The sequence below is a fragment of the Nansenia antarctica genome (genome assembly GCF_963989245.1).
Source record: "Nansenia antarctica genome assembly, chromosome: 11".
Taxonomy (NCBI): Eukaryota; Metazoa; Chordata; class Actinopteri; order Argentiniformes; family Microstomatidae; genus Nansenia; species Nansenia antarctica.
The window spans coordinates 17,747,251-17,819,339 of record NC_137681.1 but is presented as its reverse complement, the minus strand read 5'-3'; the positions used below and the strand labels follow the sequence as shown (position 1 = coordinate 17,819,339).

The 72,089-nt window shown below is 44.4% G+C and overlaps 4 protein-coding genes across 4 annotated transcripts in view; 3 read left to right on the top strand and 1 right to left on the bottom strand.

The window, feature by feature from the left end:
- LOC308167936 (ras-associating and dilute domain-containing protein-like) overlaps window positions 1-8,320 on the bottom strand; it is a gene marked incomplete at both ends in the record, with an annotated part of 19,673 nt that extends 11,353 nt beyond the window's left edge. The window contains 6 exons of the mRNA XM_080542415.1: window positions 51-353; window positions 2,303-2,790; window positions 5,305-5,537; window positions 6,388-6,562; window positions 6,818-7,017; window positions 8,193-8,320. Of these exons, the coding sequence (XP_080398541.1) occupies window positions 51-353; window positions 2,303-2,790; window positions 5,305-5,537; window positions 6,388-6,562; window positions 6,818-7,017; window positions 8,193-8,320 (1,527 nt within the window). The remainder of the gene's footprint in view (window positions 1-50; window positions 354-2,302; window positions 2,791-5,304; window positions 5,538-6,387; window positions 6,563-6,817; window positions 7,018-8,192) is intronic.
- Window positions 8,321-14,203: 5,883 nt separating this feature from the next.
- abcc3 (ATP-binding cassette, sub-family C (CFTR/MRP), member 3) lies at window positions 14,204-54,340 on the top strand (the record flags this gene model as incomplete). The annotated part of the gene is made up of 31 exons (XM_080541751.1): window positions 14,204-14,239; window positions 30,225-30,401; window positions 30,727-30,840; window positions 31,255-31,386; window positions 32,576-32,701; window positions 32,875-32,936; window positions 33,289-33,420; window positions 35,803-36,045; window positions 37,147-37,324; window positions 37,564-37,725; window positions 37,955-38,047; window positions 38,759-38,962; window positions 39,579-39,725; window positions 40,166-40,253; window positions 41,286-41,352; window positions 41,623-41,749; window positions 42,023-42,199; window positions 42,656-42,823; window positions 43,750-43,933; window positions 44,382-44,493; window positions 44,725-44,872; window positions 45,641-45,860; window positions 46,430-46,740; window positions 50,068-50,267; window positions 51,181-51,307; window positions 51,440-51,541; window positions 52,232-52,378; window positions 52,819-52,977; window positions 53,385-53,551; window positions 53,914-54,108; window positions 54,229-54,340. 31 exons carry the CDS (start codon window positions 14,204-14,206, stop codon window positions 54,338-54,340), a joined length of 4,617 nt encoding a protein of 1,538 aa, XP_080397877.1.
- A 2,404-nt stretch (window positions 54,341-56,744) lies between these two features.
- On the top strand, window positions 56,745-58,383 carry LOC308167935 (ATP-binding cassette sub-family C member 3-like; the record flags this gene model as incomplete). The annotated part of the gene is made up of 3 exons (XM_080542414.1): window positions 56,745-56,881; window positions 57,256-57,450; window positions 57,569-58,383. The coding sequence occupies 3 exons, from the start codon at window positions 56,745-56,747 to the stop codon at window positions 57,678-57,680; spliced, it is 444 nt and encodes a 147-aa protein (XP_080398540.1). The 3' UTR covers window positions 57,681-58,383.
- An 11,245-nt stretch (window positions 58,384-69,628) lies between these two features.
- On the top strand, window positions 69,629-71,684 carry LOC308167715 (WAP, Kazal, immunoglobulin, Kunitz and NTR domain-containing protein 2-like; the record flags this gene model as incomplete). Its single annotated transcript, XM_080542181.1, has 2 exons — window positions 69,629-69,826; window positions 70,140-71,684. 2 exons carry the CDS (start codon window positions 69,629-69,631, stop codon window positions 71,682-71,684), a joined length of 1,743 nt encoding a protein of 580 aa, XP_080398307.1.
- Window positions 71,685-72,089: the final 405 nt, after the last annotated feature.

The following is a 72,089-nucleotide window of genomic DNA, read 5'->3' as shown; positions in this document are numbered from 1 at the left end:
ACTCGTCGTACCTTAGACAGGAAGTTGTTTGACCAACCTCACATAATTACCTTGTGCCTAACCACAGATGCTGCGGGGTCCTTGAACAGAAACAGGTAGTGCTTGCCTAGCCCGATGACATCACCAGGACTAAGCTCCACCTCTTTGCTTAACATCTCCCCGTTCCGCATGACCTTGGCCCCGCGGAAGGGTTGCAGCAGGGTGGAGTTGCCTTTCCTATGGCGATGCACGCAGCAGTGCCGCGGCAGGATGTCGGGGGCAGAGAGAAGGAAGTCGACCTTTAACCTCTCCTCGTCCTCACTGCATCGACCAATCACAGTGCTCGGCCTGCTGAGCAGATAGATTACATAGTCCTGGGGAGAAAGGGATGGGGTGAGAGGTTAGAGACAGGTAGAAGATGGATGGGAGGAGGGAGAGGGAAGAGAGAGGTAGAACGTGGACTACAGAAAAACTAAAACAGGCTGAAATAGAAACATGAAGGTAAAATCGAAACATTATTAATAATGCTGTGGGTATCAGAATAATTAGTCAGTGATCCCAGCCGCTGATCTTAGCAGCTTCCTGTAGCTATTATTAATTACACTGAGTGGCACGCACAGCACGACAGGCTTATCGTGGCAGACTTTCCTTGTGACCCTTGGCTATGCCAACTGGGCAGAATTCTTGCATTATTTCACAAAAGTGATCCTGCTCCATGTATCCAAGATTTTACGGTAATTAAACAAGTTTAAAACTATTAAGTTTAACACACACAATACTGTGTGATATCAGACGGATTACCATGGATTACCAGGGTGAACATTTGAGATTGTGTTTATTTGATTTGAGTGTTTATTTGAGTGTGTGGTGTGTGTGTGTGTGCGTGTGTGTGTGTGTGTGTGTGTGTGTGTGTGTGTGTGTGTGCGTGCGTGCGTGTGTGTGCTGTGTCCTTGCCTGAATCACACATGGCCCTCTGGGTAATCATTCAGGAAACAGGGCCCGTGTTGTCATACTCTCTGTTTCCTGAATCATGTTTTTACACACAGAGCTTTTCTACACACTGTTCTCTCTATTTGTCTCGGCTCTGTGTTTCTTTCCAATGAGAGAATGGGATTGTTGCTCTCGTCAGGCATGTCCTCTGTTCCCACTGCCTTGTTGACTCTGGGAGACAGAGACAGCGGGGAGCGACAGCGGGAGGTGGAACATCATCCACCCCACATTGATTCGTTCCCAGTGTAATGAACGCAGAGCGGGCATCAGACACTCAGGACACTGTGGATCACGAGTTAGAGACAGAGAAGGGGAAAGAGAGAGAGACAGAGAGAGAGAGAGAGAGAGAGAGAGAGAGAGAGAGAGAGAGAGAGAGAGAGAGAGACTCTTGGGAGAGTATAACACATACACATGTCTGTCCCTGTCCCTTATCTTTAGCCCAATATTGGATGGCATCTTATCAAAACGTAATCTCTCTTGAATGCACAACAGCACGGCTCAATAGAGCCAAACCTACCACTATACAGGCATGGTCAGATAGCTTAATCCATCAGAGAACACTTAAAAAAACCTCCTTCATAACCTGTGATATATTTCTTTCTCTTCCTCTCTATACAACTATGTATCTTTTTTTTGTTGTTGTTGTTTTTTTCTCCCTCTCATATTTTCATTTTTATTGTGATAGAGACAGTAGAGATTTGACAGGAAGGATGGGTGAGAGAGAGAGAAGGGATGACATGCAGGATATGTCCGCGGCCGGAATCGAACCGGGAACTCTGGAATGTGATTTCTACTTGATTGTTCCTTCCTTTTATTTGTATTTGTATTTAATGCTGAGAACATGGCTTATTTTATTTGATCTTATGGAGCTTTTTATTGTACCACGCAGTTGTCTGCATCTTGGTTTGTCTGTTTGTCTATGTATCTGTCTTTCATTATTATGAAAATAAAGAAAAATGTTAATCACAAAAAATGTCTGTCCCTGTGTGGAGCAGCAGTTTAAAACCCCCAAACCTAATTGTTGATCATATCCTGTAGTGATGCAAGTCTGTACTCTTTTTCCTTCTCTTTATTTTATTTTACTTGTACTCTTTAGTTGTATCCTTGTAATACCTGACAATGTTGCATTTTGGGAATTGGTTGGAACCAAATCATACTAGACATGTATGCCTGGCGGCTTGTTGTTTGTTTGTTTGTTAGTTAGTTTGTTTGTCTTGTGTATAAAACTGAAAAACTGAAAATAAAAGATAAAAAAAAAATAAAATAAAAAAAACACACATGCACACACACACACACACACACACACACACACACAGAAGAGGGAGGGAGATACCTGTGTGTAGCTGTAGCCCTGTAGCAGCAGTAGGTAGGGGCAGTCCTGGGGAGGGTGAATGGAGTACTGTGTGGTGTTATCGTCACTGCTCTCCGTCTCCTCTCTCTCCCTCTCCTCTCTCTCCCTCTCCTCTCCCTGGCGGGCCGGACAGAGGGGCTCTGTGTCGGCCTCTGACCCCGCAACCTCCCGGGGGAAGGCCTTGTGGTTCTGTTCTTGACTCTGAACGCTCTTCTGTTTGAGGTTATGTTTCGGGTTCAGACTGCGGTTCTTTGCATGATTCTGCTTGGGGTTCTGATGGTGGTTCTGTTGGAGGCTTGGACTGAGGCTCTGAATGGTGTCTTGCTGCATCTCAGTGCTCTGGGCAGACAGTAGGTCCATCTCACTCCGGCTCCTCCACAGAGTCTCACCCCTGTACATGGACTTCTCTATAAGGACGGACGCCACGCGTGAGCGGCTCTTCTGGAGTTTACGAGCCTGTGCGTTGATACCTGATAGATCAGAGAGTGAGTTTATAGATTATGGAAGAAAAAAAACAAAGGGATGAACAATGGGGTGAGGAATTGTGTGTGTGTGTGTGTGTGTGTGTGTGTGTGTGTGTGTGTGTGTGTGTCACGACCCAACAGCTCTCAGTAAATATAAATAAATCAGTTTGTCCGTCTTCTTAACGGTGCTCTAACGTTTACGCTAGATTAGATCTGAGAACGTAGAAAATGAGGAGTTCCCAAATAATCAGATAATCTGAACTAACTCCTGTAGAAAGATCCATCAGTCCAATATATCATTTCATCCTCTAGAGAGCAACAGCGATGACACTATTAACACGTCTGTAATCCACACAGAACCTTTCTGCTCTGCCTTCCTGAGCGACTAAGGCTACAGGGGAGCTCCATGCACTGTCAGGATCTCCAATCTCTGGTAGGTCACTTGTACACAAGCCATCACCGTCTTAGGTACTTCTCTCTCATATGCTTTCATGGCATTTATGTGACAAAAGCGGGTCTTAGACCGCCTGTCTGGGGTACTGACTACATAATTGAGGTCTCCAACCTTCCTCAAGACTCTGTGAGGCCCAGCAAACATAGGCCCCAACGGTCCGCGGGGTCCTGCACCTAAAACCAAGACCAAATTGCCTGACACACTGCCTTCTGGTCATACCTGGCCTTCATTCGAAAACTTGATGATAAAGTTTGGCTGTGAAATTGGAACCCCGATCAGATTGAATAGAGCGTGGTAAACCCACAGAGGAAAATAACTTTAACGTTCAATTATAACCTTCGTCCTTATGCTACAAAGTGGAATGGCTTCCGGATACCTTGCGGTGGTGTCTAAGATCTAAGATAAGGTCAATAAGTATTCATTTCCCTTCTTTGTTTTGGGGACCTACGCAATCTATCATGATCATATCTCTTGTACCACAGGTAAAGGTTGTAAAGGAGAAACTGGCGGTTTACGGCCCTGTTTCCCCACCACCTGGCAAGTGTGACATGAACAACAAAACCCCTTTACATCATTGCGTAGCCCTGGCCAATGGAATTGCCTGCTAATCTTAGCTACTGTCTTTTTGAAACCCAAATGACCACCGAACACCGACCCATGTGCCAAGCGGAGCACTTCTCCACGGTAACACTGGGGTAGTACTATCTGCTCATAACTAGACCAGTCCTCACTAGCTGGCCTACTGGCTAGTCTCCATTTTCTAAAGAGAATACCACCTCTCACAAAGTATCCCGTTGCCTCTTCCTTACTCTCTCTAGCAGAGGACATTCTCACTGACACATGCAACTGTTTTTCAACCCACACACATGCACACACACACACACACACACACAACGCTCCGCGTACTGTCCGCGTACTGTCCGCTCGACTATGTGAGGGCCTTAACTGAAAGCTGAAAGGCTTAGGAGTTGAGTTGGATAGGGCCCGTAGGTTCATGCCTCCATTTGAAGAAGAGAATGTAGATGTTTTCTTTGAGATGTTTGAAAAGGTTGCTAAAGAGAGTGAGTGGCCAGAGGATAAATGGTGTCTCCTAGCCCAAAGTGTGTTGACGGGGAAAGCTCAGAGGGCAGTAGCTGCTCTAGACTGCAGAATAGGCCTTGAAAATGGTCCTCTCAGGAAAGCAGTATTAGAGGCATATGGCAGAGTACCTGACATTGTGTGTGTGTGTGTGTGTGTGTGTGTGTGTGTGTGTGCGTGTGTGTGTGTGTGTGTGTGTGTGTGTGTGTGTGTGTGTGTAGGTGTGTGTAGGTGTGTGTAGGTGTGTGTAGGTGTGTGTGTGTGTGGGTGTGTGTGTGGGTGTGGGGGTGTGTGTGTGTGTGTGTGTGTGTGTGGGTGTGTGTGTGGGTGTGTGTGTGTGTGTGTGTGTGTGTGTGTGTGTGTGTGTGTGTGTAAGCCAGTGTCAACATGCAGAATGTACGTACAGGAAACAGACTTCAATGGAAAGAGACACAGTGCTAGTGGAGGAAAACTCACTATCCACAGCAGGCAGCCACCGGCCAACATAGACATTATCGGGTTATCATAAACTACACCATTCATAAAAAAAATACATAACAGGACGCACCCCTACATTATAACCCCCGCTGGGTCAACTCTGACATGAGCCTTTAGTCACATGACAGAAAGCAAACAAGCTAAGGAGGCCACCTGAAAGGAGGATTTCTTTATTTCTCTATTGAGACACATCCAATGTAGGATACAGTATGTGTGTGGCACAGGGGAGGCTGGTGGAGGTAGAAATTGGAGGACCGGCTCATTTGAATGCATGGAATGGAATGAGGAATGGTATTAAACGTGTGTTTGCTACCACTCCAATGAGCCTGATTTCTGCACCCATTATCCTCCACTGGTGCGCCGTATGTAGGGTATAGCACAACGACAGGTGACTGGGGCATGTTGGTGTGCATATTTCTGATGCACCACTGGTACTGGGTCAGGTCTTATTTCATGGTCTTCTACATGAGGTTGGGGAAGGGTAATCTGAACCCAGGCCTGCGGTACTCTACCTGCAGTGACAGTGTCCTTGTCTCTGGACCTCTGCTCCTCCACACTGCTCCTCCTCTGGATCTCAAAGCGCCGAGCCAACCCCTCTCTGGGTTTCCACAGCGACTGCAAGAGGAGGGGCTTCTCATTGTCGCCGACGACCCGGAAGCATTCCGTCCTCCACTGTTGGTTTCCCACGTGGCCAATGGCATCGCAGAGAATGTAGGACTCCGCCTCTTCCTTGTTTAGACCATACCTGGGAAGATGGAGGTATGTTAGATAAATCTGCTTATGAACTGCTTATGAATGTCATCGTTTGGTTCCTTTGTAAGTAGTGTATAAACATACTATAAATCTGTTAATCCTCTTTACAAGAATAGTTTAGAAGCAGTTTACAAGTCGATCTTAAAATAAAGTAAACTTACTAAAGGATGAGAGATAAAAACATTGTTTGTGCTGAAAATGACTAATACTTCTAACTCTATTCCAAAACTGTTTGTTTGTAATCCATCACTCCTTGCTGTGGAGTTGCTCTCACAGTGGGCAGTGCACAAGGGCTGCAATGTGCATTTATATCCAACAAGGAAATGGTACTGTATAGGTTTCCTTCTTTTCTGTCTCACACACACACACACACACACACACACACACACACACACACACACACACACACATACACACACACACACACACACACACACACACACACACACACACGCACACACACATGCACATACACACACAGCCATAGCAGCCTGGCCAAACAGCCTGGCCAGCTTTCACATAAGTCTGTGGTTTGCAATAGCAACTCCCATGTAAACTAACAATTTGGCATACAGTACTCAATGCATTATTCAGTTATGACAAACAGCTGCCGGTGAGAACAATGGGTAAATTTGTATATAATGCTGAGCATAACTGGCTGCACATGTTCTGTTCTTACGGCTTGTTTCAAAGACTTGTTCAAAGACTTTGCATGTCAACAGATCATTATAGTGTATACATGTCAACACAGAATGGAGGGGTGTGAATACAGTTACAGACACATGCAGACACGCCGGCAAGCAGGCATGCAGGCACAAACACACACACACACACACACACACCTCTCGAGGGCCTCCTTGACCAACTCCTTGGCACTGGAGTGTGTGGTGGCCAAGACACTCTTGTAGTTGGCACCTTCACAGAGCTCACTGCCAAAGATCTTCAGAATCCCGGGAGCCGTTATCTGATTGGACAACTCTGAGGGATCGTCTGTCATTGTTGCATCGCCAGTAGTCCCTAGACGGCCATGTTAGAAAGAACAAAGAGATGACCTCTTTAGTCTCAATGCAGAGGTTTAGGATAAGGATACCAATGAGCCTCTGCCTTAGTGAACCTCGTCCCCAGGACTATTGTGCACAGCGCATATTGGCAGAAGTGTCTGGGAGATTACTGCTTTAGCCAACTCCAATCCCAAATGTGTGACGATAACAAAGGAGTGGTCTAAAGCTGAAAGGGACTTGCATAGTTTCAGATAGAGAGAGCCATACATACCTCTGTCCCTTCTGGCATGGCCAAACAGTGACGGCAGTGCATCGCCAGTCAAGGCCATAGGGTTGGACATGTAGGTTGAACCCCGATGGAACACACCAGACAGGCGGTTGGCATGGCGACGGATGCAGCTCCTGCTAGGCTGTCTGATGGCCACACCCACACTGTCAGCTGACTTGTTGGAGGAACTAGAGGAGCCTGACCTGTGGAGGGATGGAGAGAGAGAGAGAGAGAGAGAGAGAGAGAGAGAGAGAGAGAGAGATGGAGTAAAGGAAGGGAAGGAATGTATGGAAGCGAGAGTGGTGGGGAATGAGAGATAGAGGGGACAATGAGGGGGAGAAAAAGAAGGAGAGAGGTGAGGGAGAGAGAGAGCAGGTGATGGGGAAATAAATGAAGAGAAAGCGACAGAGAGAGAAATTGTGAGAGTATGAGAACGATGAAGGAATAGGAATAGACAGACACAGAAGAGACAGCAACAGAAAGAAGGGGAGAAAGAAAGTGACAGAGGAAAGAAAATAGATGAAGGAGGGTGGGGTGGGAGATAGAAATGACTTACCAAGGGGGCTACAACATTCTTCAACCATATCTTTCAACACTGCTAAAGTCTGTCTAAAATATTGAATAAAAGTGCAGAGAATATCAATACCAATCCATTATGGCTAAAAACTACCACGCAACTTGGCAAACATGTTTACTTTGCAAAGGTATAGGTAGAAGACCATCCACTCTCCCTCACCATAACCTTGTTCTGCTTTCTCAGTCCATTAATACAATAATAGGGTATTGCTTATTTCTGAACAATCTTGTAAGCTACTTATTTTGATAGCTCAAAGGTCCTCTTAGTTGCGTCACTGCTTAAATATATACAAATAGTTTTGTTCCTCCCAGATTAACATTGCCAATGTTCTAAAACTTCCCATACTTTGTAACCCTTTGGATGTTTTAAATGACACAACTTAGCGTATTGAGTAAACAGGTCAACATCTAAAGCATAATGACAGAAGAGTTGTGGGAGGACAAAACATGACTCTTTTTTATTATTATTATTATTATTTTTATTTGTTAATGTTATTGCACATTGCAGACTTTTCCCCCTTACTTCCCTCTGCTGCACTCAGCTGTTCTCACCTTGCTCTGTAAACTGTTCTTTCTTGATTTCCTACTACCATACACGTTTCTATTTTACTATAGTGTCAGATACATTTCCTAAAACTCTAGCTGTAAAACCTCCACAGAGGAGTGAGTACAACACTGAGGAGGGGTCTGAAAAGTCATCTTTTGTTTTAAATAAATCAACAATTGTGTTTCAAGTACTAATCCTAATGTGCCATGTGCAGCGAAATCTATAGAACGGTTAAATTCTAAATGACTGACTCACTGTAATGATCCATCGCTTGGTTTCCTCCCCAGCTTTACAAAGCGACGCTTGGGTGAGCTGCCAGGTATGTTGACGGGTGAGAGGGCAGTTGGTCTGGGTGGAAGAGAGCTCCGATCCTCCGAAGTCATCTTTGTGGAGTTGATTCCAATCCACGCACCCAGGCGTAAAAGTGAATGCCGAAACACGTTGCTCCCACAATTGTATTAGACACTGCTTAATCATTCAACTTCAATTTGCCTGCGGGAGCTAATGAGTAATCTTGTTCACTGAATCGAAGTCCGAAGTGGTTGGTGTTCTTTCATTCAACAGCGTTTAGGAGCCGCAGACGCAGGGCGCGCACAGTCAGTGGGATGGTACGTTTACGCACACGCTTTCCAGAGCGTGCTGCAGTTTCCCCAAGTGTACCATGCAACTGAACTGTTCCACTCAAAAACTTTTACGGACTTCCCGTACACAGCAGAAATTGTGTGGCTAGATAGAAGCATTGATTACATTGGCGTGATTCTGACTATGTAGGCTATTTTAAGTCACAAAAGCTACACAATCCAAAAGAAAAACATAAACAGTAAATACAACTTCTACAGTGTCAAGTTACAGCGATAGCGCTGAAAGATCCGTAGGCTACTACGCAATAATTCCCGAACAAATATTATAAATAACACACTGGCCAGGCCCTATGTGCGAAATGTGTATGTGTATATGTATATGTTCGCTCCTCGAGCCTCAACGCGACAGACAAAGTGATGCGCATCGAGCAAACGAATCACCGCGCAAGTGCATGGAGACGCCAAGTGCATTACAGCCAGCCCAGCCACCATGGCAAACTCGAGTATAAAGTTATCTCGTGGTTGACTAAATCTCTGCAGTAGCCTTCACAATCTGAATCCAAAGGCAGTCTGTACCCAGAATACTCCTCCTTTAAACGGTTTAACCATGACAATGCAGGTATGCTCTCCTGTGCGTTATCGACGTGTTGGTGGGAAGCAGTTTGGATAGAGTGGATTCTCTGGTAGTAGTCCGTTCATTTTTGCGCAGGGTACTCCACCTTGTGGCCGACATGCTGCACATGTGCCTGATCTTTGACCTAAAGAATAAGGTAATATAACCCCACTTATATGGTACATGTGGGAATACGGTACATGTGGGAAAACTAGGGTTCTCTTTGATTTCGTTTATTGTTTTCTTGCCATTTGCCTAAAACACATGTTGTGTGTCCAAGTAATGATGCCGTAGTTCAGTTGGCGGTTTTTTGACGTGTGCGCGTGTGTGTGTGTGTGTGTGTGTGTGCGCGCGCGCTCTCGCAACAGCGGAGCAGCCGTCCGTCCGAAGTGCGAAGAAGTGAAAAAGAAGTGTTGTGAAGAAGTGTTGTTTATAAATCAGACCTTCGTAGATAATTTGACAACGTAAAGTCTTAAGGTGAGTTTACACATTCACATCTCTTGTGCAACGTTTTCCATCATTATTAGCCAGCTAACATTCGTTAGCTATGAGGCTAATGATTAGCTAGCTTTGTGTTAGCCAAGCCACTACATTTAGGCTACTCCGTTCACGGGTAAGTCATATATCAACAAAACTAGGCTACACTTACCAACAGTAACTGAAGTGAGCTTATACTTTTATTACATACATACATACATACTGATTCACAAATTAAACCCAATGAGCCCAGGAGCCAAAACGAAACAAAAGAAACACTTAACACTGGCGCGAATCACCACTCTCCCCCTCAACGCAAATTAGCATGCTACTAGCCTCAATGCTAGTGGACATGCAAAGTTCGACAGAATACACCCCTCAGTGGTTAACAATACCCCTACAAAACTGTATCAACTAACACTTAATATTTATATACATCTGGTTCTCAAAACGTTTACCTTCTTGGTGACTTTACATACCTGTTTTATGTACTGGCAACCTCTCATACCAGGTACTTCACCCCGGCTTCACCAGTCTAGCTAGTCAACAGCCTTCTCACACTCTATCAATAACAACAGCCCCCAGACAATAATGTGTAACTAGCTAGGTAATATATATCATCATAACTAGCTAGGTAGTAATATATATCATCATAACTAGCTAGGTAATATATATATATATATCATCATAACTAGCTAGGTAATATATATATCATCATAACTAGCTAGGTAATATATATCATCATAACTAGCTAGGTAATATATATCATCATAACTAGCTAGGTAGTAATATATATCATCATAACTAGCTAGGTAATATATATATCATCATAACTAGCTACTAGGTAGTAATATATATCATCATAACTAGCTAGGTAATATATATATCATCATAACTAGCTAGGTAGCTACAGTAAGTCATATCATCATAACTAGCTAGGTAGCTACAGTAAGTCATATATATCATCATAACTAGCTATGTAGCTACAGTAAGTCATATATATCATCATAACTAGCTAGGTAGCTACAGTAAGTCATATATATCATCATAACTAGCTAGGTAGCTACAGTAAGTCATATATATCATCATAACTAGCTAGGTAGCTACAGTGGCTAGATAGTCTAATATCAAGCCATTGTCAATTCCCTGGCGTAACATCGCTAAGACACTAGCTGTGAGAAGACACAGCTGTCTCTGGCTTTTCCAAAATGAGACTCGTTCATGATTAAACCAAACCTATGATATACGTTTCTTAAAATAGCCTAAATTGCAACCCATTCGACTCTGATGTTGAAGCTGGTCAAATAAAGGCCACCCTAATCTCCTCCAGAGTGAACCTCTCTTGTGTTGGGCAACTGTCGGCTACCTGTGCTGTATGTGTGTGGATAAGCGTTTGAACCACTAGAGGGAGTAATTTGTATTGTAAACCTAGATGTAGGTGTAGTTAAAAAATAAAAAAAATCATAACCATAACCATATGCAGTCTATTATTAGCATTACATATGCTCTCTCTCTTTTTAATGCTGTATGTAAAGCACTTATAAATCGCTCCTGTTGTATGAAATGTGTTATACAGATAAACTTCCCTTGCTTTGTCTGGTTTGGATAGCTGATACACTTCAAACCGGTAGAGCCTGGGCTGGGCTCAGCCTAGCTTTTGTATACCTAATGGAATGAACCATAGGAGTGAACCATACCTTATTAGGACAATTCCTATTTTCAATTCTTGAAGGGCATCTCTTGTGATTGTAGCTGTAATAGAATGATAACTGCCATTACGGTTCCTAGGCAGTCATATTAATGTTTGTATTACATCTGTGCTGTGGTGGCATATTAATGGGTAGTCTATTGAGAATAGTTTGAGAATAGAATGCCTTTTGCGAATAGAATGAAACTTTGCCCTTTGCCCTGAACACAGCAAAGACCTAGGTTCTGGGCCCTGGACAGTCTGGACGGATTGATGGCAGCTGCTGGACTGAAAAAATCAGGTGTAGTGCTGAGGCACAAATATGTAAATTTCAAGCCTGCAAACTGCGACACTTTAAATGAATGTGCAATAACACTATGTGCAATATGATCAACCCTAGTCGTCTATCTGTACAGTATAGTATAGTGGATAGTGTACATAGCCTCTATTTATGTAAACCAGCTCCTTCCCTTCTTGTGTTTTTTTTTTCTTTTTTTTCCTAACACCAGGGGAGCCACCCCTCCTAAATTTCGTTGTTTGGTACCTGTACTATAGCAATGACAATAAAGACCATTCATTCATTCATTCAAAAGTGTATATAGAACACACCCAGCATAGAGAAAGGTAGTTCACTTCATGTGGCTTGTGTGTGTGTGAACTCATAATTTCTGCAGAATGATTAGATGTTTTGGTTCAATAAAGAGTTATTAACAGCATCGACAGTCATTAACAGCTATTCACAGCATCGACGGTCATGGACATTTTCTTCCTTTAACCTAATGTAATATATTCACTACATAGGTATGATTCAATAATCTACGTAGTTTACAATAGGTATAGGTATATAGATAAGTGGTATGATTGGCCATGCAATAACAGTTCAGGCTTATTATGGCTTTGTATCAGATAGTTCTACATAGTCACCCTACAGCTATTTTATTTCTGTATTGCTTTAAAATCCCAATAATGTCCTGGGTCAATTCGACAGAGTGAACAGTACAAAAGGGTCTAAAATGTGTTATGTTCTTTTGTACTGTTCACTGGGTCAAATCGAGATACTTGGAAGGACCACTCTAAACACGTAAGTGTTTAGAGTGCTCCTTCCAAGTATCTTATTTTCCTACTCTAACCATATTTAAAACCAATATACTGTAGCATTAAAACAATTATATATATAATAACTAGTCTCAGTTTTCCTCCAGAGGGTCCAGTCAATCCTCATTTTCTCTGATAATGATTGTCTTCACTTTCCCATGCAATCAATGTAATAGCTTTTCCTAGCAGTCTATGATACTGTAATTAATTCAGTGTAATTTTACACCCTTTTTGAAAATTGCTTTTCAACATTATTTGCCATCACACAACTTCAGGCAACAGAACAATAATATCGCTAATTGTTACAGTAAACCGGCTACAGTATACAGTATCACTACTTGACTTGACTTCTCTTAAAGATACAAAATAAGGGGCCACAACCCATAACCATAACCACCTTATGTTAAAATATAAAAAATCTCAAACTTCAATGGGGTGAGTTTAAGGGGGTTGTTTAAGGGTCTCACTTAACATTTACCAAGGTTGAATTTAATGAGGAAGTTGTCAGACAGACCTGCTGCTGTGCTTGATTATCTGAACAGTGACAGGAGGCAAAAAAAATAATTAATCACTAACCCTAACCCTCGAACCCATTATTTGGTAGACGTTGTGATGAACTTTGCGCCCCTAGTCTCTTTCTGCATCCGTCTCTGTCATGTGAGACTATGATACATATTATCATGCTGTCATGCTGCAACCCTAACCAACCCTAACCCCAACAGGAAATCACTAGGTCTGTGGCTTCAGCCTGTCTGTCTGTCTGTCTGCCTGACATGCGCAAACCTGCTGGACCTGGAGAGAGCTGTCTGAAACCCTGCATCATCCCTAGAGCTGGAGAGAACTGTCTGAAACCCTGCATCATCCCTAGAGCTGGAGAGAGCTGTCTGAAACCCTGCATCATCCCTAGAGCTGGAGAGAGCTGTCTGCAACCCTGCATCATCCCTAGAGCTGGAGAGCTACAGTGTGTCTGTGCATGACTTTAATTCCTGCCTGGCATTGTTTCAGTTAACCAAGCAGTATGTGGACGACCTGATGTTCAGCTGACCCGTGTGTTGATGCTGGGCTGGGGGTAATACCTGTCACTGTACGTTTACATTTTTATATCTACATTCACATGTTAGTCACTTAGCAGACAGCGACTTACAATAAGTCGTTTTGTTTTATTCTTTCATATTCTCTATTATCTTAACGTTCTATTTTGTGATAATTATATACAGCAGTACATTGTGGAGAATTAATTGACAATGAATGAATAAATGAATGAATGAATGAATGAATGAATGAATGAAATTACCTGCTATGCTACATTGGCGTTGAGATTTTTTAATGAGTCATTCTAGGCAACTTGCAAAGTCATGGCGTGGGTTACTTTTAGTGTGTGTGCGCGTGTGTGTGTGTGTGTGTGTGTGTGTGTGTGTGTGTGCGTGTGTGTGCATGTGCGTGTGCGTGTATGTGTGTAAGGCGGGTCCTGAACGTCCAGTGTGGGCGGACTTCTCTCATGTCATGACAACTAAAACCTCCGATGACTTTTCTCTCTCGCAACAACGGAAGAGTCGTGTGCGTTATATAACCTCACGCCCCAGAGGAAAGAGGAGAAAGGAAGAAAGGGTATGTTCAGAAGCGGAGCCAAACTAGGCTACAGTACAGACCAAGATAAAGAAAGTGCTCTTTCGTATGAGTGTGTCTGTGAGTGTTTGAGCGTTTGCGATTTCTTTCTTTATGTACAGGAAGAGAAGAAGATAGAAGAAAGGAGCGACCTGTTCATATCAGGAGAAAAGTCATTCGATCGTTGTAGCGGCGACGGCCCGTGGTCATGGAGCGCTTATGCGGAGCAGATCTCCCGTTCTGGGTAAGTCTGGCGGATGGCAGGTCGATGATCCGCGGTAGTGATCTGATCACCTCGTGTGTATCACAAGGATTTGAAGCATAAGGACGTTGACTTGGCCTCAGTGTGTTTTCCAATATGTTCGGAAATAGTCTTGTTTTCCTACTGTAACTCTAACTAATCCATGTAGCCTAAATGATTATGATACAGCAATTAGCGCAGGACAGTTTTATATCAGAAAATAATAATGACTGCACATCTATTTTTTATTAATGGTAGTCAGGCATGTAATAACAACGCTGTTGCAGCCTAAAAGCAGTGTGGTGAAAATGGCAAATGGATGTATTAATGCAGCGGGATATTCAGACTTGAATTTGACCTCACGATGAGCGCCTGAAGCGAGAAAATGCGGCACTCCTGTCCTGGCATTGATGCTCCTAACTTTTCCACCGTTGATATGGACACTATCGTTATAATTGAGGTCTTAATTATTTAAATTCAGCATCTCAAGAACGTTTTCAGGCACGTTTGTAACTTCTTTAAATGCTGGACAGGGAGGGACACAGGCAAAGTTGCCTCTACTGGCTCCCAAACTTGACAATGACATTGTCAATGACATAACACCTTAAAAAAGGTAAACGATTGTTTGGAACCGCAAGGCCAAATTGGGATCCCCTGAGAAAATCTAACTAACCTCTATGATTTGGAAAAATAAGACACGCATTTTTATTTCACATGCAAACATACAATAAATACCATGGTGCACCTGTAGGCCTACCCTATATTGCATTGTTTTGGGGTCATACATCATTTTAAGCCTATGTGTTGGCTTGGCCTGAGCGATCAAGTTGTTGGGGTTACAGGAAATGATTGATGTTAATTTAACAAGTTAAGCCTATACTTGGTGTTGTAAATATTCTGGCTTGTATGAATTAATGAAATTCAATGAAATAGGCCCAGACACCACTTTCTGCCTCCAATTGGAACTGTCAACAACTGGTTATTACAACCTCATAGAACATGATGGAATATCCTTCTAAAGCCGCCAATCCTCACATGATCCCCGTAGAGACCTTGTTAGCTTGGCCTTTTCAAAGTTCCCTGCTAGTTAATAGGCCTATGGGTTGTAGGCTTCTTGGCCTCTTATTGCAGGGGTAAGACTCAGCGCCTGATTTTCTTCGGTATGTGTACACCCACAACATGTCTCGGTTGTTTACGAAGTCAAGTTATGCAAGGTGAAGACCTGGAGCCTGTACTTCCCTTGTTTAGGCCTATATATGTATAACAACACCACATCTTAAGCACCACGGGAAACAAATTCAAGAACAGGAGAGTGTTAACAGACATGTCACAGACTGGTGTAGAATGGATCCTATGTGGAGATCAAAAATAATCCTGAAGCCCTTTTCTCCCTGCTACTGTAGCATAGGCTCTCAGTATGAGCAGACCTTAGGGGAATATATGATTATAGTTTCACCTAGCCTGTGAGGCTACACCTCAGTAAGTACACTTCATTGCCTGCATTAGAATGAGGGCAAGCCGGCAGGGCAGACAGGTGAGGCAGGCAGGTAGACAGGGCAGTTAAGTTTCACTCCCTATCTTCCGCCGTGGACTGAAGACCCAACGTTTCAGGCTACACCTTAACTGTCATGAGATCTCTACAACCCTCTACCTTAGTTCCTACACAGTTTCACTACTGTAAAAAAAAGAAGCAAAAATGCATTATGACTGCCAATGGCCCCTGGTTTGTAAATACTTTGTTTCTTTGTTCATAAGAAATGTCTAAACCATTCTCAAACAGTTATAACTCATTCATTGACATTTTTCAATAGCTGCAGGGCTCTTACCTAAGGTTACACCGTAAGCACATCGTTGTTTCCTCTAAATATAATAACTGTCAGCTCACTAGCTGGCAAGCACCAAGTGGCTATCAAACTATTAACATGTATGAGTTATATCGCTTTTTAATAATAATAATAATTATTTTTAAGTTGTTTTTTTTCTGAGTGGGGCAGTCCCACTCATATTTGTCATTTTATTGGACAGATATAGTGAAGACAGACAGGAAAGTAAGGAGATGAAGGGAGAGAGGGCATGTCAGCAGGGCATGAGCCGGATTCGAACCCATGCTGACATGGGCATGTGTGTGTGTGCTGTAGACTGCGGTGCTGGATATCTCAGCTACCCTGAGTTATGTGTATTGTCTCAGCTACCCTGAGACTATTGTCATTGACCCATTTTGACCCGTTTTAAAAGTCCTTTTACTCTAATGGCAAGAAAGTTGGTCAGCAGGGCTGGTTACGATATGATTACGGTATGATATGATTTGTACGATCAGTAACGCTTTATTAGCAGAAAAATATACTGTATGTTAAAACATGAGTGTTTAACTGATTTGCTGTGATGCATGCACACACACACAAACACACACACACACACACACACACACGCACACACACACACACACACACACACACACACACACACACACACACACACACACACACACACACACACCAAAGAGAATACTCCAAAAAGTGCCTTGTGGAAGCTAGAAGAGAGGGGGAGGGGCATGGTGATTCTGTCTACAGTATGTGCATATTGTGTTCTTGTAAGACTGCCAGCATTTTGCAGGCTCAGTCTCAGAAATCAGATAAGGGAGGGCAAGACAAAGAGAGAGGAAGGCCCAATCCCATTTCACATTTTTACTCCTACCCCTCCCCTTTTGGAGTGCCACTCGCTTTTCGGCTTGCCCTTCGGAACAGATATACAAGGGGTAGTGGTTGAAATTAGGGATGCACCGAAAGTTCGGCCACTGAAAATAGCAAAAAAAAGCATATTCGGTATTCGGCCATTCGGTGTGAAAAGTCTGAATGTTTACCGAACACAATACTTTTTTTGATGACGCCATCAAACAGTGCAAGCAACCCATGCTGTCTGTGAATGAGACGAACATTGAGTGATGACTACCACTGCCAAGTCATATAATTACAGCAAACATGTCGGCATGTCTCTGAACAACAACAAGAGGCACATTCCGACATTGACTTTGACCGATTTTGTTTTCGCGACTTCAAAATAAAAGCGCAAGCTAAGCGTTGTTGAAAATCAATGACACACTCGCTAGTCAACTAACACAGGTTGTTTTGTGAGCCTGCTAACAATGTAAAGTAGTGTTATACTTAACTAGGTAGCGGTGGGGATTAGACACACATGCGTCGTCAAGATGGCATGATTGCGAACCTTTTCAGCTTGTGCTTGTACAACAGGTGATCTGTTCAATCGTGATCTGATCAATCGTGATTTGATCAATCAATCAATGATTTGATCAATCAATGATTTGATCAATCAATCGTGATCTGATTTGACCAATGGTGGCCGGAGGACGGGTTTGTAGGCCTCCCGGAACTGTGTATATGCATGTTCAAGGCAACTTCCACCGCGAGTATTAACAGTTACGGTATATGTTGGAAGAATTTGAGCAATACCTTCTTCAGCGTCGCTCCGGAGAGAGTGCGAATGAGAGAGGGAGGGAGGGATTGAGTGAACATGATTTAGATTAGCACAGAAGCACCGAGGGCATGTAAGGTAACCCTCCGTGGTGCTCTCTCTCTCTCTCTCTCTCTTCCTTCAGAGATGGAGAGAGAGCATGTAGAGGAGTGTGCTTGTCATATCAATGATGTTCTCAGCACAGGCCACTGTCTCAATACAGCTCTTTGTGTGCACAGACCCTTGCACCTCCTCTCCCTGATGTGTATAGTGTGCCGTGTGCATGTGTGTGTATGCGTGTGCTTGTGTGCATGCACGTGCGTGTGTCTGGGCTGTACACACATGTTAATGTAGAAGTAGGATACATTACCTCGTCCCTAAAGAGCTGTGTGCCCTGATAGCTGATCTGCTGGCAGCTGTCTTGCTTTGGCCAAGGTCTGTGATCATACCTACCTCATGTGAGGTACCAAGGACCACGTCACTGCTATGAAAACAGATGCACTTCAGCCTCTTTAACTCAACGGCTGGGGAGGATTAGCATAACGTCTTCAACACGGCATGTTGTGTAACTCGAGCCTAAAGCAATTGGTTGCAGCAGCTGCTTAATGAAAGGTTCGGTTTTTCACTCCTGAGCCTACCTTGTGTTTACCATGTTACACCGTACCCCTAAACAAACATGTCACAAATCACCGTTATTTCGTAAATGGATAGCTAGCAGTGGATTGACGCCATAACCATTTTTAATTACTAATTGAATGCAGCTTTCTGGTGATGGGTGACTCACAGCTAGTCACAATAATTTTTCAAGTTTATTATTCTGCATCTTGTAAGCCTATAAGGGGGTGCAGCTTGTACCCCCGTCATCATGATCCAGAAACACGTTTGTGTTAAGCAAGCTGATTAAGTAAACATCATTCAATAATCCATTCATTCATTCATTCAGTCATTCGTTTGTTTGTTCGTTCATTCATTCATTCATTCATTCATTCATTCATTCATTCATTCATTCATTCGTTCGTTTGTTCGTTCATTCATTCATTCGTTCATTCATTTATTCAATCGTGTATTCAAATATTCATCCATTCTGTACTTGGAGACTGACTATATTCCTAACAATGTGGATGACAGCACTCAAAAGCAACAGACAATTAACTTTTCCTAGAAAAGAGATCTGCCATTTGCTGTGCCAGGTTGATGGCTTCAGACATAACCGCCACCTGTGTACTCCTAACCTTTCCCTAACGGGAGACATTATGCAAATCTCAGCCATTAATGTCACCTTTCAGTGTCCCTTTTCCCTCTGTCATTTTTCCTCTATAATAATTAGTGTCCATTTGCTACTCATTCAGCAGAATGCAGAATGCAGACCTAACTTTTTACAGTATGAACCATAGCCTACTTTTACATTGTCTTTTTTTCTCCCTTCAATATCTCTTTCCTGAACCCTTCAGATACCGCTGAGCTTGCAAAAAGCCCGGAAGTGGGAGTCTCGTGGTTTAATGGGTGGATTTCTCACAGAAACCCCCCCCTAGAAACACATGATCAATGGTTACCATGACAACACAACTCCAACACTCCAACCGTTTTTCGATGGAATACCCTGAAGGTCCCATGTTAAATGTTTCTGGCTGTTGTCCCCTGCTCTCTCTTACCCCATGCTGTCAGCTAGGTCCCACATCCAGACGGCTCACACAACCAACATGGCCAGCAGCAATTCCTCTGTGTGTTATGAGTTGCCCTCAGGAGCAGTTTTAGGATCAGCTTACTTACTCAACAAGAACTTACGAGTGCAGGCTGGTGGAGGAAGAAATCAGAGGATTTTAATAATGCATGTTTTTGATACCATTCCTCATTCCATTCCATACATTACAATGAGCCCATCCTCCGATTTCTACCTCCACCGGCCTCCCCTGGTGCTTACCCTAACCATTAGGAGGAAAAAAGCACAGCAGACCAGTAGATCAGATCTGGGGTCAGTTTCCCGAAAGCTTCCTAACAAAAGTAGTACTTTATTGATTTTGATGATCCAGGCCCATGCCTTTACGATACAAGCAAAACTCTTCATTTAACACACATTTTGTTCTTTCGTGCATAGACGATTGACTCGCAACCAGTGATTTTCAAATGTTTACCCTCAGGCGGCTTTTGGCTGGGTTGTAGAAATTAACTGCTACTTAAGCTATGAAGCTTTCGGGGAATTGACCACAGGTCATTGTATCAAGGCAACATAATCCTACTTTATTCAAATCCATAGGACATAAACAGCCAAGACAGCCACCAGGACCTGTGTTTTTGCAGGCATTTGTTCCCTCCACACGTGGAGGCTGGTGGAGGTAGAAATCGGAGGAAGAACTCATTGTTCTGCATGTAATGGAAAGAGGAATGGTGTTAAACACACGTTCCATGCATTATAATGAGCCCTTTTTCCGATGTATCCATCGACCAGCCCTTCACAGTAGTTGATTTCCCGTTGACACAGTAGAGAGCCCAAACAGATGGTTTGGTTTTTTAAATTTGTTTTTTTATAACCACAGACTATTTCATAACACCGCGCTTAGCGGAATGCCCCACACATTTAGTAAAAAAGGTGATGCTTCAACTTTCTATGATTAGTTCTGCACTGTGATGTCGTTTTTTTACCCTCTGCTGATACAGTAAGTGTTTCAGTGCTACTTGTACTGAGAAACTAAAAGAGAAACATTAAGAAGATGTTGTAAGACCAGTCAGAATGCCAAGTATTTCTAGGAGCTGCCAGTTCCTGTTTGCATGGGCTGTGTCTCAAGTAAAAAAAAAAGTAGTTCCCTAAATAGGTTGTCAATTGTTTATATAGTACTGCACTCTTGTGGAAGCATCTGCTCCTCCAATCCATTAAATACGTGTCATTGTCTTATAATTTCATTTTTAGGGAAAATAAAGGTAAAGAGACAAATTACAGATTACTGTAACAGATTACATCCAAATTCAGGAAAATAACTAGTATTAGGATTTATGAGAAGACATAAATCATGTTAATATGTAGTGTAAGTTAATTTGAGCATGTCAAAAACAAGTTCTGGCATCTTCATTCAGAATCTGCACAATGATACTATGTAACTTGTTCAACTCCTAATTCTTTCTCCCTAATTGATTTACAATTGCAGTCTGTGAATGCTCCATTTATGTCTGTAAAATGCTGCAAATAGGTTTTGAGCTGGCGCCAACTTAATGACGTAGACTGAAAGATGGTCCACTATTGCCATGCCTGTCTAACAAACTAACTGTGACCTAAGTGTGACATGTCTGGTTATCCCTTCAGTAAGCACCCAAAATCTTTTTAAGTCCATGAACTTGACTTGACCCCTGATCCAAAGACTTGCCTCATCAGCTGGCACGGCTTACCCCCCTCCCTTGCCAATAACATAAACTACTGATTCATTTTCTGTCAGTTTTCCTACTGTTTACCTCAACTTTCAGAGCGTGTAGTGTGTGCATAGGGGGTCAGGTGATGTTTTGTTATAGGGGCTGTTATTGTGTGAGCCTTTGGGATTGAAGCTATTCTTCTGAGAGTACAGTGGAGGCAAAAATCGGAGGATGGGCTCATTGCAAATGCAGAAATGGAATGACGAATGGTATCAAACACACCATCCCATGAATTACAATGAGCCCGTCCTCCGATTTCTTTTTTTTGTAATCAATTATTTATTACAAAACAGTACACATGAAAAACTCACATTATTACACCAAACAAAATAAGTGTCTGCACTGATTTTTTTTTCTTCCCCTTATCTTAACCCCCCCCCCCCACTATAAACACATGAGTAACCCCCCCCCATGGCGATAACATCCCTTCCACCCCCCCCCCCATAGTTCTTCATTACACTATATTTGGTAAATCATACAATCATAATAATACAACAATTACAGGTTAACTTCACATACAACACAGCCCACAAACATAGTCACTCCATCAACTCTTTTATCCTATGTATTGCAGAGGTCCATGTTTGAATTGTCCTTTCTTTAGCTCCATGTATTCTGGCTACTGTCCTCCGATGTCTAACTCTACCAGCCTCCACTGGGAGAGGTGCGTAGTTGCTAACAACACATGCTGCTGTTACCATGAGAGTAGAGAGAGAGAGCAGAGAGAGGAGAGAGAGGGAGAGAAAGTACAACAGAAAGAGAGAGACTACATGAGATGGAGCCTTGTGTGGCAAGCACCCATGTGGTGTGAATGGTGCTAAACAGTGAGCAGAGGATTCCAGAGAATGCCATTATAATACTGTACTGTATATGACTGTGCCCTGCAGTACCATGCTCTGATGAAGGATTCAGATAAGCTAATCTATAGGTGCCATTTGACTGGCAGCAGCCATAGTCCTGGCCTGAGGAGCTGACTGTGTTTTTGTGTTTGTACATGTGGGCCTTTGTATAGCTGCTAATTGGGCTAGAGATCGGGCTAGTGATTGGGCTAGAGGGACACAACGTGTTCAGAATGGACATTGATTCATATGCTCCTCCCATTGTGGATTACATCAATGCAGGTGTCAACAGTGTCACTTCCTACAAAGAGAAAATAAGTTTCCCCAACCAGAATCGTTGGATAAGCAGCGAGGTCTGCTTACTGCTGAAGGTGTAGATGGATTTCAAGACAGACTGATTAGTAAACTGGTTTGAAATGATGATGACAGTCGTTGGGTAAAATCGTGACCACTTATTATGTTTACATGTGTTTGTTTACACGTGAATCACCCTCTGTGTTTGTGAGCTAAATAGGCACACCTAGCAGACACACCTAGCAGACCTCCCATCTGCGATCATATCGGCACACCCTTTTTTCCTTGGTATTCCATGGCATTACCATATCATTGCTATGGGGATGCAAATGGTGTTGCACCCCAAGTGCCGGACCCGTCCTGTTTACTGACACCTTGTTTACTGACACTGTTTACTTTTGTTATAACTTGCCAGTGAGTGTTCTTCATTTGAGGTCTTTTGATATTTATGGTTGTAACCCCACCTGGTGGGTATTCCATCAACGTTGTTTAAGAAAAATCCAGGCTTATTTTGATCAATCCCGTGAGATTTATACAAAAATATATATTTTTAAAGCCTTCGAGACTGATCTGCCGCTATATTGTAATGCATGATCGGTGGATGGGCTCATTGTAATGCATGGAAGGGAATAAGGAATGGTATCAAAGACATATGGAATGGTATCAAAGACACACATAGATACAATAGGCTAAATGCTAACTACTTATGCCATGTTCCACCATTCACTCCCTTTGAGATCTGTGAACACTGCTGGGGAAGGGACTAGGAGCCTTAATGGAACCGGGCCATTGTTCTATCTTGGTTAAATGACAGTATAGGCTACTGGGCCTCAGTGATAATGGACACCTCTCACTCCTGAGACACCGCTCCATGTTGCTCGTCTGTGGTCCTTTTGAAGAGACAGTTATGAGGTGGCTTCATAGTTAAGGCAGTATATTTGCCATGGGGGAGATTAGATTACTAGGGGTCACTCTATTCATAATGGTGGAATAGAGGACGGACATACCATTGAAACCATGCCCGAGGAACCAATACTACCGCACTAGCTTTGGTCACGATTGCAGACCTTCAATATAACTAAAATGTCTACTTTTCACCCTCTCTCTTCCCCTCTCTCTTCCCCTCTCTCTTCCCTCTCTCTCTCTCTCTCTCTCTCTCTCTCTCTCTCTCTCTCTCTCTCTCTCTCTCTCTCTCTCTCTCTCTCTCTCTCTCTCTCTCCTTTTCGCTCTCCTCCTGGTTGTCTTTGGGAGGTCTCTTCTTTTCATTGCAGGTTTAGTTCAATATTAAAATCACAATTTAATGAGAAATAATTGTATTTTCCTTAGTCATTCTGCAAGGTGGCATTTTCCATCACAGTGTTCTGTGCTTGGGAGAATTGTATGCTTCAAGGCTACATGAATAAAAAGGAACCACCTACTCTGTAGTCAGTCAGAGTCTTTTTACTGGCAATCTAAGCTTTTCTTTGTGTAAATAGTTTTTTGAATGATGGTTATTTTAATGTTCTGTTGAGAGGTTGCTTGGGCCCTGAACAGACTGTTCTGTACTGTATGCTCTACCTTTGTTCAAGGAGGCTACTCCCCCGCCATAAGTGGTGTCTATCAATGTGCTGCTCTCTCCAATCTGCGGAAAACACTTCTCTCCCATCTCCGTCCGTCTTATTCACATACTGCAACGCTTTTTCAAATTGTTTACAATCTGTGATGAAAATGTAGTTATCATTCTGATATTTAAATACTCCACTTATATATTAGCCTCTGTATATATCATGTGTGTGTACATAATATGTATATATTATGGATCCTAATGGCCAGTGTTCGTGTGCTCGGCTTTGGGCTCTTATCAGCATATGTCTTAAGATAAACGTACGTTTGTTGTTGATTCACATTCTTTCTAGGTGACTAATGCGCTCAGTTTGGTTTTGGAATGCATCGTACCATGCTTTGCACTGACCTTGCATGCATAGAGAGAACAGGGCTGTTCAAGGTGACATAATATGTATTTGTATATTGCACATAAGGTAATATAATGTATTTAGATATTTTGATGTAGTATAGAATATTAATCTTTACATTCACAATCTTTACATTTAGCATGGCATGTCAGAAAGAATAAGGTTCTGAAACATGCTGGGTAGTTTTCAGAAGTGTGGTAGGGGACGAGGGCTGATGGATGCATGGAATGGAATGAGGAATGGTTTCAAACACATGTGTAGGTGTGACTTTGGTACTGTACTGTAGGTCGCCTCGGTTAGGGGAGGCTGGTGGAAGTAGAAATCGGAGGACGGGCTCATTGCAATACATGGGTACTGTGCAATAGGTCCTTTCAGGCAGGGGAGGCTAGTGGGTGTAGGGTTTAAGTCACACGTCGCCTACACCCTTCTCTCTACGCTTTGTTCCACCTGCCCATCCCTTCCTGTCAAGTTTCTATAGTATCATTCCATTCCATGCATTACAACGAGCCTGTCCCCCGATGCCTATCTCCACCAGCCTCCCTGTAGTTGAGTCTACTACAGAGAAGAATTCTCCCATCTCCCTCAGTTGAAAGAAACACCCTCTGGTTATCTTGCTAAAAATGGGCATGATGGATAACGTTTCATTTACTTTCACTAGGCAGCAATGTATAAATGTAAAGCTGTGGGCTGGGTAGTGAGGGAAACTTGAGAGGCAGGGATGGGCAGATGGAACAACGCGTAGAGAATGGTGTAGGCTTGTGACTTAAACCCTACACTCACCAGCCTCCCCCCGCCTGAAACCACCTATTGCACAGTACCCATGCATTGCATTGTTGCAACCGAGGAACCTATTGCGACCTATAGCGATCAAACAAGCATCTATTCTCCTGTTGATTCGCGCCGCTTTCCTCAGTGCTATTTGTGTAGGCGGCTGATTAAGATGACGTAAGGAGAACAGTAAGGTGAGAACAGTGAATCTAATAGTGGATAACCTACCTCTAACCTTGACGAACGATAACTTACTAACGAACTAACAACTTGTCCTTGCTTTTGCTTCCGTGGTTTGCTAATCAAGTAAAATCAAATCAAATGAAACTTTATTTATATAGCTCATTTCATACACAGAGGCAAAGGCCCTTGAAACCGAAAAAATGAATAAAAACAGAGAGAGAAAATGAAAAGACCATGAGACGAAACGTGAGGGAATGGGTTATCTAGTGGAGGTCAGAGGTTAGGACTGAGTGTGTTCAAGCGGCTAATCACGCTAGATAAACACTGAAGCTTGTCCCTACAGCCACCACAGCCCGTCCACACCTTACCTGGCTATGGGCCAAGCCAAATGCCGCGCTTTTGTGACACGTTGTCACACACAGCATAGTCATCATACATACAGCATAGTCATACAGCATAGTCACCATACATACAGCATAGTCACCATACATACAGCATAGTCACCATACATACAGCATAGTCACCATACATACAGCATAGTCATCATACATACAGCATAGTCACCATACATACAGCATAGTCATCATACATACAGCATAGTCATCACACATACAGCATAGTCATCATATACAGCATAGTCATCATACATATAGCATAGTCATCATACATACAGCATAGTCATCATACATACAGCATAGTCATCAACATCAGGTGAAGCAGATAGAAAGCGAATATTGTTAAAAGACTAAAAAGAAATAAGATTCATATTTTTTGGCGATTCTTTTGAAATACATTTCATTTATACACACAAACAGAAACAACATGCAAACATGATAAAAACTCTGGGGAAACACGCGTAAAAAAAAATACATTAATAAAATAAACGTGGCGCAGAACTGGTGGTAGAAAATACACAGCTACAGATTTTGTCTTGGTCCTGTGCGTGTGCTATGGCGCCTTTCATGCTTTGTGAAACACCATCCAGATTTGCAGAACAGTCTTGTACAGTATAGGCTAAATACTGGGAAGGTGTTCTTGTGAGTGCCAGCATATTCACACTCACACTTGCGCTGTGTTTATGAATTCTTTCTTCATCTTTCTCTCTGATGTGTACGATTAGTCATGCTAGGACCACATGTACAACACATGTATGCACTCAAAATGTCCGCTAAATGACATGTTATTAATACTCACATTCAGTTCACTCAGACTGTGACGCATATGGGGAAAGACACATAAATCATCTATTTAGTGAGAGCATCATCCACGTGGATCAGCTTCATTATGCTGGGTGGGAACTGGGAAGACGCACTTGGGAGGAACGGTGGAGGTAGAAATCGGTGGACAGGGCTCACTGTAATGGAACGGTCTCCCCTGGAAGAATCACTTGGGGGGAATGAATGAATGAATGAATGAATGAATGGACTTTATTGTCATTGCTACAGTACAGGTACCAAACAACGACATTTAGGAGGGGTGGCTCCCCTGGTGTTAGGAAAGGGAAGAAAAAGAAAAACACTTTTAGAAAAAAGAATCACAAGAAGGGAAGGAGCTGGTTTACATGAATAAAGGCTATGTACACAATCCACTGTACTATACTGTACAGATAGTCGACTAGGGTTGTCATATTGCACAATAGTATTTTTTTCACGTTATTTAAAGTGTCACAGTTTGCAGGCTTGAAATGTACATATTTGTGCCTCAGCACTACACCCGATTTTTTCAGTCCAGCAGCTGCCATCAATCCGTCCAGACGAACGAGTGGTTTAGACACTAGACCTGCTCAAGGTTCACTTAGGCCTAGCTAAGAGAAGGGATCTCCGGACGACAGATGACATTTTTGCTTAGAGTCGGCAGCAAATATTTATACAATTCGCCTTCGGTTTCAACCTGCCGCCCTCAAGACACGTCCGTGGTGTATACACCTCCTCCTCCTCCTCGTAGCGCTGAGATGACAGCAGAGGCACCTGGGATGGGTATAGGCCTGCTGCTCAGTAGAAACGGAAACAATGACGCACGACGACGCTCTCGTGTGACTTTGTGTCCGCGTCCATGTATAATGTACAGTAGAGTACAGTACGTCCTGTGCTCTCTCTCTCTCGACGCGGCTGACACACCCGTGTGTGCTGCCAATTTGCGTTTTGAGTCAGGACATGTGTACAGTACACACACACACACGCACACACGCATGCACGCACGGACGCACGCACACACACACACACACACACACACACACACACACACACACACACACACACACACACACACACACATTGTGCAGTGCTAATGGGAGTGGTGAGAGAGAGAGGAAACTCAGCAGCTGTGTTTATGTTGAAAGGTATCTGGGGGTGGTCTATTTTACACTATTTAATGGTGAGTGGAAGCAGGTTTTACCCTGGGGCCTCGGACTCAAAGTAGACACAAACAGTAAACAGTTAGAGTTACAGTAAATGCTGTATGTCTCTCCCTTTGGTCTTGTTAATATGGACGCCTGCTTTGTTTATTCATTGCAACAACCACCGTCGTTACTGTGTTACTGTGACTACAGTTCCCAGGCTGTCTGTAATTAACTCTAGACCTCACGACACTGGCATAGCTTCCCTCATAAGGCCTTCATCGCAGGGGACGCGGTTGGGCGTAGAAATGGGAGGACGGGCTCGTTGTAATGCATGGAATGGAATGGAAGGAGGAATGGTATCAAACACGTGTTCACCAGCCTCCACTGCTTCATTGACATCCTCTCACCACCATAACGAGCGCTGCCCTCGCAAGGTCACTGGTTCGATCCCCACCTCAGGAGGGAGCTGCATGTGAGCTGGTGACTGGAGGGTTGCTGGCATCATATCTAAGGTGTCCTACCACTGCTGTTGTGCCCTTGAGCAAGACACTTAACCCCTACTTCCTCCAGGGGTGCTGACTATGGCTGACCCTATGCCTAGAGCAAAAAATACATTTTGTTGTACTCTGTGCAATGACAAAAAGGTTGAATCTAATAGCAGATGTCAGTGGGGGGTTAGAACAACTGATGTCTGATGTCTAACATGATTTGGCATACAGTGTCTTAAAGTAATGCTGTTTACTCATGTCCAACTCCTCCGTAATTAGATGTTTGCAGAGGGAATGATAACAAGAACATATAACCCCTGGCAGGAATGAATGAGTGCTCATTGTACTTCATTAAGCTGCACTGTGGAGTAGATTGGTGCCAGACACTGCAGCAGCCTCCACTATTCTCATGTACACACACACACACACACACACACACACACACACACACACACACACACACACACTCACACACAATTGAGCTGGCTGTGTCTCCCTGACTGGGCTTTAATTGAGTTTACTATGATGTACAGTCGAAGTGACGGTGCCATGGTTCAGTAGTTATAATATATTAGTGCCCATGTCCTCCACCCCGGGAGGTCTTGTGATGGAAGCTAGGGTCCGGCAGTGTCCCCTGTCTCCCCTGTCCCCCCATGTTCCTGTTGTTTTTCATCTCAAATAATATATCAAATAATTCACGTCTATTGTTATTTGTATTTATGCTGGCAGCATCTTCAGTACAACAGTTGCAACTTGACTCTCCTCAGAAAAGGGCTTTGAGTGATATGAGATGGAATACGCTGACTGACTATACGAATAAATCAGTGTTCTTGTTTTGATAGCAGTTTTGATGCAAGTGTTTCATACAAGACACTCACTACACTACAGTAGAGTGAGTGCCTTGTGGGTATCGGTTCTTTCTACTGTTATCAAATGTGTCTTTGAGCCACTGTATCTCTTTTGATTGATATTTGGGGTAATGGAGAAACTCAATCCCTTGCCAGACACATGTACTGAACCTGGAGTTCACTCAGTTCCCTCTCTCTGCTCAACCGCACATGGAATTGTACAGACTGTTAATCCCACCTATTCAGACTAAGTACAGTAACATACTGCTCTAAGACGCTGTAATGTGTTAAACCATTGGAGGTTTATACTCACATGTATTGTGTAGGTGTTAAATCGACTGAGAATTGGGCCCATGGTCATGCCCTAAGGCGGTAGAACTCCATTGACTCACTGTCCCAGGGCTGTGACCATGACCGTGACCGTGACCTGACCTGACCTGACCACTGTGGTTACAGAGAAAGCTGCTCCTTACTACTGACTGCCAATGCTGCACAGTAACATTCCCAGCACCTCTCTCAAGAGTGGTACTGTCCAAGGAAGGTTGGTGGAAGGTAGGCTATACATCGCAGAACATCCTCCGAATACTGCCTCCTCTAGCCTCCCCTGATACGGTCTTACCCTGTACGTGTTGGAGTCTCAGTTTAATTGACCACGTCCATCGCGGTTGCCAGGTGCTTACTCTGGCATGTGTTGACATTGTCCTGAGGTCAACTCTCCGTGGCCAATGGACTTGGCTAACAGCCTTCCCCCTTTGACTAGAATTAGATATACTGTAACATACGATTAAACAGATCTACTTATAAGTAAGTAAGTAAATCAGGGTCTTGAGAAGTGGCCTTGATGAGGCCTGTGTTCAAATCCTCGCCAGGAAATGGATGATGTTGTACCTACACAGGACAGACCGACTCTGATACTAGATCTATGCCTGCGACGTCTAATCAGTCCAGCGGCTGGCGGAGGTAGAAATCGGAGGACGGGGCTCATCGTAATGAATGAATGAATGAATGAATGGACTTTATTGTCATTGCTACAGTACAGGTACCAAACAACGAAATTTAGGAGTGGTGGCTCCCCTGGTGTTAGGAAAGGGGAAAAAAAAACTTTTAGAAAAAGAAAAAAATCACAAGAAGGTAAGGAGCAGGTTTACATAAATAAAGGCTATGTACACAATCCACTGTACTATACTGCACAGATAGTCAACTAGGGTTGTCATATTGCACAATAGTATTTTTTCACGTTATTTAAAGTGTCACTAATGCACGGAATGGACTAAGGAATGGTATCGAAACACACCCTTCCTCCTTCCATTCCATGCAGATACCTCCACCAGCCTCCACAGACCCAGTCCCTCCCCTCATCTCACCCTGGCCTTTCTCTCCTGTCCTCCCGTCTTGTCTCTTGTCTGTGCAGGACACCAACCAGACCCTACGCCACAGCAGTCCAGACCTGCCCACATGTTTCCAGCTGTCTGTTCTGGCGTGGTTGCCCTGTGTGTACCTGTGGGCCGCCTGCCCTCTCTACATCTTCTACCTCCAGAGGAACAACAAAGGATACATCATGATGTCCATCTTAAACCGAGTGAAAACGGTGAGAGACTGTCTACCTGCTGTAGTTACTGCCTTATGGGTCACGCTGTGGACCAGGAGGAGGCTGGTGCGGAGGTAGACATCGTAGGACGGGCTCATTGCGATGCAGGGAACGGAACGAGGAACGCGCACATGTTTGATAGCATCCCTCATCCCGTTCTGTGCATTACAATGAGCCCGTCTTCCGATGTCTACCTCCACCAGCCTCCCCCTGGAGGAGTTAGCGCATCTTGTATCAGCTGCGGAACTACCATATCTGTGTCTAGTTGACTTTTTTTCCCTCTCTCTCTCCCTCTCTCCCTCTCCCCCTCTCTCACTCTCTACAGGTGTTAGGGTTGGCTTTGTGGATCGTGTGTTGGACAGATCTCTTCTACACGTTTCACGACAAGTCTCAACCACCCATCTACTTTGTCACTCCGCTGGTGGTCGGCATGACAATGGTAAGTAAAACAAACACAAACACAGTCCAATGTAAACAAAAGTCCTGCCGGATTCACGTTGCATCCTGTAAAAATAAATCAATCAATCAATTTCCAATGTAAACAAAAGTCTTACAGGATTCTCGTTGCATCCTGTAAAAAACCCTGTAAAAAAAAACTGGTGAATTTTGGGCTCTCTTCAGTATTTTGAATCACTCAGAAAATCACTTGTTTTCACTAGGCTGTAGTGTAGATTGTGTATTAATAGCGTGGATCCTCGTTAGCTGCAAAGAAAGCCTCTAAGTGTCCTTTGATGAGAACAGAAGACTGTGATTAGGGAGGCAGAGAGAGCAGCCCTGTCTGTGCTAATCTAAATCATGTTCTCTCCCCTTCCTCTCTCCCCCTCTCTCTCTCTCTCTCTCTCTTTCTCTCCAGCTGTTGGCCACATTTCTGATCCAGTTTGAGCGACTGCGAGGGGTCCAGTCGTCTGGGATCTTGTTCATCTTCTGGTTCCTGTCTGTGCTGTGTGCCATTGTACCATTCCGCTCCAAGATCCTGCAGGCCAACTCCCCAGATGTGGTGAGAAGCACAACAACCCTAACCCTAACACTACTACTCACAAACATACCTGTGTTAGTCTAGTCTCTCCTCCTCCTCCTCCTCCTCCTCCTCTCTTCTCTTCTTTTTTTTCTCTGCACACTCCCTTTCTTTTCCTCGTCTTCCTCTTCTGTCCTCCCCTCTCCTCTGCTCCCCCACCCCTCATCTATTTTTGCATCCTTTTTGCCTTCCTTCTTTTTTTCCTTCTTCCCCTCTCTTATCTACATCATTTTCTCCTCACGCCTCTCCCTCTCTCCAGACGTGTTTATCGTCCCTCCCCACCCCCCCACCCCCACCCCCACCCCACCCCCCGACTGAAGAGCTGGCGCCGCTGTAGATTGGTGTCTGTGTTGTGGAGTTTGGCTGAGGACATGGCTGTGCTGTGCTGTGCTGTGAGGAGAGTAGGGAAGGGAAGGGGAGAGGAGAGGAGAGGAGAGGAGAGGAGGGAAGAGGAGAGGAGAGGAGGGGAGAGGAGGGGAGGGTAGGGTAGGGGAATAGAGGTGTAGAGAGGTTGAAGGGGAATAGTAGGTCTGTTGTTCTAAGACCAGCAAGGCAGAGAGTTCCTCTTATTATCCTGATATTATACACTGTAATACACACACACACACACACACACACACACACACACACACACACACACACACACACACACACACACACACACATACACAGCAGGGACATAGTAGGTTCAGCCCAGGCCATGCAGCCTTGTGCTCCAACTATTTCTTTACATATTTGACATATTTATATATTACATTTATTCAGTGTTCAATTGGTTCTTTGTAGTGCCTATTCATTTGATGGTGTGTGTGTCATTTGATGACACATTTTCATTTTGAGAAGACATAACATGCAGTGTTTGCTTTTGCAAGAGATTTGTGTTTAGAGTTTAGGGTTTTGTGTGTGAGTTTTTGGATTGAAGAGTTAAGACAAAATGAGCTATGCTTTCAGAAAATGTGTTAAATCGATAGAGAAGCACTGTAGTGTAAGCGACAAGATGTTCTCTATACACAAATACAAAGGTTTGTTTTCTAGGATAAGTACTATCTATATGTGTGCACATGGCCTGGGCTGAACCTGGTATGTCCCTGCTGTGTGTGTGTGTGTGTGTGTGTGTGTGTGTGTGTGTGTGTGTGTGTGTGTGTCATGTCTGTTTCAGACAGAGGTCCCAGACAAGCTGCGTTTCACCACCTTCTACTTCTACTTCGCCCTGATTGGAGCAGAGCTCATCATGTGCTGCTTCAACGAGAAACCCCCCCTCTTCTCCAACGTGGTCACAGATCCTGTGAGTGATACCACATACCACATGCAAGTGTGTGAACGTGAGTGTGTGTGTGTGTGTACGTGTGTACGTGTGAGCGTGTGTACGTGTGTACGTGTGAGCGTGTGAGCGTGCGTGCGTGTGTGTGTGTGTGTGTTGCCTCTCCGGCCTCTTTTCTCACTCTCATTTCTTCACAGAACCCCTGCCCTGAAAAGACAGCCGGCTTTCTCTCCACCATAACCTTCTGGTGGTTCACCAGGTACAGAGGAATTCCCTGGGGGATGAATACTAGTCATTTGTCACATTGAGTGGAATGGGAGTTCAAGTGCGAACCTGTTTGGTGTGTGTGTGTGTGTGTGTGTGTGTGTGTGTGTGTGTGTGTGTGTGTGTGTGTGTGTGTGTGTGTTTGCACCTGCGTGTGTATGAGTGCAGGAATGGGCATGTGTGTGTATGAACGTGTGTGCATGTGTGGTGAGTCTCAGGTTTTCTATATGTCTCTATTAATGTTTTTTTTCTCTCTCCCTCTCTCTCTCTCTCTCTCTCTCTCTCTCACTCTCTCTCTCTCTCTCTCTCTCTCTCTCTCTCTCTCTCTCTCTCTCTCTCTCCCTCAGCATGGCAATTAAGGGCTATAAGAATCCTCTGGAAGCCAAAGATCTGTGGTCTCTGAACGTGAAGGACAGTTCAGAGGTCATTGTTCCCCAGCTGCTCAGAGAATGGGAGGGGGAGCAGGCCAAGGCCCAGAGGTATGGAGGGAGGGAGGGAGGTACAGAGGGAGAGAGGGTGGGAGGGAGAGAGGGAGGGAGGGATGTATGGAGGGAGGGAGGGAGAGAGGGTGGGAGGGAGGGAGGTATGGAGGGTGGGAGGGAGGGAGGTATGGAGGGAGAGAGAGAGGGAGATATGGAGGGAGGGAGGGGAGTTGATGGGTTGGTGGAGGGAGGGAGATACAATAGGTGTGTGGCAGGGAGGGAGGGAGGTATGGAGGGAGGGAGGGAAGTATGGAGGGAGGGAGGGAGGGAGGGGAGTTGATGGGTTGGTGGAGGGAGGGAGATACAGTAGGTGTGTGGCAGGGAGGGAGGGAGGGAGGGAGGGTGGGGGTAGGGAGGGAGGGAGGGAGGGAGGAAGGGAGGGGAGTTGATGGGTTGGTGGGAGGGAGAGAGATACAATAGGTGTGTGGCAGGGAGGGAGGGAGGGAGGGTGGGGGTAGGGAGGGAGGGAGGGAGGGAGGAAGGGAGGGTTGATGAATGGATTGGGTGTGTGAAAGATGGATCGATCAATAGATCATTGGAGGGGTAGAAGGACAGAGGGGTGGAGAAACGGATGATGACTGAGAGGTCACAATATTATTTGTAGATGTATCTAATACATTTACACTCACTGAGCACTTTATCAGGAACACCTGTACACCTTCTCATTCATTCAAGTAGTGTAATGGTGTGTGGAATGTTTTCTTGGAGTGTGCCACCATGGTAACGCACCACGTCACAAAGCTAAAGTCGTCTCAACCTGGTTTCATGAACATGACAATGAGTTCGGAGTTCTTCAGTGGTCTTCCCAGTCACCGGATCTGAATCCAATAGAACACCTTTGGGATGTGAGTTGTTGTGATTTTAAGCCCCATGACTGTTGGTTTGAAGTTCTGTACCCTTACTTCCATACACAAATATGGATGAATGCTGAGAGAAAGCTTGCTCAGGCTTTCGTGTAAGGTTATGTCCACAGTCCACAGCCTTAGTCAACATTGGGCTTGACATTTTAGCCTCTTCCAGTGCAGGTCATAGGTGACAGGGGAAGTTGTCTTAGTGGGTTCGGCTCTGGCAAAATCAAAGGCTGTATGAGTGTTGAATAGTAGAACGTAGTTGATAAGAAACGAAAAGGCAAACGTACAAACGGCAATTTCCACTGCTGTGACATTTTGAAAAAGACTGTTGGAACATGTTTTGGAGTTGTTCTGTCTATAGCATGCACTGTACTGTGTGATGGTTTGGACTCTCAAACCTGTTGATTTGGTGGTTTTACGTGCTGGAAGAGATCTCTCTTCTCTCACTCTCCCCTGCGGTTTCTCAGGTGTTTTACTAAACGGTTTCCATTCTGAGACCCATTGTTCTCCATGGCGTCTGCTTTAGCCAGGAACGATGCTTTAGATGTTCTAAGAGGCTGGTTAAAGCAGAGAGAGATCTGGTTACCAGGCGAATGACCACGGGCCCCATGCTTTAAAGAGACATTACTCTCACATCAGTGGAGGCTTGTGGAGGTAGAAATCGGAGGACGAGTTCATTGTAACGCTTGGAAACGGAACGAGGAACGGTATCAAACACACACCTTCGATTCCTTTGATACCGTTTCCTCGTTCCGTTCAGTGCGTTACAATGAGGCCGTCCTCCGATTTCTACCTCCACCAGCCTCCCCCTGGCTCTGGTTGAATTTCCCACAAAATGTCTTGTCTAAACACACTTCACACCAGCCTGGGAGTGTCTGGTGACCTATGACCTCCGTGATTGTTCAACGTGTTCTCTCTATTCTCCTCTTTGTGTTTCTACTCGTACTTCTTCCTGTCAGGTTTGGTGTGGGTTTCCTTCAGAAAACACAGCGTCTAGTGAAGCAATAATCACTGAGTCGTGTAAGCCTCTAATGAGCGGCCGGCGTCAGAAACCTGCTGGGGAGACTGAGGGATCTTCTCTGACAGTCCTTAACCCCAGTGCGTTGTGGTCTGTGACGAATCCTCCGTTGGATTCTGACACACCGTGGAGATTTTTGTTACCACATTGACGTCTTGAGTGTGAGAAAAATGTTGAGACCAGTCGGCAATTTGCTTGAAGTTTCAAGTAAAAGGGAAACTGACACCCGTTGAATGAAACGCTGCTTTGTTTTCTCAGGCTTCTCTGCGACTCACTCGCACGTTTTAATTATACAGTAACAACATTCCTTAGAACAATCAACTAACTGTCAACATCTTCATTAGTTCACTTTCTAGTCGTGCTAGTGCTGGGCGGTAATATAATCTGGGACGCACAGCAGCCCTTTAGTAACAAGTGAAGGACACTGCCTTAGTTGTTCGAAATGTCATTCAATTAACTTATTTGAACTTCTCTCTCCCTCTCCCCCTCTCCCCCCTCTTCCCTCCCCAGTGAGCAGGACCGTACCCCCCAGGCTCAGTACTCCAAGCCCGAGCCCACGGGAGAGTCCAACCACGTCGGGGGGGAAACCAGTCCCGAGGAGGCGGAGGTGTTGTTGTCCAAACAGAAGAAAGCTGCCAGGCAGCCGTCCTTCCTGCGCTCCCTCGTCAAAACGTTTGCACCCTACTTCCTGATCGGCTCTGCCTTCAAACTACTACAGGACCTCATCACCTTCGTCAACCCCCAGCTCCTCAGGTGAGGGAAGACAATGTCCACATTCACACTACAGAGCCCAACCAAGCTGAGCTGAACTAGGCTGGGCCTGGTTACGGATCCACCATCCACCTCAGTGTCTGAAATGACACACTACAGGGTGTATGGTTCGGGTCGGCCTTGTAGTGTGGTAACACCCCATACTGTGAATTCTAGTCATCACAGGGAAAATTGTTTGGAGAAAACAACTTTTACGTGGCCATCAGTGACAGGCTAGTATTGTTCCACTGCCGCTGGCTATTTCCTGTAACCTTTGCATGTTGTGTGGTCTGATACCCTTGGCCTCGCCATCAGCTGGCAATGGTTTTTATTTGTTTGCAATGCAAAGCCAATATGCAAATATATATATATATATATATATATATATATATATATATATATATATAAGAAGGCCTATGCATTTGAATGATGGGCGCTTTTCTGTGAAAATGTGAAACCAGTGTTGTATTTCCTTGAAATGAGACATTATTATAGATGGTTAGTTAGATATTAACCCTCCATAAACCACACAGAGATATCGAGGCCGGTGGAGGTAGGGTTAGGGTTACATTGAGCCCATCCTCCGATTTCTACCTCCACCGGCCTCCCCTGATAGAGACATCACGCCCCTCTGGGTTGTTCAACTGGTTATGGGGTGAACCAGGCTCTGACTGAAGGCCTGACCACCCGGCTTTTGCTCTTGTGTGTCTCCATGTTCAGTAGACTGCAATAATCCTGTGGATGTTAAGAATTCCGTATTATATTCCATATTTATTTATGTTTTTATCCTTTATTGAGCAGTTTAGCTGACAGGGACAGTATCAACATACTGTACATCAACATATCCGTTCACACAACCGTCTAAATGCGCCAGAGTTCACTGGACAGCTCATAACATTCTTATCTTATCATCTCTCTCTCATCTCTCCCTCTCATCTCTCTCTCATCTCTCCCTCTCATCTCTCTCTCATCTCTCCCTCTCATCTCTCCCTCTCATCTCTCCCTCTCATCTCTCTCTCATCTCTCCCTCTCATCTCTCTCTCATCTCTCCCTCTCATCTCTCCCTCTCATCTCTCCCTCTCATCTCTCTCTCTCTCTCTGCAGGATGTTGATCTCCTTCACTAAGCAGAGGGACGCCCCTGTTTGGTGGGGCTATGCCCTGGCCTTCCTCATGTTCTTCACGGCCTTCCTCCAGACGCTCATCCTCCACCAACACTTCCATTACTGCTTTGTGACTGGAATGAGACTACGCACCGCCATCATCGGAGCCATCTACAGGAAGGTACACACCCACACACACCCACACACACACACACACACACACACACACACACACACACACACACACACACACACACACACACACACACCCACACACACACAATCCAAATGACATGTCCAATATGGCCACTGGTCAGCCCTGCCACAGCATGTTGCTTTGAATGTCAATTCCAATTCTGTGTTTTTAACCCCCCCCCCCCACCCCACTACACACACACACACACACTCCTACCTCTCCAGTCTCTGGTGATCACAAACGCGGCCAAGCGTTCGTCGACGGTGGGGGAGATCGTGAACCTGATGTCTGTGGACGCCCAGAGGTTTATGGACCTCACCACCTTCCTCAACATGCTGTGGTCCGCCCCTCTGCAGATCATCCTGGCCCTCTACTTCCTCTGGCAGGTAGGTGGGCTGGGGGGAGGAATGGTATCCAGTGTTTCCCATACATAGATAGACAAGACTCTGGCGGGTCTTCTAACTAACCAAAAGTCTTTTTAGCGTAGTTTTTTCAGCGCTGCTCACGCTGTTGCGGGAAGTGTTCGAGCAGGTTCTCGGAAAGGCCCTCTCTCTGTGTGTTGATTGATTGTGCCTGGTTTCTGTGTATGGACTGAGTTCCTGCGGTGTGTTCTAGAACCTTGGTCCGTCCGTGCTGGCTGGGGTGGCGGTGATGGTCCTGCTGATACCGTTCAACGCTGCTATCGCCATGAAGACACGAGCTTATCAGGTACCTGCAGCCCAATGCATCTCCTCCAGTCTGCTAGGATATCAGTGTGTGTGTGTGTGTGTGTGTGTGTGTTTGTGTGTGTGTGTGTGTGTGTGTGAGAGAGAGAGAGAGAGAGAGAGAGAGAGAGAGAGAGAGAGAGAGAGAGAGAGAGAGAGAGAGAGAGAGAGAGAGAGAGAGAGAGAGCGTGTGTGTGTGTGTGTATGTGTGTGTGTGTGTGTGAGTGTAGGCACCAGGAGGATAGTGTGTGAGGCTGGCGCCGTACTCCAGGTCCCTGTAGAAAAAACACTTCTCAACAGTTCCTCTTTTCACACTGTGTCAAACTAAGGGAAAGCCCACAATAAAAGTGAAAATCAAGCACTTGAAGAAGATGTGCTAAAAAGTACTCTATGTGCTAGTCGCCTTGATATGTGCTTGTCTTGTTCTGAATTCATCAAATAAAGCTTTGAAAGCAGCGGAATTATTTTTTCTCTTGAAAACGGAAAAACAACAATAGATATGCTCTCTCAAGTAGGGCTCTTTTGAAATCTCTCTCCCTTTCTTCCCCCCCTCTGTCTCTCCCTCTCTTCTCTTTCTCTTCCTGTCTCTCTCTTTCTCTCTCTCTCTCTCTCTTTACCCCCCTTCTCTTTCTCTCTCTCTCTCTCTCTCTCTCTCTCTCTCTCTCTCTCTCTCTACATCGCTCCATTCCTCTCTCTTTCTCTCCACCTCGCTCAGGTGGAACAGATGCTGTATAAAGATGCTCGTATCAAGCTGATGAATGAGATTCTGAACGGGATCAAAGTTCTGAAGCTGTACGCCTGGGAGATCTCCTTCGAGGAGAAGGTTTCTGCCATCCGGCAGAAAGAGCTCAATGTTCTGCGGAAGACGGCCTACCTCGGGGCTGTCTCCACCATGGCCTGGACCAGCGCCCCGTTCTTAGTATGGACCACCCCGACAACACAACACACATCTTCCATTATTGTAGATAGAGCGGGAGGGAGGGAGGGAGGGAGGGAGAATAGTGATGTTAAAGGCAAACATGCCGCTGAGATAGAACAGGTTTAGTCGTTTATTGAGTGACAAGCATGTCATTTTCATTTAATTTTGACTTCACTCAGAAGATTACACACAGATCAGAGGAGGCTCGTGGACGTAGAAATTGGAGGACATGCTCATTCTAATGCATGGAATAGAATAAGAAATGGTTTTAAACATGTGTATTTGATACTAAACCTCACACCATTCCATGCATTACAATGAGCCTGTCCTCCTATTTCGACCTCCACCAGCCTCACCTGGCATAGCTACACTAAGATGTGATGAAGGTTACTATGTAATGAAATACTTGAAAGACTTGAAAGACTGCCAGCCAACTCGTGTAGATGGAGAGAACTGGAGAAGGTCATTGTGTTTCGAGAGAGTGGAGTGATTTCCATGTTGTGTGTGTGTGTGTGTGTGTGTGTGTGTGTGTGTGTGTGGGTGTGTTTATGTGTCTCTGTGTGTGTGTGTGGCCAGGAGGATTTTTATTTAGCTTTTGGTGAATTGTCTCATTCAGGTTGCCATGACAACGTTTGCCGTGTATGTGACAGTGGATAAGAACAATGTTTTGGATGCAGAGAAGGCCTTTGTGTCCCTGTCCCTCTTCAATATCCTGAGGTTTCCACTCATGATGCTGCCTATGGTCATCAGCAGTATGGTACAGGTAGGCTCCTCTCCTCTCCTCTCCTCTCCTCTCCTCTCCTCTCCTCTCTTCTCTTCTCTTCTCTTCTCTTCTCTTCTCTTCTCTTCTCTTCTCTTCTCTTCTCTTCTCTTCTCTTCTCTTCTCTTCTCTTCTCTTCTCTTCTCCTCTCCTTCCTCCCCTCCCCTCCCCTCTCTTTTCCTCTCCTCTCCTCTCCTCTCCTCTCCTCTCCTCTCCTCTCCTCTCCTCTCCTCCCTTCCACTCCCCTCTTTTCTCCCCCCCACCTCACTCAATAGGAGCTCCAGAGCTTTATGTAAACAATAACGAAGATCCTCCGATCTTGAATGTTGCACTCAAATTGCTCAGATTGTGTGTGTGTGTGTGTGTGTGTGTGTGTCTGTGTGTGTCTGTGTGTGTCTGTGGGTGGTGGGTGCCTGTGTTTACTCTTCATTGTATACATGCAGGCCAACGTCTCTCTGAAGCGTATCCATGCTTTCCTGAGTCATGATGAGCTGGACCCGGAGTTAGTAGACAGGAAGAACATAGCCGCAGGTAAATAAGGCTGCCGCCCCCCCCCGCCTCCTCCACACAGCGCCTCTGTATGAGTCATACGGGGGGTGGTCTCTGTTTCTGCCTAGTCATCGTGACATGGGCTGTTGCCATGGGCTGCCATACTGATTCTTTTGGGATGTTTGCCAGGTGTGTGTGACTGTGTGTGTGAATGTGTATGTGTGAGATTCTGCCTCACCATCTCTGCTATTCATTCATTGTTGTCGTTCTTGCCGTTTGTAAGTGTTGAGTGACATGGACAGGGGTTTGCGGGTGGATTAACAGCAGTGTTGAATCATCGCTCTCATTTCTTTTAACACTGAACTTGTTGAACTGAGTTGTGCTCCCGTTGAGTGACTTGTCGTACCAGTTTGGTATTTGCTTTGTCACTGTGTCACTTTGCTATGTCACTTTTGGAACAGACTTGGTTGGCATTGAGTTGTAAAGTGTTGTAGAGTAACTTATTGTACCAGTGTGGTATGGCTTGGTCACTGTTTACACTTCTTGTGACTGTTATGCCGCCATCGCCCCCCCCGACACACCACACACCTGGGCACGTAGTTATTTGTATTTATACAAATCTTGTGTTCTTTTGGTGGTGCGTGTGACCGTATGGGAAAGTCTATCTTCTATGTTATATCTCCCATCAAAAGTCACCAGCATTACAGTACATGCAACATTTTCTCTCACAACATTTTAGGCAGCACCCCCTCGCGAAATATACTTCCTACGTCCCTGCACACACACCCACACAACGATTATTGATATTATATGACGTTATTGCGGGTTGGCCTTGAGGTGAGGTTCAAACCTCTGGTGTGAGTCAGTGATTAGAGGGTTGCTGAAACCACAGCTATGCATGTCTGCATGTCTAATAACATGACTCAGAAAACACTGAATAAAGACTAAAATAAATGGCTAGTAAAATTGCCCAATTAGCTTCTTAAACATTTAGAAGCTACCAATGAGTGGCTTCTAAGTGTTCCCCATACCGAAGTGTAACCGTGCTCTTTGTCCTCTCTCTCTCTCTCTCAGATTGTTCCGTGAGCGTTGTGAATGGGAAGTTCACCTGGGGAAAAGATGATCCTCCTGCCCTGCACAAGTGAGTTTCCATGTTTCCCCTGTGCTACTTCAATGAAATGGTAGAAATCTGAGAAATCCCATCCTCCCAATTTCTACCACCACCTGGTATGTGGTTGTGTGGTCTATCCAACCACTGGTATGTGGTTGTGTTTTCACGCTCTGGGACAGACACACATTAGCTTGCTCGGTAAACAGGGTGTCGCAGTGCACATACGGTACACGTGGTGCATGGTCCTTGGGACAAAGAAAAGCATGAATTAGTCATGCCTCTCTCCTGCTGTCTCCGCAGTATCAACATGATGGTCCCCCAAGGTTCCCTGCTGGCTGTGGTGGGCCATGTGGGCTGTGGGAAGTCTTCCCTGGTGTCAGCTCTGCTGGGAGAGATGGAGAGGCTGGAGGGAGACATCTCCATAAAGGTACAGGGCACAGTGCTCACTAGACCCATTCAGGGGCTCACTTAAAGATTGATACTGTTATTTTCAAGTGTCCTTACCTGCCTCTTGGGAACGCTTCAGATGTTCAGGTGCTTTGTCCCTGTCCCTACAATCTCGAGGCAACTGGAGTTGTAATGGGCTCCCCCCCCCTCTCTCGTTCTCAACTCCCCCCCACCCCCCAACCTCTCACCTTCCCCTCTCCATTCCCTCCCGCTTTCGCTCTCAACCTCCCCCTTCTCCCCCCCCCCTCCTCAGGGCTCGGTAGCCTATGTGCCCCAGCAAGCCTGGATCCAGAACGCAACTCTGAGAGACAACATCCTGTTTGGGAAACCCTACAACGAGCAGAAGTACCGCTGCATCCTGGAGGCCTGCGCCCTGACCCCTGACCTGGAAGTGCTACCAGGAGGAGACCAGACAGAGATCGGGGAAAAGGTATACTTATAAGTGTCTCAATAGGCTTAAAGTGGCTCCAGTGGTCTTAACTCTCCTGCGCTGTGTCTGCACCGACTGATGTGAGCATTGGTGAGTGTTCAGGGCGTTATGGTGAATGAATGGCCTTCTAGCACAGCCAATGTATCAGTTCTCTGCTACTAGGAATTTGCTTTCATTTTCCAATTGTTTAGCATCAGTTCAAGTGAAGGAAAGATGGGGAGTTTCATCTCTGTCTGTCTGCCTACCTGTCTGTCTGTCTGCTTACCTGTCTGACTAACTGTCTGTCTGCCTGTCTGTCTGCATAACTGTCTGTCTGCATAACTGTCTGTCTGTCTGTCTACCTGTCTGTCTGCATAACTGTCTGTCTGTCTGCCTACCTGTCTGCATAACTGTCTGTCTGTCTGACTGCCTACCTGTCTGCCTAACTGTCTGTCTGTCTGTCTGTCTCTCTCCCAGGGCATCAACCTGTCAGGTGGCCAGAGACAGAGAGTGAGTCTGGCCAGGGGTCTGTACAGCGAGGCAGACGTCTATCTGCTGGATGACCCCCTGTCTGCAGTGGACGCACACGTGGGCAAACACATCTTCGACAACGTCATTGGACCAGAGGGGGCCATGCAGGGAAAGGTAAGCAGCTGTGTTGCTGTTCCGTTTGTATCAGGGGAGGCTGGTGGAGGTATACGTTAGAGGACGGGCTCATTTATGCATGAAATGGAATGAGAGGAATGGTATCCAACACAACTGTACCATCCTGGAAGTTGCTATAATTGAAGGATACATATATGGTTAATTTCAGGCATTCATTTCAGGTTACATTGGGGTTTGGTGTACTGGGGGTAAGGTTGGGGTGAGCAGCCTCTCAGATTTGTTAATGCCATAGCCCTACACACTCTTACTGAGGACATAGCTTTGCTAGTCATTATATTATAATAATAATAATAATAATAATAACAATAACAATAATAATAATAATAATAATAATAATAATGATAATAATTATAATATCCAAAGCAACTGACATTGCATTGAGTCCATACGTTGTTCAGTATATATGGTCCCAGAGGGAATTGAACCCCCAACCTAAGCGTTGTTAGTGCCACAAATGACTTTATGATGAAGTTTAATTTGATAAAATCTGAGGTATAGCACAAATAGTGTGCTGTTCAGGAACTGCTTGGTCTTGATGAGCGTTATCTACAATAGAGGAAGTTGTAATTCCTATTGTGGTTTTATGGCTTTACTTACCTCTCTGCTTCTTGTTGGTTTATCATGTTTATGACGTTGTACTGATAGCAAACTACTGGTGTTAGGTGTAAACTCGCCAGATCTTGAGTGAGCAAACCTTGAGGCATGTGTTGTGTAGATTCAGGTTATAACATGGATCGTCGTGGTCCTGTGATGAAATGTCTGTGATGTGTGTGTAATCACGACCGTGTGTGTACAAGGGCGTGCCCCTTTTGATGGGCACGATGTGCAATATAACAAATGCGATATCGGCGACGCAACGTTTCGTCATCTGACATGAGCGGTTCCTCTTTGGTTTCCCCCTCCAGACGCGCATCCTGGTGACACATGGCATCAGCTTCCTGCCCCAGGTGGACAACATCATGGTGATGGTGGAAGGCAGGGTGTCGGAGATGGGCTCCTACCAGGAGCTGCTCAAACAGAACGGAGCCTTCGCTGAGTTCCTCAGGAACTACTCCCTGGAGGACATCGTAGAGGAGGACGAGGCCACGGGTACGACATCAGGCCAGGGACGGTTATTTAAAGGCATTGATTACGGTCGACTGTTGGTACATAGAATGTACAACTGAAATTGGTCATCGCATATTCATTAGTAATTCCCCAGTCATTACTCGTTTGCTTATGAAAACATTGCGGAAAAAGTGCTGGCTTTCAGTCGGACCGCTGGAGGGGTGCTCAGTCAATGGAATATGAGGCATATATACAGAGAAAGAGGTTCTGGATGTCGTGCTTCGACGAAGGAGCTTGCCCCGAAATGCGTCAGCAAGGAAGACATCTTTGAAGAGATCAAGTTGCAGTCTAGATCCTCTTTTCTTTATATATTAATCCATTCAAACATGTTGAATCACATCATACAGCCTTTAATGCATATTGATGTTAAAGCGATACCGTACCCATAGTTACCATAGTAACGTTGTGACTTGTGTACTTCCCCTCACAGAAGATTTGATTGACAACGACGACGACGAAGAAGCATTCCCTGACGACACCCTTAGTAACCACACAGTCATGGTGGCTCCAGTGGTTGACGAAACAAAGAGACAGTTCATACGGTACTCATACCCCCTATATAACAGTTCATATGGTACTCATACCCCCTATATAACAGTTAATATGGTACTCATATCCCCTATATAACAGTTCATATGGTACTCATATCCCCTATATAACAGTTCATATGGTACTCATACCCCCTATATAACAGTTCATACGGTACACATATCCCAAAAAGCTCTATATATACTGTACATTGTATGTGATTGTCCTCGTCCGGTCCCCTGCAGGCAGATCAGTATCATCTCAGGAGACGCGGAGAACCCTAAGACCAGGTCTGTACGCAAGCGTCGCTGCAGTGAGAGGAAATTCACAGAGCCTCTGCCTGAGAAGAAAGTGGACAAACTCATCCAGGCAGAAACCGCTGAGACCGGCAGGGTGAGTGGTAGCAGAAGTACTGCAGTAATAATAATAATAATAATAAGTAGAATTACTGTCATCATAAGTAAGGATTACTGTCATCATGTTGTTAACGTCCTCCAGTCAAACAAAGTCATTGAGGTGGACAAATCAGTACCAACTACATTCTAGTAAGAATGCTATTATCTTGATACCCACATGGACTTGACCTTTGAGGTGCCTGAGACGTATCTGCCCCCTGCTGGTCAACATAGGAAGTCCCTCAGACCTCAGACCTCAAGGTGTTCCAGTGAGCCACACAAATCACACAGGACCCCTCTCACCCCCTCCACCAATCATTTCAGCCACTTCCATCAGGCCGCCGTTATAGAATTCCACTGGCACGGAAAAACACATTAAAAAATCATTCATTCCCACTGCAACCACCGCCCTGAACATTTTAAAATAGGAAGCACACTGTTTTTCTTTTAAACCACAAAATTTTAGCATTTTAGCTTTTTAAATCATAATACTGTTTTTCTTACTATTATTTTTAAATGACTAGATTTTTAAATAGGCACTACATTTTATAAACACTGTTATATCTGTCTGTTTGTATTGTATGTATGTGACCTATGTGTGTTTTTAATGTGGATAACGTATTCATGAACTGCACAAAGCCTGTCAAAGGAGAATTTCTGTCACTCTGTGACAGACAATAAAGCAATCTTGAATCTTGAATCTTGAATCTTGTATCCTAAATTAGCGCTGACCTCTAACCTGTCTCTCTCCCCCCCCCTCCCCCAGGTGAAGTTCAAGGTGTTCTGGGAGTATTGTAAAGCTGTGGGTCCGCTGCTGTCACTGTTCATCTGTTTCCTGTACGCCTGTCAGAACGCCGCCGCCATCGGCGCCAACGTTTGGTTGAGCGAGTGGACCAACGACAACACCAAGAACAACTCCAGGAACAACACTCAGAGCAACGTCAGCATGAGAGTGGGCGTGTACGCGGCACTGGGCATGACACAAGGTAAGAGGAGAAGCCCCCCCCCCCCTGAAATCACTTCAAGATAGGGATACCGCTAACACTTTCTATGAAGCTCATATGTATAACTCATTATATACATACTCATAATGCACTAGGATACAGTAATAATTCAGTATAAGAATAGTTTTAGACACGCATAACAATGTACTGTACAATTGTCTATTGACTATTATGTGTATGTATGTATGTATGTAATATGTATATATTACTATCTAACTATACTTAGCTGCTATTTAATGCTAACTGTTAATGCTAACTGTTGGGTGTCATGTCATGGTGGGATGTCATGACTTTGGTCTCTACAACATACTGTAGCTTACTATAAACCAGAGGAAAACCTTCTAACCTGATCTGCAGTCAGGTCTGCATCAGTCTCTACTGTAGGCATTGAGGAGACAGGTTTGCCCACCTCATCCTGGACTACTGTATGCTATGGGTACCTCAGCCTCCACAATCCTCCTCTCATCATTCTCTTCCTTCCCTCCCTCTCTCCTTTCTTTCTCTCTCTCTTCCTCTGGTCACACTCCCCCCTCTCCCCCTCCCAATCCTAGGCATCCTGGTCATGATCTCTTCCTTTACACTGGCCGTAGGGAACATTGGCGCGGCTAAGAAGCTGCATTACGCCCTGCTCAACAACAAATTTCACAGCCCCCAGTCTTTCTTTGACACCACCCCCATAGGGCGCATCATCAACCGCTTCTCCAAGGACATCTACGTGATTGACGAGCCTCTGCCCTCCACCATCCTTATGTTCCTGGGGTCTTCCTTCTCCGCCCTGTCCACCATGATTGTTATCGTTGCCAGCACGCCCATCTTTGCGGTGGTCATAGCCCCGCTGGCGCTCGTATACGTCTTTGTGCAGGTATTGGTTCTGTTAGGAAGGGGTTGCTTTCTTCTTTCTCTCTAGGGAAAGACCCCCCCCCCCTCAGGATGTCAAAATAATGCTTTGCGCATTTAGCAATGCTTTTTTTTTTTAAGAGTTTTTCTTCTTCCTGTGTCCGCTATGGCATGCTTCGTCCTCGTTGGTGGAGCAGAGTTTTGTAACCTCTTTTAGCTGTTGTTTTCCCCCAGCTTTTTGTGTTCATGTGTGCATTTTTGTGTCCCTTGTACGCCTCCGCCCTAACCATGCAGTATTTACTCCCTCTCACTCCCCCTTTAGCGGGCCTCACACTTCCTGTCCTGCCTGCAGCCTGCACACACACACACACACACACACACACACACACACACACACACACACACACACACACGCGCGCACACACACACACACACACACACACACACACACACACACCTATGATCCCATATGATATGAGTTGTTTTGGTTAAAACTGATCTTCTGATCTTCTCCAGATGAGAACTGATCTTCTGAGCTCTTCAAGCTGAGTACTGAGTAAACTCTTAAAACACTGATCTGGGGTCAGTTGATCCTACCCTCAACCTTAATCTTATCCATTAGGGGATGAAAGAATATTTTAATCTGTATTCGTGGATACGGGCCTCTTCTACCTACAGTATTGCCTGGGGGGGGGGTGGGGCGCTTAGAGAAGAGAACTGATGGAGAGTGTTGGTTTAAACTTGTGATGTGTTGCTGCCCCCTGTTGGTGAACCAATGACATGGCAACGAATGGTTCAATAGGTTTGCGTGTTCACACACACCAATCCACACATTAGAAGCATTTGGATTTGTTACAGAATTTTCCTCCAGGATATTTTTTCTGTTGACCGCAGAAGTGAATGTGATATTTCAGCCTTGCGCCAAAGAGATGTGTGTGCCAAACCCTCTTTAACAGGGCAAATACTTTTCCTGGACACTTAGGACTCACAGAGTGTGTGAGCGACTGACGGACAGACTGTAGAGGACGAGAAAAACAAGAGAGATATGAGTCAACGAGCCAAAATCCAATTAACGTGGGTTGTCGCCTGTCACCTGTCCCCCCTCTCTCAGGTGTACTGTTACTGGGCAACTGCCTTCTGTGCCGGGCCTACAGATTGCTGCACGTGGCCAAGCTCATGCACCTCCACATGCTCCGGGGGGTCCTGCGAGCACCGCAGGCCTTCTTCGAGAGTACCCCTACTGGGCGGGTCCTAAACCGCTTCAGCAAAGACGTGGACACTATAGACAACTACATCCCCGAAAATATTGACATATGGATGCGCACTTTCTGGTACACACTGAATGTGCTGCTCGTATGCTCTGTCCTCACCCCCATGTTCGTCATAGTCATAGCCCCGTTAATGGGGCTCTATTGGTGGGTTCAGGTAAATAGGAAAGAAGTCTGCTAACTCATTAATACAGCATGCTATTTGTGTTGTTGTTGTTGTTGTTGTTGTTGTTGTTGTTAGCCTCAGTAGCCTAACCATAAGAGTGGGTTGGGGGTCAGTGTGTGTGTGTGTGTGTGTGTGTGTGTGTGTGTGTGTGTGTGTCTGTGTGTGTAGAAATAGACTGGCGTTGTAGTTAATTCTCTGGTTCGCTGCATTTCTCTATGCTGTTGGCTACTCATTCATCATCAGTTGCAATAATAATCATTCAACATTATCATCCATTAGAGAATGTATTAACCTAATAATTTCGAGGGATGACTCCATGATTCTTATTAACAGGCGTAGATAACGGTGGATCTGTCACTCAAGTTGATTAGTTGGTGTGATTTTTTCCAAAAAACAGCTTCAAAAACATCCTGGCCACAAGATGGTGACACACTCACCGAGCACTGTAATAGGCTGGCTGACAGCCTGATTGGCTGACAGAAGTAGAACCTGTGGCCTTCTGCTGTTTGGCCTCAAGGTTCGGCACGTTGTGCATTCGGAGATGGTTTTCTGCTCACCACAATTATACAGAGTTATGGTTATCTGTGTTACCGTAGTCTCTTTGTTAGCTCGAACCAGTCTGGCCATTCTCTGTTGACCTCTCTCATCAACCAGGCAATTCTGTCCGCAGAACTGCCGCTCACTGGATGTTTTTTCTTTATTGTACCATTCTGTGTAAACTCTAGAGACTGCTGTGCGTGAGGAAAAAAAAACAGGATATCAGCAGTTTTAGAAATACTCAAACCAGCCCGCCTGGCACCAACAATCATGCCACAGTCAAAATCACTGAGATCAAATGTTTTCACCATTCTGATGGTTGATGTGAACATTACTGCGCTGCTGGCCCGTATCTGCAGCTATTTTATGCATTGTGCTGCTGCCATACGATTGGCTGATTAAATAATTGCATGAAATGCATGCGGGGGGGGCGGCTGGGCAGCTGATGTACAGGTCTTCCTAATTAAGTGCTCAGTGAGTGTAGTTTATATTAGTAATAGTAATAGTAATAGCAATACTAATATGATATAATATGTTCATTTGGGTTCTCTGCTTTGGGATTTGTCAAGCGTTTGGAGAGTGTGTGCAGTTGCTGTTTACCAATTAGATCTTCCAATCTTCGACTACCATCAACTAACATCCTCATATGATTTCCTTTTCCGTTTGTTTTCTCTCATGTCATCTGTTTGCATGGCCAGGCTTCCTTTCTTCTTGCTCTTCTTGTCCTTCTCTCTAAGTCGGAACATAACCTGGTCTCTGTGTGTGTTACCTGTGGCTGTTTCACCTCTATGATGCCTTAAGTGGCTGGCGCCTGGCGGAGGTAGAAATCGGAGGACGGGCTCAATGTAATGCATGGAACGGAATGGGGAATGGTATCAAACACGTTTGGCATTCTGTTGCATGCATTACAATGAGCCCGTTCTCTAATTTCTACCTCCACCAGACCCCCCCCCCCCTGTTTTACACTGATGTTCGATTGTTAAAATGTTTACATTTGAAAGCCAAACCACACACTACAACATTAGAATGGCCTTTAAACACTTATAGAAACTGAAATATTGCTTCTTAGTTTTAATGAATTGTGTGATACATCACTGTATAATCTACTATTTTGATTTGATAAATGCAATTATATTGTTTAGTTTTTTTTATAAATTGGGTTGGATACACCTACAGAGTTCCAATACATCGTTAATAATATAATCCCATGTGTTATATACATTGGTTGTTATGACAGCAACATGGGATTATGACATGAACTCTGCTGGTGTTATGTCACCCCTGCCACGACTGCAGTGTGTTCTCAGAGCCTGTATTTCCTGTTGAGTTATAATACTGTCTGTTTGTCTCCCCCCCCCCCCCCCCCCCACCATGGTTTTAGAGATTTTATGTGGCCACGTCTCGGCAGCTTAAGCGTCTGGAGTCTGTGAGCCGGTCTCCTATATACTCCCACTTCTCTGAGACCATCACAGGCTCCAGTGTAATCAGAGCCTATGGCAGGCTATCCTCTTTTGTTCATCTGAGTGATGTAAAAGTGGATGAGAACCAAAAGAGTTACTACCCTGGTTTAGTGTCCAACAGGTAGGTGTCCCTCTCTCTCTCTCTCTCTCTCTCTCTCTCTCTCTCTCTCTCTCTCTCTCTCTCTCTCTCTCTCTCTCTCTCTCTCTCTCTCTCTCTCTCTCTCTCTCTCTCTCTCTCTCTCTCTCAGTTGTTAGGCTGGAGGACAGTGGCTGAGTCCCAATTGTCTAGATGTGCTTCCTCTCCTGAGCTTCTATTTCCTTTGGAAACAAAAGACGGTCGTACTTGAGTTTCTCTGTTTCTCTGTCCCCCCAAATGACAGATTTCACTACTAGATTTCACCACATCGTCTCTCGGATTTTAGTTTTGAAACTAAATTCGAGGGGTCAACCTAACAAAGGAATTAAAATGACAGAAAGGAGACGAGGAGAGGAAATGAGGAGAGGAAGTCATAGAGAATTGGGACGCAGCCACTAACTGATGCTGCTGTTGAATGCATGCTCAACAGTCCTCCCAACACTCCGCCAGGGGAGGCCAGTGGAGGTAAAAATCGGAAGACGGGCTCTCATTGCGATGCAGGGAACGGAACGAGGAACGCGCACGTGTTTGATAGCATCCCTCATTCCATTCCATGCATCACAGTGAGCCTGTCCTCCGATTTCTACCTCCACCTCTATAAGACATGGAGACACTAAGGAACTATACTACAATAATAATAATAATAATAATAATAATAATAATAATAATAATAATAATGTGTGTAATTCATGAAGACTGAAATCTCAAGTTGGGATTCTGCCATGGATGATCTATTATGACATAGGGTTAGGGGTTAGGGTTAGATTTATTACAATCATTGTCATTGATTGGACTTGGACTGGATTGACAACCAATGTCAACACACTGTCCTTGCGTGTTGCGTATCTGTGTATAGTGTCTGTGTAGGTGTGATGTTGTATTGTGTTCACCATGGCAGGTGGCTGGGGGTGCGTATTGAGTTCATTGGGAACTGCATTGTACTGTTTGCCGCACTGTTTGCTGTGATCGGCAGGGAACAGCTCAACCCAGGCCTGGTTGGACTCTCTGTCTCCTACGCTCTACTGGTAAAGTATAACACATCTATCTTTGTCTGTGTGTCTGTTTTTACAGTATGTCTGTCTGTCTTTGCTCATGTCTCTATGCTCCCCTCAATCCTGGACCTTACTGTATATTCCATAAAAACCTGTGTTTGATAGGTGACAATGGCTCTCAACTGGATGGTAAGGATGACGTCTGACCTGGAGAACAACATTGTGGCGGTGGAGAGAGTCAAGGAGTACTCTGAGACCAAGACTGAGGTGTGTGTGTGTGTGTGTGTGTGTGTGTGTGTGTGCGTTCCTGTGTCTGTGTGTCTGTGTGAGAGGGAGGGAACCCAGTAAACAAAGAGTCCAAAAGACGTCCTCAGGGAAGCTGGAATGTGGGTTCAGATGATGTCTTTCTAGGACGTCCAGATGGCGTTTTTCGAACCCACATTCCGGCTTCCCTGAGGACGTCTTTTGGACTCTTTGTTTACTGGGAAAACACATTTGTAAATTCAATATGTATCAATCAGTCAACATTATTATCATATAAAAGGCAACCTGGCATGATATGCATATTGTATGTACTGAACTGTACATGTGTTTTCACAACTTGCTGCTTTTAGTGTGTTTTGTTTGCCTAATAGAGCAAATTTACACACATATACCTGAAGCTATTTTGCTGCCAGGTCCAATTGAAAATCAAAATAACAGACTAATAAACTGTACCTAGATCTATAACTTGTACACTGTACTAAAAAGGGCCCCCATATGCTATTACAAAGTATACTTAATCATTATTTTATTACCTTCCAACAAATACTGTATGTCTCCTCTTAACGGCTAGTGTAGTTTGAGTTTATAGCGTAACACTTTGTGGTGTGTGTGTGTGTGTGTGTGTGTGTGTGTGTGTGTGTGTGTGTGTGTGTGTGTGTGTGTGTGTGTGCTGTTATTGTGTTGGTACTATAGGCACCATGGGAGGTGGAGGATAAGAAGCCTCCGGCTGATTGGCCACTGCAGGGGAACGTGGAGTTCCATGACTACAGTGTGCGGTACCGAGAGGGACTGGACCTGGTCCTGAAGAATCTCACCCTCAGCGTCAAAGGAGGAGAGAAGGTGAGAAGACCAGTCTCAGGGAGGTGTGTTAGTGTCAGGCTGCAGCAAAACAATCCCTTAAGCCCTCCAGGGCTTAACCATTAACTAAAGGAAAATCTAACTAAAGGAAAATCCAGGCTTTTTCTTTTTCTTTTTTAAGCAAAATAAGCCTGGATTTTCCTTTAGCGACGTTGATGGAATACCCCCCCACGACTGAGATGGCCATCTCTTATCTTAGATCTGTGTTGGCCTCCAGGGGATAGTTCAACTCAAAAGCTATTATATTCGTTGTCATTTATCAAAAGTAGCCAAAAAGCGATCACTCCTGCTGTGCGCTTTTGGGCAGTCAGGAATCAAAATTGCCCCAAGCATCCCACTTAGTATGTACCTAAGTAGGAGTGTTATATACTGTACTATATAACAACATTATGTTCTGTGTGTTTGTGCGTGTGTGTGTTCAGATTGGCATTGTGGGCCGTACGGGGGCTGGTAAGTCCTCTATGACACTATGTCTGTTCCGTCTGCTGGAGGCTGCTGGGGGAGAGATCATCATCGACGGAGTCAAGATCTCTGAGATAGGCCTCCACGACCTGAGGTCCAAACTCACCATCATACCACAGGTAGACACACACACACACAGTCATCACCTCCACCAGTGTTCCACCGCCATAGTCTAATTTGTCCCACCATAATCTTATTACTAACCAAAAGTATTTTTAGCAGTTTTTTTTCTTTTTTTCTTGTATATTTGTCAGCACAGCTCGCACTATTGCGGTTAGTGTTCGAGTAGGTTAAAAACAAACTTTACATTTATTTTTTATATAGTACATATACGTGGTCCACCTGCCTCCACTGTAAATTAAAATGTTTTCAATGACAATGAAAATCCAAACTCCCACTGAAACCTGTAGGATTCACAGTACTGTAGAATGGCAGTCTAGGGAAACTGACAGTCATTAACCAAACTATTATCTTGGTCAGTTTGTCGGCTGACTTGACTTCCACATCTGCTCTGTACCATCCACAGGAACCTGTGCTGTTCTCTGGGACCCTGAGGATGAATCTGGACCCCTTTGAGAAATACAGCGATGTGGAACTGTGGAAAGCTCTAGAACACGCTCATCTCCACAAGTTTGTCAGCAACCAGCCGGCTAAGCTGGACCTGGAGTGCGCCGAGGGGGGAGAGAATCTCAGGTAAACAGCAGCCTTCCTAGAACATGTTCCACTTCCTGTCTTTCCCATTCAAGTAAAACATGCAGTTCCTCTGACAGTGGCAGCAGAGGGTGCACCTCACGTGACCGCAAGTAAGACGAAATTAAGGAGATTGTATTTTGTCCTTATTCTCATGAGCGCCTCCTGCTGTTGCAAAATGTTATATTTTGCAGGGGTGGGAGTTCTCCTGTATGGGCTATTTGGGCCAACTGAATGAACTGAACAAAGCACTGAAAAATAAACACAGTATACTTTGTGTCTATGGGATACCGTTAAGTACTACATAGGCTTAATGAATGTGTGTGTGTGTGTGTGTGTGTGTGTGTGTGTGTGTGTGTGTTCAGTGTGGGCCAGAGGCAGCTGGTGTGTCTAGCGCGTGCTCTGCTGAGGAAAACGAGGATCCTCGTCCTGGATGAAGCTACAGCTGCTATAGACCTAGAGACCGATGACCTCATCCAGTCAACCATACGCACACAGTTTGAAGACTGTACTGTGTTCACCATCGCACATAGACTCAACACCATCATGGACTACACCAGGTAATATACAGTACACACACACATACACACACACACACACACACATGTACACACACACTGAGGTGACATTATGACCTTTGTCAATGAACCATCCTGCTTCCCCTTCTGTCTTCTTCCCAGAGTCTTGGTGTTGGACAAGGGAGAGATTGCTGAATTTGACACACCAACCAAGCTCCTGTCTGAGGGAGGAATATTCTATGGCATGGCTAAAGACGCAGGACTGACACAGTAGTGTTGTGTGGCGTCCCCACGCCTGTGTGTGACTCAGGGCCGGGGTCCACTCTATTTCTCTCCAATCCGTCAGGAGTTCCAAGGTCAGGACCAACCACACAGGTCGAACAGATTCTATTTCAGTGCAGCTCATAAAAAGACAGTCAATCGCTATTACATAAATCTGAAGAGACTGATGGAGGCCGAAATCGGTATACCATTCCCTATTCCATCCCATGGATTACAGTGATCCCATCCTCTTATTTCTACCTCTACCAGCCTCCACTGCAGTCCGTACTGTATAAGCTTAATCATACAACTCCCATACATCCATACATGAAAAATAGGATTACAGTAGGAAAAAAGACAAGAGATGTATTGGAGTTTAGGTTGACCTCCTGGACTGACTGGATGTAAATGGATAGAGTCTGATGTTGGGGTCAACCCTATAGTCACTATAGTGCCTTGTGGCAAGGGACAGAGCCAGTGAATGTATACTTTTATACTCAGCAATCTACTGCAAAACCAGGAGAAGAACTTTTTTTTTACTTTACTACTTTTTCTACAAAAAAAGAGAGAAAAACTGTGCCACTGAACTGTGCCACTGTAATTTCCACAAAAAAGATTTGCGATAAACCCAGCTATTTTTGTATTTGATCTTTATTTAAGCAATTTTTAAAATTGTTGTCTGATAGGGAAGTTTACTCAGTTTAATGTGATTTGTTTCTGAACCAAATCTGTAAAAACTTGAATTCTGTACTACAACTACCTAACCCTGAAAGATGGTAATGCCTTTATTAAAAAAGAAAATTAAGAATGCCTCATGTCTGTATTCTTCATGCTGATCATCACATTCTGACACTTTCTACACTGCCTCAGCTCCTACTTAGAACATTTAATTTGTATCATACAGTATTCATTTAAGCCATATCACACGAGAGGGATGTTATACTGATATTCCTGACACGGCTGTGATTCGGTCGTAGGTACGAGGCCGCAGGCCGAGTACCAAAGATAATAATGATATTCAGTATAACAGCACGACCTCAAGTGTGATATTGCTTTTATACAACAGTTCTACAGCGCCATTTATTAGTTAACAGTAATAAGTGACAACAGATTATGATTTGTTTGTTTATTTAATCATAAAAATAAACCAAAAATAGCAAAAAAATAATTCCGCAACTGAACTTCAAATGGACTGTTGCCTAGTAACCTGAACACAAACATGTAGTCTAATTAACGGTCATTTAGTAGAACATCTGTGAGGCGGAGTGATACATATAGTTAAAGGTCCCAGTGCTGTTATACTGTATATCAGCACTCATGGAATGCCTCTTGTCCAGTCAAATCCAATCAAATGACTTGGTCGGAACTAACTGTTGTATAAATGTACATATAACATGACTAGCTGATTACTTCACAAACTCATGTTACAATACTTTCAGCCTGTAGTTTCCTTCACTGTTAACAAACCCCACACAAAAAAACAGCTCTGTTCTTCCTCTCCTCCATCCTCCAGTAAATGCATCAAATAATAAAATGTTGTGTGCTCAGGGATTCTATTTGTTGTCACAACTGACATGACTCATGCGTGTATCATGTCGCTCAGCAACCCTGGTCAGAGTGATGTACAGTAGAACACGGTAATCAATTCTCATTCTAGTGCAAAAGACTTTGATGAACTGCTGCTTGTTTGTGTTGTTAGAAAGGAATGCAGATGTCCTTGTATGTGGATCCACGTGTCCATGGGATGCGCTGAACCAATACTCCACCATCCAGCACATACTTTATTTATCAGACTTTTATTCTGCAATTTTATTTTTCGGACTTTTATTCTGAAATATTTTTGGGGGGACTTTTATTCTGAAATTTAAATGTTCAGACTTTTATTCTGAAATAAAAAATGTCAGACTTTTATTCTGAAATATTATTCTTTTTTTTTCTTCTTTTTTTTCAGATTTTATCCCTTTTTTCACCCAATTTGGTAGCCAATTGAACCCAACCTAGCATCCAATTATCCCCTGCCTATTGCGAGGGATCCGCCGCACGACCCCGTGGCCGGCAGTCCCAGAGGAGGCCGCCAGGCAGACTAGCTGACTGGCTCCTCGAGCCCAGCACCGTTATTCCAGCACCAGACGGGGGCGCTGTTGCGCGAATGATCCTTGTCCGGAACTACTCCTATACCCGCCTCGGGAGCGGCCGCCCAATATGCCGTTCCCCGTGTGTGCCCTGGCCATATCCGGGTCTGGCGAACCCCGGCCCCGGTGGGCAGCATGCACTAGTGGCCAGTGCTTAGACCGCTACACCACCGCGGGGCCTACCTGAAATATTATTCTTTTCTGACTTTTATTCTGACATTTTATTTTTCAGACTTTTATTCTGAAATTTTATTTTTCGGACTTTTATTCTCTGGGACCCTGAGGATGAATCTGGACCCCTTTGAGAAATACAGCGATGTGGAACTGTGGAAAGCTCTAGAACACGCTCATCTCCACAAGTTTGTCAGCAACCAGCCGGCTAAGCTGGACCTGGAGTGCGCCGAGGGGGGAGAGAATCTCAGGTAAACAGCAGCCTTCCTAGAACATGTTCCACTTCCTGTCTTTCCCATTCAAGTAAAACATGCAGTTCCTCTGACAGTGGCAGCAGAGGGTGCACCGCAAGTAAGACAACATTAAGGAGATTGTATTTTGTCCTTATTCTCATGAGCGCCTCCTGCTGTTGCAAAATGTTATATTTTGCAGGGGTGGGAGTTCTCCTGTATGGGTTATTTGGGCCAACTGAATGAACTGAAGAAAGCACTGAAAAATAAACACAGTATACTTTGTGTCTATGGGATACCGTTAAGTACTACATAGGCTTAATGAATGTGTGTGTGTGTGTGTGTGTGTGTGTGTGTGTGTGTGTGTGTGTGTGTGTGTGTGTGTGTGTGTTCAGTGTGGGCCAGAGGCAGCTGGTGTGTCTAGCGCGTGCTCTGCTGAGGAAAACGAGGATCCTCGTCCTGGATGAAGCTACAGCTGCTATAGACCTAGAGACCGATGACCTCATCCAGTCAACCATACGCACACAGTTTGAAGACTGTACTGTGTTCACCATCGCACATAGACTCAACACCATCATGGACTACACCAGGTAATATACAGTACACACACACACACACACACACACACACACATGTACACACACACTGAGGTGACATTATGACCTTTGTCAATGAACCATCCTGCTTCCCCTTCTGTCTTCTTCCCAGAGTCTTGGTGTTGGACAAGGGAGAGATTGCTGAATTTGACACACCAACCAAGCTCCTGTCTGAGGGAGGAATATTCTATGGCATGGCTAAAGACGCAGGACTGACACAGTAGTGTTGTCTGGCGTCCCCACGCCTGTGTGTGACTCAGGGCCGGGGTCCACTCTATTTCTCTCCAATCCGTCAGGAGTTCCAAGGTCAGGACCAACCACACAGGTCGAACAGATTCTATTTCAGTGCAGCTCATAAAAAGACAGTCAATCGCTATTACATAAATCTGAAGAGACTGATGGAGGCCGAAATCGGTATACCATTCCCTATTCCATCCCATGGATTACAGTGATCCCATCCTCTTATTTCTACCTCTACCAGCCTCCACTGCAGTCCGTACTGTATAAGCTTAATCATACAACTCCCATACATCCATACATGAAAAATAGGATTACAGTAGGAAAAAAGACAAGAGATGTATTGGAGTTTAGGTTGACCTCCTGGACTGACTGGATGTAAATGGATAGAGTCTGATGTTGGGGTCAACCCTATAGTCACTATAGTGCCTTGTGGCAAGGGACAGAGCCAGTGAATGTATACTTTTATACTCAGCAATCTACTGCAAAACCAGGAGAAGAACTTTTTTTTTACTTTACTACTTTTTCTACAAAAAAAGAGAGAAAAACTGTGCCACTGAACTGTGCCACTGTAATTTCCACAAAAAAGATTTGCGATAAACCCAGCTATTTTTGTATTTGATCTTTATTTAAGCAATTTTTAAAATTGTTGTCTGATAGGGAAGTTTACTCAGTTTAATGTGATTTGTTTCTGAACCAAATCTGTAAAAACTTGAATTCTGTACTACAACTACCTAACCCTGAAAGATGGTAATGCCTTTATTAAAAAAGAAAAGTAAGAATGCCTCATGTCTGTATTCTTCATGCTGATCATCACATTCTGACACTTTCTACACTGCCTCAGCTCCTACTTAGAACATTTAATTTGTATCATACAGTATTCATTTAAGGCATATCACACGAGAGGGATGTTATACTGATATTCCTGACACGGCTGTGATTCGAGGCCGCAGGCAGAGTACCAAAGATAATAATGATATTCAGTATAACAGCACGACCTCAAGTGTGATATTGCTTTTATACAACAGTTCTACAGCGCCATTTATTAGTTAACAGTAATAAGTGACAACAGATTATGATTTGTTTGTTTATTTAATCATAAAAATAAACCAAAAATAGCAAAAAAATCATTCCGCAACTGAACTTCAAATGGACTGTTGCCTAGTAACCTGAACACAAACATGTAGTCTAATTAACGGTCATTTAGTAGAACATCTGTGAGGCGGAGTGATACATATAGTTAAAGGTCCCAGTGCTGTTATACTGTATATCAGCACTCATGGAATTCCTCTTGTCCAGTCAAATCCAATCAAATGACTTGGTCGGAACTAACTGTTGTATAAATGTACATATAACATGACTAGCTGATTACTTCACAAACTCATGTTACAATACTTTCAGCCTGTAGTTTCCTTCACTGTTAACAAACCCCACATAAAAAAACATCTCTGTTCTTCCTCTCCTCCATCCTCCAGTAAATGCATCAAATAATAAAATGTTGTGTGCTCAGGGATTCTATTTGTTGTCACAACTGACATGACTCATGCATGTACCATGTCGCTCAGCAACCCTGGTCAGAGTGATGTACAGTAGAACACGGTAATCAATTCTCATTCTAGTGCAAAAGACTTTGATGAACTGCTGCTTGTTTGTGTTGTTAGAAAGGAATGCAGATGTCCTTGTATGTGGATCCACGTGTCCATGGGATGCGCTGAACCAATACTCCACCATCCAGCACATACTTTATTTATCAGACTTTTATTCAGAATTTTTTTTTTCGGACTTTTATTCTGAAATTTTATTTTTCGGACTTTTATTCTGAAATATTTTTGGGGGACTTTTATTCTGAAATTTTATTTTTCGGACTTTTATTCTGAAATTTTATTTTTCAGACTTTTATTCTGAAATTTTATTTTTCGGACTTTTATTCTGAAATATTATTATTTTCGGACTTTTATTCTGAAATTATTATTTTCGGACTTTTATTCAGATATTTTTTTTTCTGACTTTTATTCAGAATTTTTTTTCTGACTTTTATTCTGAAGCATGGTACGTCTGACAGTTCTCCCTAGCACTGGCTTCTGTGGCTGTCGAAGCAGCAGGGAGGTGTCAAACAGCGCTGGAGGATAACTACACAGCTCATACCTGAACACTGATGCCAGGTCTCATACCTGAACACTGATGCCAGGTCTTGTGAAGCTTTAGCAGCAATTATGAGTCGCTGTAAAAGTAGTTGAGGATCCACCTGCACTGCTTCACCATCAATCTTGACTGAGGACTTCATACTCATGGTGATTGCCTGCTCCTTCTTCTTGAATGTGTACTCAGCAGTAGTCTGGCCCTCCATGCTGGCCAAGATGGTGTTTCCGATGGTCTTTGCCTTTTCAACATTCACAGAAGGGTGCGAATGGACCCCAGTTGAGACACTGCGCACAGCTTGGATCGGAGCAGAAGGGGTTTCTCTCTTGGAGATAGTTCAGAACTGTCAGTGTATCCTTCATGTCACATGCTTGTCTTGCATCTGTCATGTCCTTGTTCTGCTCCCCAGTGTTGTGGTTCACCCCTGTCAGCTCTTGCATGGCATTGTTGACTTCAGCACAAGCTGGCATGGAGAGCAGCCATGTCAAACGTTGCTGCTCTGTCATCCCTCGCCCTCTTGTGAGGCCACCACAGGCGCACCACGCCCTCGTGTGAGGCCAGCCCATAAGCAATCACTTCATCTGACCACATGGAATCCCTCTCCAAATCTCTGGTAGACATCTGGATGTTCCAACTGGACCCGCCTCCGCCATCAGACCTCTGCAGCTCATCCAGAACGCTGCTGCCCGGCTGGTGTTCAACCTCCCCAAATTCTCTCATGTCACCCCTCTCCTTCGCACCCTGCACTGGCTCCCGATAGCAGCTCGCATCAGATTCAAGACCCTGGTGCTTGCATACCAGGCAGCTAAAGGGACAGCCCCTGCCTACCTGAAGCAAATCGTCACCCCCCAAACTCCAGCCCGTTCACTCCGCTCCTCCACCTCGGCTGGCCGACTGGCCCTACCACCTCTACACCAACACGGCAGTCATGCTGCCCGATCACTGGCTCCCCGCTGGTGGAATGAGCTTCCCACGGCTGTCAGAACTGCAGAGTCACTACCCATTTTCCGTCATAGACTGAAGACCCATCTCTTCAGGTTACACCTTAACTGCTCCTCCTGAGACATCTACTGCACCCCAGCACTGCGTCTCCTGAAGACGCCCGCTTTTCCCCTCTACTGTGTCCCCTAAAAACTTCTATTGACCCCCTTGTACTGTTTCTCTGTTTCTCCAGTGTCTATATATATAAAAAATAAATAAAAAATAGGTTTAGAAGAAGGTTTTTCCTTCTATCAATGGCCCCGGGCCTGAGCTGGATTATTCTTCCTGCTACAACTGGTGGATTGATGATTCACTTGCTTAGTCAAATGTATTGATTGTAAGTCGCTTTGGAATAAGGTGTCTGCTAAATGCCCCAAAAAATAAAAATAAAAAAATACATGTAAATGGAGCTTGCACATCTTCTGCACATAGATTGTGAGATTGTGGCCATTTCTGATATTGCCTCAAGGTGCAGCGCCCAATTGCCAGTACGTTCAGCTCTCAGAAACAGCTGTCCTGCTACAGGATTTTAAGTATTCACTTTTGCTTTTGAGTTGTTCCGTTATTCTGAGTATCACATCAGCATTGCAAGCCTTCTCTGCAGACACTGATCCCTCCATCAACTGTGCATAGAGGACAGCAACTTCATCCAGATCAGATGCATGCAGGTATCTTTGACCCTCTTATGGAAGCTTGGGCTAGTAATACAAAAAATACTTAAAAAGTGTAAAAGGTCAATCTTTTTTTTTTAATGGGTTAGGGTTAGATGGTCTGATATATATATATCTTTAGGAATACCTGGAATATGAAATGATAAAAACCTTTCATTACAAATATATTGCAAGAAAACTAACCCACTGGTTCATCTTGACCCACTTACCTGTATGCATCTATGGGTTAAGAATTTCCTTTTACACACATATAGTACTGCATCCAACTCCATGTCTCATGTAAAACAGTTTCTGGGTGATTGTGGACAGTATTGAACACTTTGTGTGGACATCAGACAAGAAGACATGCATAAAAACATTATTTAACATGGGCGTCAATGGGAAATTGTGGTATCACCAGTTTCAGTATTTTTCAATACTTTCCACCACTTGGATTTCTTAAGACTTTTGATATGTTATGAAGGACGTATCCATGAGACTAGGACAGTTGAAAGAGTTTCTGTTGCAATTTGTCTGAGGTCATATTGTATAATGCCTGTACTATTTGTCTGTTGGACTGGCAGGAATGGCTCATACCAAGTAGCAAGAATTCAGGACACTTCTCACAGTAAATGCATCATACAAATAATAGAATGCTGTGTGTTCAGGGATTCTATTTTTTGTCACAACTGACATGACTCATGCATCATGTGCATCAGGCACGTGCCGTGAGCTTTTAGATTGGGTAAGCATAAGATATACAAATACACATAATTACACATACACGCTATCAGTGAACGCAGTTTCAAGGAAATGCAATTTTGATGCCCTAGAACCCGCTAATAAACTGTAGTGTCACTTTGTGATCAGATTACCAAAAACAAAAAAAACAGTTGCCAGTTTTGACTATATCAGGGGTGCTCATTGTTCAATCTTTTTTGAACCAAGATCTTTTCAAGTGGCCAGCCTGCTGAAATCTACAAGTCCAGTTTCAACATCGCAAACGCACACATGCACAACACAGACACACACCGTTTCCATCCTCCATAGTAAACTCACAACACACTTTCTTTTCACACTTTGTCACACAGGCACTTGACATCACATCACAAACCCTCCCTCTCTATCTCTCTCAAACACTTTTGGTCCAGAACCAATGGCACGGACAGCGACATTAGGCCTATCTCAGCGATGGAGATAGCAGCTCTCTCTCCAAACACAATGGCACAGGCCTACATTCAAAGGTATAAGCAGAGGAAGTCTTAAATAAGAAGCCATAACCAGCAGCACAGCAGTACTCAAACCATATCGCCACCAGCCTCGCGAATCATATAAATCATATAAACCGCTCATACCAGGCTTGCTGGAACCCCCTAGCGACTCTCCCTTTCTGGGTGTGAAGCATACCTGTCAACCCTCCCGTTTTTCCCGGGATTCTCCCGTATTTTACCTTTCTTTCCCGCTGTGCTCCCGTTTAAATATTTTCCCGTAAATCTCCCGTATTTTTCACCTATAATATAATATAATTTAACACTTAATTGTTAGACGTTGGCGCATGCGCACAATCGTTATATCCATGTCGGAGTTTACTTGTCTCCTCTCGTTTCTTGGGCTGCGTTCGTAATCTTGCTCTGAGAGCGCCGGAACGCACACTAGGTGCAACGTCATAAAGGGACCAAGTAATTTGATTGGACAAGAGGCATTCCATGAGTGGTGATCAGATTTTCAGAGCGTATTTAGGAACGCAGCCTCGGTTATCTCCGTTTTGAAATGATCGCTGGTAGCTTTGGGCCGCTCTTTTCCCATTGACATCATGGTGGCAAGTAATGTATAAATAAATGTGCTGAATTGATATGCCCTTTTGTGTTTTCATGTATATACTGTATATGCAGGGATGTGATTCTGATCATTCTGATCATGAGCCTATAATTCGATGAATTGAGAATCAAGGACCCCAATTGAAATAAGCCAGTGGCTTTCTTGGGTTTTTATCCTGTTAGTTGACCTTGTATGTAATATGTACTTTCATGTACCTACTTCTGCAAATCTTCTAATAAAGTTTTCAATCAATCAATCAATCAATCACCTGTAGTCACTTGCTTAATCATTATGTAGGAACTAGTTAACCCAATTCTTGTTGCACGCCCGGGGGCGTGCGGGGGATATCCTTTATTTTCAGGAAAATATCCCTTATTTTCAAATCCCAATGTTGACAGGTATGTGTGAAGATCGGTGAGCGGTGGCTTCGGGCGGCATTTAGCCAGTAGTTCTGTTTTTCCAGTCCAGTCCAGTCTACGAAATCCCTTTAGGTCGCTGACAGTAATGTCCATATTCACAAAATCAAGCAAGTTATCCTTATTGATTATTATTATTTAGATCGTTTGAGCTAGCTAGCATAAGCTATTCTGCCGGGCGAGAGGTGAAATTTTAAGTGAACTTGAAAGTGATAAGAACCAATCAGTAGCTCTTATCGGAATTAAAGAACTACTGATTGGCTGTAAGCATGCTTACCCTGGCCACATTAAACAGCGGGCTGAGGCATCGGAAAAAAAGAATAAAAAAATGTTCACGCATTCGAATGTACGCGAGGGAAAGCAGAGAGAGAAGTGCTTATAATGTAACGCAATGCAAGCAGAGTAGGAAGTGCTTACTCCTGCAGGTGGCGCTAAAAATGCAACGTCAAAATGAATGACTCCTGCTGCCCTGGGACCTAAAATACGACTCTTTTAATGAAAACAAACAAACGGTTACATGCACTTTTATTTTAATATTTTCACGGTCCTTTTTTATTTTTTCGTTGGGTAAGCACTGCTTACTATGCTTATTTGGACGACACGTCCTTGATGTGCATCATGTCGCCCAGCAACCCTGGTCAGTGTAATGTCACAAGACATTTGCAAAGACTTTGCAAAAAGCCACAACCAACTTTGCAATCAAAGACTTACTAAAACTCTCTACACATTGTATTTGACTACACCACCCATTGCCTATTCAAGATATAACAGAGATAGGGTTATAATCCTGATATTCACAACCAACTGCTCTCAGAGCCAACTGTGAAGGCATGCACACCAGGGGAGGCTGGTGGAGGTAGAAATCGGAGGACGGGCTCATTGTAATGCATGGAATGGAATATGGAATGGTTTGATACCAGAGGATACAGTATCATTGATATAATGGATTTGATGCCAACTCCTTGCCATGCAGGCCCCAGTCCATGGAAAGTAAAGAAATGCAGACTGTAGTTATTGTAATTAACCACTAGAGGGAGCTCTGCACTCACACTCAGCTAATGCTCCTCACATACTTGGGCCGCAGTATGGAGATGGGACAGTATCATCATAGCCAACACTGTTGAGGTGCAGTCTTCATATACCTGTTTTAAAGAAATAGACAGATTGACAGGTCATTTGAACTAACTTTGTATAGTCTGAGACCAGGGGAGGCTAGTGGAGATGGAAATCAGAGGACGGGCTCATTGTATGGAATGCATGCATGGAATAGAATTAGGAATGGTATCAAACACAAGAAAAAACGTTATGAATAACTTTATTCATAAAATGCCATTGAAGATGCTTTTTAGTCTAGGATTAGGCTTAACTTGAGTCCAGGAAACCAGCCCTACAAAGAAAGAATAGTGAATAGAATACTAAATTATATTCTATTATGAGAATAACAGAACACTGATCAGATCTCCATCAGTAGAGAATGGTGGAAGTAGAAATCAGAGCTTCATTGTGATGCATGGAACGGAATGAGGAATGGCTGATACCATTAATATGTCAACACATTACATAGTTAAGTGACTGCCCAGAATTGAGGAGCTATTTTTACACTTCTATGATCAAGCGTAGTGATGACCGTTCCAGGTCGATAAATGGTTTGGATGAGGTTGATGAAGGGTTCGGATGTGGCTCTTCTACCATTGACAAGGATGTTGCCTGTAGACACTGATCTAAGTTAGTTTAAAAAAATAAATAAAAATCTCCTTGTTAAGGTTTGGATTGGAGAGGCATACACTGATCCTAGATCAGTGACTACGGGAAATGTCCTCCCTGGTCGGGCGGTGAGTTTATCCTTAGATACCTCACAGCAAGATGCCTCTCGCCCACACAGACTGCTGTTTTGGGGACAACTTGTGGTCTGCATTACTTAGGAATGTTTTCTTAAAATAATTGTGTGGTGTTCTTTCATCAATCCATGAGCTGCCGAACCCCCCTTTCTCTCCCCTTCTCCCCAACCCCCACCCTCATCCGCCATGCTGACAGATGATTGGCCCAGCCCAGGATGGATGAGGCCAGGGTGCCAGCATGCTGAGTAATGTCTCAGTCAGGGGAGGCTGGTGGAGGTAGACATCGGAGGACGGGCTCATTGTAATGCATGGAACGGAATACGGAGTGGTATCAAACACGTGTGCTTGACACCACTCCTTACCCTGCTCCCTGCATTACAATGAGCCTGTCCTCCGATGTCTACCTCCACCAGCCTCCCCTGGTCTCAGCCTATAAGGCAAAGCCACATTAAACACAAGTTGGTCTGGCTCTGCCCAACCCACGACCAGCCCTGTCAGTTGATGCTGCAGGCGCAGGAATCAGAAGTGAGAGAAAGATTGAAAACAACTCAAGCAGAGTGGTGACAAAGCAAGAAGTTCCTTCAGAATCGAACAAAGCCAACCTTGTTTTTGTCGGGCTTGATGAGTCTGCTTTGTCAAGGTATTGCCCAATAGGATGTCTGTGGTGTAGGGAAAATGCCAACATGTCAGGTTCTGGCACCGATGATGTTTTTTGAGCTGTATTTGGATCAAAGAGCTGATTTCATAAAGCCTCCCAGTCAAGTGGTATTGGTGTGAAGAACCTGACAGCTGACACATCGCTCTTAAAGGATCTGGTATTGATCGCGCTTATTATTACCTTGAGTCAAGATTCTTTAGATATTTATCAAATGCTTGACATTTGAGGTCCATATATAGAATTGTGCACCTTCATCGATAATAACTTTGGGTATCTACATGAGTTAAAGGTCTTAATTGATTGTGGAACTGGTGGACCAGAGTTGCACAATCCTGGTAAGTCAACTTGACCTGGTAAGTCAAGTTGATAACATATTTCTAAGCTGTCAGTTGAACACCAGATGATGTATTTCACTAGTGGAACATACACTCACCGAACACTTTATTAGGAACACCTTCTCATTCAGGTGGTGTAATGGTGTGGGGAATGAAACCTTAAATAACCTTGAGAGGGATAAGCCTATAATGATTTTGTTCTATTTAGAGCTTTCATTCCATTTAAAGCTTAATGTGTTTACCTTTTCATGTCTTAAAGTGAATCAACCTATTATTATCCATCTGTTAATAGCCCCAAGAACCATCCATCCTCACTCGATTTGACAAGAGTTTATTAATTTCTGCTCCAAATGAAACATTTGACTTGTCAATGACAGATTGTGTGTAGAGGGCACCTGAGGTAAGCTATCTTCTAGTCTATGTACGGTGTGTTCCAGAATGTACTGTATTATATTGCCTATGTTTCCTCCTTTTCCATCAATCACACTTTGAGATGCTTTGGCGGGTGAAAGTGTCTGTTTTTTAATCTACAAATCTCCACCCACCTTACACACACACACACACACACACACACACACACACACACACACACACACACACACACACACACACACACACACACACACAGCCCCTCCTGTGTCTATGTTATGTGACACTGCTTTAGGCCGTTCTTTCAAAACTTGAACGTGCTTTGTTAGGTTCTCTCTCATGACGAGGCTATACCTGTGCCCAAACTCATTAGTCGTAATGACAGCTGATACATTCTGTGACTGGCTGAGACTGATGGAGTTTACGCTATCAGACCAATCAACTCCAATTGATTGTTGATATTAGTGAGAAGAATCCGTTAATCCAGTCAGTCACTATAGACTGTGTACAGACTGCAACATACTAAACATCTGTTGTTTAATAAAACACACATGGTCAATAAATACAATCCCTCTAATAGGATTAAGATGGTTCAAGCTTCTGTAAGGCTTCATACAAACTCACATAACAATACACACACGCTGGCACGCATGCTGGCACACACACACACACACACACACACACACACACACACACACACACACCAACTTGACAACTTCACTGTTGGAATGTCCTCACATGGCCTGTATATATCCTTAGTTTGACTTTTTGCCCACCCAGTCGTAATTGTTGACAATTGTCGGAGGAAGGCGATGTGGGTTGATTAAAAATAGATTTGACATCATTGACATTTCTGGTGATAGGCATCTTTACATATGTATTGGTTTTGTGTTGAATCTTTGAGTTATTCCTTTTTTTCCAAGGGGTATTTGAGGATAAAGCATGTGAATGAATCCCCCCCCCCCCCCCCCCCACAAAAATGTATAGCTGTGTTGAGAGAACTAAGAAGTTCTAATGTACTGTAAAACCCAGAGCAGTCAGACTATTGTATAGGAAAATATAGGCTCTCTGTAATCCCTTCACAGGGAGCATCTGAACATCTCCATTCACAACAAGTACGGGCATTATCCACTGTCCTCAGCAGAACTTTGCCTGGATTCCGATGCAGGTTGAAATTAATTTCTCTTTTTTCATGGAGCAAGAATTGTGAGAATGTATAACTGCACGGAGTAGGAGGTCCAACCACAATGTCCTGGGGAAAAAGCTTTTCAATTCCTTCCAATGGGACTGAGCTGAGCCTTGTAAACTGCACCCTGTGTGCCAATGATTGCACTATGAAACCTTCTGCCAGACGCATGGAAGAACCTATAGTGCTGTGATTGCTACAGGTGCTACAGACAAACAGTCACAATGAATACATCAATGAATGTCCTGTGGGTCTCTGCTGGTAGAGGATGGCATTAGTCATGCTAAGGTTGTGGGTTTGATACCTGCTGGGATCATATATACAAATCAATTATGATTACATATTATATTACATTAATACAGTATGTCTCTCTGTTTCTGTGTCCAAATGAGGACATTCTCTTTCTCCTGTCACTGTTCATCTGTCTCTTTCTCTGCCTTATTTTATTTAACATTATATAATTGGTCTTAGAAGTAAGTCTTCTTGGGAATGCTCTATCCTGCGGCTAAAACTCTCAATCCCGTGTAATAATTTGTGAAGCTTTACTGTCAATCATATGTCAATCAGGAATGTGAGTTTGCATTAATAGCCTACACATTTAGATATTCATTTGAATCATAGAATTAAGTTGCAAAGTTGAATGAGACGAACAATATTTGATTAATGGTTAGCAAAATTATCTGGCTACTTACTAACGGTACTTTTGTCGGTTTGTCGAATTCGAAAAATGATCCCCAACCGGCAACAATTGATTCCGTTTTTATTTAAACATATGTAGTCTATACGTGTTTGTCTAAAACATACATGTCTTATTTTCAAGATTATTCAAGAAATTCGATAGGTTAAATACAACTGAAAAGAAAAGTAACAATGCATCATTCTGCTTTATCCAGGCCTAATGAGTAATATTAATATTAATATTCTCGTGAATTGTTTTGTTGTTTGCAAAACCTTACAAATCCGTTGTCTTACTCATAATAATGTATTATTTAATGAGTTCAAACGTATACAGAAATGTAACATTTCAAAAACATATATATTTTGTATACAGATACCTACTAAATAACAGCTATTTGTGTGTGTTAAGATTCGTGCGTCTTTTCCTTTGCAGTGAGTTCCCGCGCGTAAAAGCTTGTAAAGGGTTAAATGGGGATACCAGCAATCCCTCTAACAGACAGGTGCCCCGCCAGTCCCAGCTCACACTCAACACTGATGTTCTTTCAGTTCTTTCAACATCTCAGAAGCAATTCATAATTGTCTCTTGCGAGTGGGGGGCGAGTTATGTGGTCAGGGAGATCGCCTGTGTAGTCACAGATTGGATATTCTGGAGCAAAGTAGCCTATAAATAGAGCATCTTAGATCAAGAATCAATTCAGATCCGTGCTCGAACGGGAACTCGACAGTTAAAGATCAATTTACTTAAATTGGTTTAAGACTTAACTTGCTGATCTATATAATCGCTTCATACAACGAAAATAATACATTTTGATCATAGAACATACATCTACTTTACTTAAAACTTTTTGAAATCGATTCACGCTGGCGATGTGGTGGATGCTGTTCACTCGTTGGATCAGGTTCTTGGCAGCGCAGTGCCTCGTTTTGCTGATGGACCACCGGGCCAGGGCCATGACTGTGTCCAGGGAAGCCTACTCACATGCGGGTATTTGCCCCAACGACATGAACCCCAACCTGTGGGTGGACGCCATGAGTACCTGTATGCGGGAGTGCGAATTGGACCAGGTGCGTTATTTAACCTCCTATACAGAATTGATCATTTTTACAATGATTCATGATCTGATATCAGTAATTTATTGGTTAATGTCCATTCATTTTGCCAAGATTGTGTAGGCAGTATATTTTTTCTCCATTCAAGAACACAATACAAATGAGACAATTCATTATTTAATAATCAATGTATTAAATGTGTTAATATTTCAAGACATATTTTCACATTGAATTGTTATTTTATTACAATTATATCACAATTGTTGTTTTTCTTACTGTAGGCTGACTGTACCATATCAAACTGTCATTTTCCACTCTCTTCACACAGGAATGTGAGACATTTGAGAAGTGTTGTTCCAATGTGTGTGGGAACCGCAGCTGTGTGGCGGCACGCTACATGGACGTCAATGGGAAGAAGGGTCCGGTGGGAATGCCCAAGGAGCCCACCTGCGCCAGCTTCATGTGCACCCAGCAGGGCTCTCAGTGTGACATCTGGGACGGCCAGCCCGTGTGTAAGTGTCGAGATCGCTGTGAGAGGGAGCCCCACTTCACCTGCGCCTCTGATGGCATGACTTACTACAACAAGTGCTTTATGGACGCAGAGGCCTGCTCCAAGGGTACCTCCCTCTCTGTGGTCACCTGTCGCTTCCACCTCAGCTGGCCCAACACCAGTCCCCCACTGCTCCTGGAGACCACCCTCAGACCAACCACAGCTCCCATCCAGGAGACCACTCTGGCCCCTTCAGAACCCCAGCCGCCCGCCATGGCCAGTAGCTCCTCCCACCAGACGGTAACCGTCGGTGAGTCGGCCAGCTTCCTGTGTGATGTCACGGGCTGGCCACGGCCAGAAATCAGCTGGGAGAAGAAGCAGGAGGAAGAGGGGGTGGAGCGAGTCATCATGAGGCCCAATCACGTGCGCGGGAACGTGGTGGTCACTAACATCGGCCAGCTGGTCATCTATAACGCCCAGCCCCAGGACTCAGGCATCTACACCTGTACAGCCCAGAACCCTTCTGGCTCAGCCCAAGCCCACCACCCACTCTCTGTGGTGCCCGGGGTGTCTCCGAAGAGCGCTGAGCCCAGGTACGTGACTCGCTGCCTGGCCGAGGAGTGCCTGCGGCCCCCTGATAGTAGGGAGGAGTGTGGGGAAGAGAAGGTGAGCTGGTACTATGAGCCCAAGAGGAACACCTGCTTCAGCTTCACCCACGGTAGCTGCAGCAGCAACAAGAAGGGGTTTGAGACGTTGGAGGCGTGTATGCAGTGTTGTGGCCCGGAGCTGTCCGGTCCCTGTGGTCTCCCCAGCCTGCAGGGCCCCTGTAAGGCCTACGAGCCCCGCTGGGCCTACAGCAGCACTCTGCGACAGTGCCAGTCCTTCATCTACGGAGGCTGCAGTGGCAACGAAAACAACTTTGAGTCCAAAGAGGCCTGCGAGGAGATGTGCCCCTTCCCCATAAACCATCACTGCAAGTCGTGCAAACCCCGGGGCAAGATGGTGACTAGTTTCTGTAAGAGTGACTTTGTGATCCTGGGCCGGATGTCTGGGCTGACGGCAGGGGAGGGGAGGGACTCTGTCCAGGCCCTGGTGACGGTGGAAGAGATCCTGAAGGATGAGAAGATGGGCCTCCGGTTCTTCGGCCAGGAGCCCCTGGAGGTCACCTTCCTGAACATGGACTGGAGCTGCCCCTGCCCCAACATCACCAGTGCTGCCAGCGAGGGCCAGGTCATCGTCATGGGAGACGTGAAAGAGGGGATGGCCGTGCTGCAGCCAGAAAGTTACTTTGGCACCTCCAGCCCTCGCCGCGTTCGCAAGCTCAGAGAGGTCATCACCAAGAACACCTGTGACATTCTCAAAGAGTTCCCCAACATTCAGTAGTGGGAATGGTTGAGAGATGCTCTGGTGACACCCGCACACGCACATGCCTGACGGCGAAGAGTCGTCTTACTTAACAGTTCTTAATTTGTTTAGTTTTGAGTGGCCTTTTCAATCTTCCAGTCCCAAAACTTTTTTTATTTTTTATAACAATAACAGTTTTCCAATGCTGATAATTTTTGTTGTTGTCTTCAAATATGTCAATAGACTACACTTTATAAGTGAGTAAGGTAAAAGATGAAACAAAAGTATCTACACCAGATGATGTTCTGTTTGTCTGAAGCACCTGTAAATGTGTTCTGTTCCTGGGAGAAGGTTTTGGTTTTGGTTCAGCTCGTGACTTAATTGAAAAACCATGTATGTGGACGGACACAAGAGACATTCATCAAAATCCCCTAGTTGCCTTAA